At 36.3% G+C, this 60,948-nt stretch overlaps 2 protein-coding genes across 3 annotated transcripts; both read left to right on the plus strand.

The window, feature by feature from the left end:
- The first annotated feature begins 40,878 nt into the window (after window positions 1-40,878).
- LOC130948523 (casein kinase 1-like protein 10) lies at window positions 40,879-46,109 on the plus strand. Its single transcript, XM_057877279.1, has 14 exons — window positions 40,879-41,767; window positions 41,917-41,957; window positions 42,716-42,785; window positions 42,910-43,058; window positions 43,147-43,242; window positions 43,733-43,803; window positions 43,901-43,962; window positions 44,076-44,139; window positions 44,219-44,303; window positions 44,506-44,632; window positions 44,723-44,796; window positions 44,924-44,984; window positions 45,118-45,233; window positions 45,351-46,109. Exons 1-14 carry the CDS (start codon window positions 41,692-41,694, stop codon window positions 45,627-45,629), a joined length of 1,371 nt encoding a protein of 456 aa, XP_057733262.1. The 5' UTR covers window positions 40,879-41,691; the 3' UTR covers window positions 45,630-46,109.
- A 509-nt stretch (window positions 46,110-46,618) lies between these two features.
- LOC130948841 (serine/threonine protein phosphatase 2A regulatory subunit B''beta-like) lies at window positions 46,619-54,219 on the plus strand. 2 transcript variants are annotated; one of them, XM_057877716.1, is made up of 13 exons: window positions 46,619-47,416; window positions 49,201-49,443; window positions 49,560-49,665; window positions 49,788-49,887; window positions 50,152-50,257; window positions 50,370-50,460; window positions 50,547-50,688; window positions 51,573-51,720; window positions 52,003-52,112; window positions 52,744-52,900; window positions 52,977-53,105; window positions 53,199-53,349; window positions 53,924-54,219. In XM_057877716.1, the coding sequence occupies exons 1-12, from the start codon at window positions 47,267-47,269 to the stop codon at window positions 53,337-53,339; spliced, it is 1,623 nt and encodes a 540-aa protein (XP_057733699.1). In that variant the 5' UTR covers window positions 46,619-47,266; the 3' UTR covers window positions 53,340-53,349; window positions 53,924-54,219. The 2 variants fall into 2 exon arrangements, with proteins under 2 accessions (XP_057733699.1, XP_057733700.1); XM_057877717.1 differs by having other exon boundaries at window positions 46,623-47,416; window positions 52,980-53,105.
- The last annotated feature ends 6,729 nt before the right edge of the window (window positions 54,220-60,948 follow it).

Below are 60,948 nucleotides of genomic sequence, written 5' to 3' on the forward strand. Positions count from 1 at the left end.
CATGGTATTAAAGTTCTAGATCCGAAAGGTCAAGAGTTCGATTCTTGGTGAATCCGAAAATCAGTTTAAGTTTTTGGGAAGATGTTTATTATCTCTAATACTCGGTGGTTATTCTAGATAGTATATGGATGTTTATTTTGTAATTCATATAACTCATTATATACATTATTGCACAAATAAGTCATTGTCTCCTAGCAGGATCCTTAGTAAAATAAGATTTTATTGTATCTTTAAAAATAGAAGATAAAATGTATATATATAGTATAGACACACACGAAGTGAATGTTATATTCTGGCTCGTTTCCATAACTTGCAATGCAATAACAAAATTATTGTGTTATGAATATTGAAATTCTAGAAATAATTAATCAATAGGCATTCAGTGCAATGGTAACCGAGTTATAATCTAGCAAAGTCGTCCACTTCAAGTTCACTGTATTATGTTGTCTCTTATCAGGATAAAGTTATTGTTCACCAGCTGTGACTTAAATTAATTAACAACATTTTTCCATTACAAATACTATATGAGCAAATTAAATATACTATATGTATACGTATTTTGATTATTTTCCAACAAAGAATCATGTGGATGACTAACCGTGTAGTATATGATTGATTGACTAAGCATCATCATCTGCGGGAAATATAAAACTCAAGCAAAATAATAATAATAATAATAATAATAATAATAATAATAATAATAATAATTTCAATATTTAATAAATATGAAACCTTCTAATCTATAAATAATTGGAAAGGAGTCTAGAAACTTGTCTTTTAAGCAAAAATTGTAGAGATGTAGGAGTCTACATGCAAAATTCATGCATTGTAATAAGATGATCAATTTCCATCTCTAATGCATTAATATTGTTCCGTATAAGTTGTCAGAATTGTGTATTTGGACACCAAATTTGCTGAGATGTCAAGATCCTAAAGGATTTTTACTATAAAAAAATATTGATTGTCGTCGAATTTATCAACGAAAAACAAAAAGAATTTGTCAGTAATTATAATATTGGCGGATGTTTCGACAATATAAATCTCACCGATAAATATTTATTGTAGGATTTTATTATCCATTGGAAATTTGCAGCGAATGTAGCATTGGAATATGATGGTTGATGGGTAAAAAATCTAATGAACGTTACCGGTGAAAAAAATTCGACGGTAACATTAGCGCCATAGTTGATCCTTTGCGCCACTTTACCGTTGGATTTTTCGATGGTAAATCTGATAAAAAATATTTTTTATTTTTTTAAAAAATATTTTGAATAATCGCTACAGTCGGTAAATCCGTCGGTTACATTAATATTTTTTTATTTTTTTCTAATCTATGATGGACTCTGATAGTTAATAATTAATAGTCAACTCTCAATTAACAATGAATAAATTAGTATTTTATCTGAAATAGTTATTTATATATGATGTAAAATATCAAATGTACAGAATGTAAACATGAAATGAAAGTTTGATAATGAAATACATAAGATAGAACTACATTGACATTAATCTTATTCAGATTCATTATTTTCTTCCTCTAGTTTATCATCCTCCTCTTCCGAAGTAATTTTCTAATCATTGAACTCGTCTTCTTCTTTTTCGTCTCCATCAACCCCGTCTTCTTCTTGAAGATCGTCGTCATCCAGTGGTAGTGTGTCGTCATGCACCCTAAGGTCAATGATGTCATCTACATTAAGGCAAATAGTATACTTGTCGTGCATTTTGAGGTAGAATAAAAGGATTATAGTATCTATATTTCATGGTTACATTTACTTCAATAATATTGTAGTCCTTGTGCTTTCGTGTTCCTTATCGCAAACTTGAATCATGCCATTGACGTTTAAACATGCACACCTTGTACGTAGTGTGACCAAAAGACACTAATTGAATTATGTTGTGCAACACACCATACCAATCAAAATGACTACCGCTTGAATCCCCACAAACTTAGACCCCGGTGTTATCTATTTTCATTCCAACCGACCAATGTAAAGAATGGAACTGATATCCATTAACATTGTATATTGGGTAACTTGTGCCCTTATTTATCGGACCCAACTAAGTGCAAATAGTTCCAAATCTGTTGTGTCAGCTAGATGCACTCTGACATATTCTCTAAACTAAGGAAAAATATTGTTCAGTGATGTATCAGGATTTGTTTCTTGGAATAACCTATAATACAATAGGATAAATAAAAAAATTTCAATGTAACAAAGTTTTGATTAGATGAGAAGATAGTATCTTACTAAATGCAATAGTTATGAAGACTTAAAAACTCACATCAAGTAGGGTGAAACTTGGTCACAGTTAAGCAACACATGCAGATGTGCGGCATCAATTTCCTTTTTCTCTAACCAATATTTACTACTGGCGTCTATTGCAACTCCTTCCGGAACAAATATTGGATACGTTGGTCCACCTGACGAGGATTCTCTACTCTTGTCATTCCTTTCAACTCTTGTTCTACGTAACTCAACGTGGGGTTTAAAATAGAAGGAGAAAATTCGGATGTTTCTTTAGCTAGGAATGCTATGCAGATACTATCCTCGATCTGAGTTATGTTCTTCACGTACACAGAAAAGTCATTAATGGTCCACATCAACACACTATACAGTTGAAAGTTTGTCTTGGTTAAAATATCATATGTTTCTACACCATTAACCCACAATTCCATCAATTCATCCACTAAACGTTGCAAAAAGACATCTATTTTGGTCTTTGGATTGTTTGGACTAGGTATGCCACAAGTTAGGAACATGTATGGGTCCTTCATACACATTTCGAGAGGTAAGTTATAAAAAGTCACCACTATAGGCCAATAAGAGTACGTGTTACCGAAATTAAAATTTGGTGTAAATCCATCATAACACAAAGCTAATCTAACGTTTCTAGGCTCGCTCACAAATGTAGGGCCCTAGCAAAGTCCATCCAAGCATCTCCATGTGACAGGTGCGTCATAAAAGCATCATCTCTCTTGTTGTTACTATGTCAGGTCATGTGAGGGGTCGAACTCATCAACGCATATACAATCATTTTAGCCTAGGGATTAAGGGCAAATAGTATATCCATTTGTTTGGAATTCTCTTTAACTGCCGTTTACCAATCTGTTCTCCCTCGACTTGAAATCTCGGTGCATCACAAAATCTACAAGCAATTAGATCTACATCCCCTTGTAATACAACATACAACTATTCAAACAACAATCATTTTTCACTGAATTTAGATCCAATTTCAAGACTAACTTCTTTGCTTCGTAATGGCTCCGAAGGATACCACTAGTCCCGACAGATACTAATTCGTTGTAAAGGGTGACCCACTTAACAAAAGACTCTTGGCTGTAATTTGACTCAGATTTAATAATCGTCATTCTAATATATGCAGACAAGTTCGAATGATCAGACCCCTCGTACAAGGGTTTTGCGGCAGATTCTAACAGATGATAAAAGCTCTTTGCCTAAGGATTAGGCTGTTGTTCAACATCCTCCATATCAGTAACACATATTGCATCAAACACCAACTTGTATTTCTCTTGGTTACCATCTCAATTTATTTCTTCCATGTTTAGTTCTCTAACCACCCGAACCCTCGTTAATCGACCCCCAGACATATTGAAATTTGAGGCAGACTGGTTAATTCCTTGCTCATCAACTTCTTCGTGTTGTGTCCACATCCAATACCCATTCTTGAACCCATTAGGTAGAGGTGAAGTGTTATATCTGGAGGTCCTAACCACTTAGTCAGCTGACACGTATACTAGAGACACCTAGATACCCCCCTTAAGACCTAAATGGTTCCATATTGAAGACATACGCAACAAACACCAAAGAATTCAAGTTTGAAACCCCCCCCCCCCCGCGCGTGCGCACGCGTCAACAATGACTTGGAATCATCTTGCAATAAACACACCTTAGAATTCATCTAACAACACAACGTATTGAAATTTTTAGAAATTTCGGCAAGTTGTCTCCTATAATTAGAATCTCTAAAATTGATTATCATTTTCTCACAAACTAAACATGTTTAAACAATTTAAACGAAATTTCGGTAGAACATTCCCTTAATTCAAAGACATCCACCAAATAAATTTAACATTTTTCAACGAAAAAATAGCTGCAGGCATAAATTAGAACAAACACGAATCTAATAACACATCAAATCCTAACCATTCTTGTGCACAACCCCTTATAACTCCACAATTTTCTAGCAAACAAGGGTTTCGAGAAGGCGCCTCTACGCAACCTTCTCCCACTTCCGTCTGGTGCGGATTTTAGGAATGTCCACAATTGAATCGGCAAGTGCACCGGATCGTCCAAGTAATACTTCAGGTGAGTGAGGGTCAATCCCATGAGGATTGATGGACTAAGCAACAATGGTCAAATGATTGGTTTAGTTAGGCAGACAGAAAAGTTTGTTTGGTGATTTGAAATCACATTATATGGTAATTCAGGAGTAAAGAAAGCAAACAACAGAATTCGTGAGAAATCAATAAGAGAAAACAGTTAAGGTAACGGAGATGATTACTCTTCCGAATTAAGTTTTCTTACCAACTATTATAATCATGCAAGATTCATTTCATGGAAAACTGTAATTGACTAAACTCTAATGTCTTAGTGATCTAGTCTCCTCTAACATTCATCAACCGACAATGTCTTGGTGACTTGATTTCGATTAGAGGGTTACGTTCATATCTAGTTTATGGCCACAAAAATTCTAATTACCCAAAGCTAAGAGGATTATATGTCATGTATCACAATTAGTTCGAGTAATTAGCAATTTAGGAGAAATTTACTTTCAAGTTGTTGTTCAGGTGAGATCCTCTTTTAAGGGTCACAAGAACGCAAATAGAATAAGGGTCACACTTTCGTTCCACCCAGATTCATAAAATGAAGAACAAAAGTAATCCTTGAAACCGAATTAATACATTAATTAAAATAGAAAAGCAATAATCTTAATCCATAGAAATAAGCAGAGCTCCTAACCTTAACCAATGAGGTTTAGTGGCTCATGACTTACAGAGAAAACAAGGGTTCTGAAAAGTGAAACGTGTGAAAATCAGAGGGTTTTTTCTAAAGGGTGAATTTTTTTCCCTTTTATATCTAACCTAATTTGATTTGAAACTAAAATAAAATAATAAATTCTAAAACTAAAAGATATTGTTTGTAAATAAAAATTACAAAAATAAAAGTTAGCTAATAAAAGCTAAATCTAACTAGAGATGCTCTAAAAGTGCAAGTGTGGTCTGGATGCCTAGCGCTAAACGCTGGTTAGGCGTTTAGCGCACCCAATGGGCAGAAGCATTTCTAATTGAGGGGTGTCACTGGCACTAAATGCTATACGGGCATTTAACGCCCAGAGAGGACAGCTTCAATTTTTCTTCTTTTAGCACAAAACTCTGTCAAATTACTCCGAATTTCACCTGAATAAATAAAAATACTAAAACACTCAAAGTAGAATCCAAAGAGGATTTTTGCACTAAAATATAATTGATAAACCACTATTTTATGGTTTATATTGTGTTTTATTTAGTGGTTTTATCAAGCTTTTCACTCACTTATTCATATGATTTGCATGTATTTACAATTCCTTCCTAAAAATATCCTATAATTAATAACTTGCTTCCTAAGGACCTTTTAGTTGTATATTTTTATCTTTCTTCGTACCATTCGATGCCATGATCTGTATGTTAAGTGTTTCAGGCTTCATAGGGCAGGAATGGCGTAAGGAATGAAAAGGAAGCATGCAAAAATGGAAGGAACACAAGGAATCGAGGAGATGACCAGCGAGAAGTCACGCGGTCGCATGGCTCACGCGACCGCACGAAATAGAAGGAATTACCGTGACGCGCTCGCGTGCCTAACGCGGCCGCGCGGATTGGAAGCCGCACGAACGACGCAAAAGCGTGGATGACGCGCACGCGTGGACGACGCGCACGCGTGGTACGAGAAATGCTGAGTGACGTGAACGCGTGGACGACACGGACGCGTGACGAGCGCGATCTGCAGAATTACAGAAGTCGCTGGCACAGATTCCGGGCCGCATTTCAACCCAGTTTTCGGCCCAGAAACACAGATTAAAGTCCGAAAACATGCAGAGACTCAGGACATCAATTCAGATCAGATCATAATTCACTTTTCATAGTTTTAGATGTAGTTTTTAGAGAGAGAGGTTCTCTCCTCTCTCTTAGGATTAGGATTAGAATTAGAATTTTTAAAAATTAGGGTTTATTATTATTTCAACTTACAATCTCTTCTGAGTTCCAGGTTTATTATTCCTTTTATTTATTTTTCTAATTTAATTTATGAACTCTTTCATGTTAAATTTGAATTTATGTTTAAACGTAATTTGATTGCCTTCTTCTATTTATGTTATTGATGCTTTTAATTTAATTTAGATTTTTCCCTTTTGGCTTTGGTTGAGTCATTGGAGACACTTGAGTTATCAAACTCATTGTTGATTGAAAATTAGAATTCTTCAAGAATTAACTCGAGTTTCAATAACTCTAGTCTTTCCTTGGGAAAGACTAGGACCCGAGAAATCAAAATTAATTCATTCACTTAACTTACCTTCATAGTTAGAGGTTAACCAAGTGGGATTAAAATCCAATTCTCATCACAATTGATAAGGATAACTAGGATAGGACTTCTAGTTCTCATACCTTGCCAAGAGCTTTACTATTTATTATTTTAACAACTTGTTATTTTACATTACTTGTTCAACCCTTTTAAAAACCCCAAAATATACCTTTGCATAACCAATAATAAGAACACCTCCCTGCAATTCCTTGAGAAGACGACCCGAGGTTTAAATACTTCGGTCATCAATTCCAAAGGGGTTTGTTAATTGTGACAACCAAAACTTTTGTAAGAAAGGTTGATTGCTTGGTTTAGAAACTATACTTGCAACGAGAATTTATTATAACTTCTAAACCATCAATCTTCCGTTCTTCAAAATGGCGCCATTGCCGGGGAATTGAAACGTGTGCCTTATTATTGGTTATTGTAAATATTTTTCAAAAAAAAATTTCAGATTTTAAAATTTTTTATCTTATCTTATCTTATTTTTCAAAATTCAAATCTTTTTCAAAAAAATCATATCTTTTTCAAAATCTTATCTTATATTTTTTCAAAAATCATATCTTTTTCAAAATATTTTCTTTTTGTTAGTTTTTGTTCTCATTTTCTCCTACTACTATGAGCTCTCACCCCTTTGGCTATGAGTCTGGTTACAACTATGTTGCAGGAAGAGGAAGCTATAACAGGAATATGCATCAAGGTCAAAGCAATCAAAGATGGACGGAGCCAAGAGGAGCTGATCAACCCTTTAGGCGACAACACATTCCAAGATATCATGGACGAAGACCATTCTATAATGCATACCAAGATGATAGGTATGGTGGACCTCCTTGTAGTCACCAATAAGCCCCATCATATGCCAATGAACCACCTCCTCAACATAGCTTTGAACCACCACACTCACAAGTCTCTTTTCACCATTCACCTCCAGATGACCCTAACCCTTATCCACCACACCAACCACCATATGATCCATATATAGAACCACCCCAATTCCAACCTAGTTACTCCCAAGGACCACCACCTCCATATGCACCATGTCCATATCTATCGACCCAAGACTCACAGGCTCGTCTCAAGGAAACAGTAGATCAATTTCATGCAACCCTTCGCCAACTGGATCAAGCGATAAATCAATTACCTTCCAGACGTTTGGACACTCAAGGAACCCCCATGGCTTCATGTGGAGAATCTAATGAAGAACGTAGCATGAAGAAGATACTAGAAACTCCAGTGGACAATAAGGATCATGACTTTGTACTGGAACAAGTGGAGGAAGCCGGAATTATTGATGAAGAAGAAGTGGTCGAAGACTTAGGAGATGCTGAGCCTCCATTGGGAAGTCCATTCATAGAGCCTCATTCCAAGGTATTTGATGTTGATGTTGAGGAGGGTGTACAACCTCCAAAGCATATCATGGTTGAAGACTTTGAAGGGGATGATCAAGAGATGGATTCAATCATTAATGAATTCTTATCTACATTTGAATCCTCTCCCATTGGACTTGACATGGAGATTAAAGAAGAATAAGCATAACCTCCCATGCCCTTGGTGCACAATGAAGAAGAAATTGAATCAGAAGAAAGCTACCAAGAGGAAAAGGTTGAAATTGAAGAAGCTTGCAAGGAGGTGGAAGAGGTCAAAGAAGAGCACAAGGGAGTGGAGCTTGTAAGTTCATTAGAAATCCCTCCCCCTAAGTTGCCATCATCCTTCACAACATTCAAGTGGGTAAAATTCATATCCCTTAGCTTTCTAATTCCACTTGAATATGGGCTACTGTAGATGGATGGTCAACTTAGAGCCCTTTGTGGCATTAAGCGTAAGAGGGAGATGGTTAGTGGTAGAAGTTGTCAAGAAAGGTTCAACATGGTTGTGTGCTCAAGGTTTAAATGCAAGGGTTGGTATAAAGCTCAACTAAATGGGTCTAGGAAGTTGTTTGGCCGCTTTAGTGAGAATTTAGATTACTCACCACCCGACTGGAAAAATGCAGATCAAGACAAACATGGGTGTAAAAGTAGAGTTTGGGATCCTGGAATTTATTCTGACATTTAACACCCCGGGAGCCTGGAAACCTGTTTGAAACTGCTCAAAGGCTTTACATGCCTTGTTTGGGACCCCGGAGGATGCTGGCACTCCAAACACTGGTGGAGATTTCTGGACAAATTCAAGCACAAGCCACCATAACAGGAAGCTCATCAAATGTCCAACTTAAAGACTTTAACTAAAAGTGCTAGGTGGGAGACAACCCACCATGGTATAATCGTTCCTTTTTCTGTTTTAATTTTAGTCTGTTTTTGAATTTTGATTGAACCTGGAATCATGCATAGTATTCATATTAAGCATTGCATTCTGCATTTTGCATTAAAAAAAATTTCACGTACGCAACGCGTAAGCGTCGCTGACTGATGAGCGGATAATTTATACGCTTTTTGGCATTGTTTTTAGGTAGTTTTTAGTAAGTTTAAGCTACTTTTAGGGATGTTTTCATTAGTTTTTATGTTAAATTCACATTTCTGGACTTTACTATGAGTTTGTGTATTTTTCTGTGATTTTAGGTAATTTCTGGCTGAAATTGAGGGACTTGAGCAAAACTCTGAAAAAGGCTGACAAAAGGACTGCTGATGCTGTTGGAATCTGACCTCCCTGCACTCAAAATGGATTTTCTGGAGCTACAGAACTCCAATTGGCGCGCTCTCAACGGCGTTGGAAAGTAGACATCCAGGGCTTTCCAGAAATATATAATAGTCCATACTTTATTAGGAAATTGACGACATAACTTGGCGTTGAACGCCAAGTACATGCTGCTGTCTGGAGTTAAACGCCAGAAAAACGTCATGATCCGGAGTTGAACGCCCAAAACACGTCATAACTTGGAGTTCAACTCCAAGAGAAGCCTCAGCTCGTGGATTGATCAAGCTCAGCCCAAACATACACCAAGTGGGCCCCGGAAGTGGATTTATGCATCAATTACTTACTCATGTAAATCCTAGGAGCTAGTTTATTATAAATAGAACATTTAACTAATGTATTTGACATCTTGGGACGATTAGTTCTCAGATCATGGGGGGCTGGCCATTCGGCCATGCCTGAACCTTTTACTTATGTATTTTCAACGGTGGAGTTTCTGCACACCATAGATTAAGGGTGTGGAGCTCTGCTGTACCTCAAGTTTTAATACAATTACCATTACTTTTTATTCAAATCTCTCTTATTCTTATTCCAAGATATTCATTCGTACCCAAGAACAGGATGAATGTGATGATTATGTGACGCTCATCATCATTCTCACCTATGAACGCGCGTGATTGACAATCACCTCCGTTCTACATGCAACCGAGCTTGAATGTGTATCTCTTAGATTCCCCAACAGAATCTTCGTGGTATAAGCTAGATAGATGGCGGCATTCATGAGGATCCGGAAAGTCTCACCTTGTCTGTGGTATTCCGAGTAGGATCCTGGGAATCCGGAAAGTCTAACCTTGTCTGTGGTATTCCGAGTAGGATTCCGGTAATGAATGACTGTGACGTGCTTCAGACTCGCAAGTGCTGGGCGTTAGTGACAGACGCAAAAGAATCAAGGGATTCTATTCCAGTAGGAGCGAGAACCAACCAGTGATTAGTCGTGCTGTGACAGAGCGCGTGAGCGTAGTTTTCACTGCGAGGATGGGATGTAGCCTTCGGCCAGTGTGATGCCTCCAGACGATTAGCCATGCGAGTGACAGCCGCAGAGGACCATTTTCCAGAGAGGATACAAAGTAGCCATCGTCGAACGGTGAACCCCTATACATAGCTTGCCATGGAAAGGAGTAAGAAGGATTGAGTTGAAGCAATAGGAAAGTAGGCGTTCTTGAGCCATACAGTATCTCCATTCGCTTATCTGAAATTCCCACCAATGAATCTGCATAAGTATCCCTTTTATTATTTTTTTATTATTAATTTTCGAAACCATAAACAAATTTAATCTGCCTAATTGAGATTTACAAGGTGACCATAGCTTGCTTCATACCAACAATCTCTGTGGGATCGACCCTTACTCGCGTAAGGTTTATTACTTGGACGACCCAGTACACTTGCTGGTTAGTTGAACGGAGTTGTGTTCACTCGTGCCAATTTCAAATTCCATAAAAGTACAAGGAGTACAACTTAAAGAATATGGATCACAATTTCGTCCACCAAGTTTTTGGCGCCGTTGCCGGGGATTGTTCGAGTATGGACAACTGACGGTTCATCTTGTTGCTCAGATTAGGTAATTTTCTTTTCAAAAATTCTTTTTCAAAATTTTTCTTTTCTTTTTCGTTTTTCTAACTTTATTTTCGAAAAAAATTAATAAAAATCCAAAAAAAATTATAAAATCATAAAAATCAAAAATATTTTGTGTTTCTTGTTTGAGTCTTGAGTCAATTTTTAAGTTTGGTGTCAATTGCATGCTTTAAAAAATTTTCTTGCATTTTTTCGAAAATCCCATGCATTCATAGTGTTCTTCATGATCTTCAAGTTGTTCTTGATAAGTCCTCTTGTTTGATCTTGATGTTTTCTTGTTTTGTGTTGTTTATTGTTTTTCATATGCATTTTTTGTTTGTTAGAGTCCATGCATTAAAGATTTCTAAGTTTGTTGTCTTGCATGTTTTCTTTGCATCAAAATTTTTCAACAATATGTTCTTGATGTTCATCATGATCTTCAAAGTGTTCTTGGTGTTCATCTTGACATTCATAGCATTCTTGCATGCATTCATTGTTTTGATCTAAAAATTTCATGCATTGAGCATTTTTGTTGTTTTTCTCTCTCATAATTAAAAATTCAAAAATAAAAAAAAAATATATCTTTTCCTTATTTCCCTCTAATTTTCGAAATTTTGGGTTGACTTGGTCAAAAATTTTTAAAATTAGTTGTTTCTTACAAGTTGGTGCACGAAATTGCAATCACACTTTTGCAATCCCGCACAACTAACCAGCAAGTGCACTGGGTCGTCCAAGTAATACCTTGCGTGAGCAAGGGTCGATCCCACGGAGATTGTCGGCTTGAAGCAAGCTATGGTTATCTTGTAAATCTTAGTCAGGATATCAGAAATTATCAGGATTGATTGTGAAAAGCAAAAGAACATGAAATAGGTACTTGTTTTGCAGTAATGGAGAATAGGTTGAGGCTTTGGAGATGCTCCATCTTCTGAATCTCTGCTTTCCTACTGTCTTCTTCATCAAACACGTAAGGCTCCTTCCATGGCAAGCTGTATGTAGGGTTTCACCATTGTCAGTGGCTACCTCCCATCCTCTCAGTGAAAACGTTCCTATGCTCTGTCACAGCATGGCTAATCATCTGTCGGTTCTCGGTCAGGCTGGAATAGAATCCATTGATTCTTTTGCGTCTGTCACTAATGCCCCGCCTGCTAGGAGTTTGAAGCACGTCACAGTCATTCAGTCATTGAATCCTACTCAGAATACCACAGACAAGGTTTAGACCTTCCGGATTCTCTTGAATGCCGCCATCAGTTCTAGCTTATACCACGAAGATTCTGGTTAAGGAATCCAAGAGATATCTACTCAATCTAAAGTAGAACAGAGGTGGTTGTCAGGCACATGTTCATAGTTGAGAATGATGATGAGTGTCACGGATCATCACATTCATCCGGGTTAAGAGCAAGTGATATCTTAGAATGGAAGCAAGCATGATTGAATAAGAAACAGTAGTAATTGCATTAATCCATCAAGACACAGCAGAGCTCCTCACCCCCAACCATGGGGTTTAGAGACTCATGCCGTGGAAGGTATACAATGAAATGTGTAAAAATGTCATGAGGTCCAGATACAATGTCAAAAGATCCTATTAATAGTAAACTAGAATCCTAAGGTTTACAGAAATGAGTAAATGACAGAAAAATCCACTTCCGGGCCCACTTGGTGAGTGCTTGGGCTGAACAATGAAGCATTTTCGTGTAGAGACCTTTTCTGGAGTTAAACGCCAGCTTTCATGCCAGTTTGGGCGTTTAACTCCAAGTTTTATGCCAGTTCCAGCGTTAAACGCTGGAATTTCTGAGGCTGATTTGCCACGCCGGTTTGGGCCATCAAATCTTGGGCGAAGTATGGACTATCATATATTGCTGGAAAGCCCAGGATGTCTACTTTCCAATGCCGTTGAGAGCGCGCCAATTGGGCTTCTGTAGCTCCGGAAAATCCACTTCGAGTGCAGGGAGGTCAGAATCCAACAACATCTGCAGTCCTTTTCAGTCTCTGAATCAGATTTTTGCTCAGAACCCTCAATTTCAGTCAGAAAATACCTGAAATCACAGAAAAACACACAAACTCATAGTAAAGTCCAGAAAAGTGAATTTTAACTAAAAACTAATAAAAATATACTAAAAACTATCTAAATCATACTAAAAACATACTAAAAACAATGCCAAAAAGGGTACAAATTATCCGCTCATCACAACACCAAACTTAAATTGTTGCTTGTCCTCAAGCAACTGAAAATCAAATAAGATAAAAAGAAGAGAATATACTATAGACTCCAAATTATCAATGAAACTTAGCTCCAAATTAGATGAGCGGGACTAGTAGCTTTTTGTCTCCGAACAGTTTTGGCATCTCACTTTATCCTTTGAAATTCAGAATGATTGGCTTCTTTAGGAACTCAGAATTCAGATAGTGCTATTGATTCTCCTAGTTAAGTGTGATGATTCTTGAACACAGCTACTTTATGAGTTTTGGCTGTGGCCCAAAGCACTCTGTCTTCCAGTATTACCACCGGATACATACATGCCACAGACACATAATTGGGTGAACCTTTTTAGATTGTGACTCAGCTTTGCTAGAGTCCCCAATTAGAGGTGTCCAGGGTTCTTAAGCACACTCTTTTTGCCTTGGATCACAACTTCTATTTCTTTCTTTTTCTTTCTTTTTTTTTCGAAAATATTTTTTTTTTTTGTATTCACTGCTTTTTCTTGCTTCAAGAATCATTTTTATGATTTTTCAGATCCTCAGTAACATGTCTCCTTTTTCATCATTCTTTCAAGAGCCAACAATTTTAACATTCATGAATAACAAATTCAAAAGACATATGCACTGTTCAAGCATACATTCAGAAAACAAAAAGTATTGTCACCACATCAAGCTAATTCAACTAGTTTCAAGGATTAATTTCGAAATCCTGTACTTCTTGTTCTTTTGTGATTAAAGCATTTTTCATTTAAGAGAGGTGATGGATTCATGGGACATTCATAGCTTTAAGGCATAAACTTTAAATTTTATTAATTATGAATTAAGATAAAGACTCAAAAATAGATATAAAATGAGACTAAAAAATAGAAAAGAAACTAAAAACGAAAAAATAGGCTCCTAATGATAGAGGTTTTCACAGAGTTAGGACTCAACAACCTTAGTTTTGAGAAGTGGATGCTCCCTCAGCTTGAGAGGAGAGCTTTTGGCGTTTCATCTCTTGGAGTTCACGCCCCTGCTTCTCTTGCTCCTTCCATTGACTTCTTGGTGATTGGATCTTCAATGGGTATGAATTCATCTGCTTCCATCTTTACCCCAGCCTCTTTACAGAGCAAGGAGATCAAGCTTGGGTAAGCCAATTTTGTTACAGTGGAATTCTTATTTGCAATTGTGTAGATCTCACAGGCAATCACATGATGAACCTCCACTTCTTTTCCAAGCATAATGCAATGAATCATCACTGCTCTCTTGATAGTTACCTCAGAACGGTTGCTAGTGGGCAATATGGAACACCCAATAAAGTCTAGCCAACCTCTTGCAATTGGTTTGAGGTCTCCCCTCTTGAGTTGGTTTGGGACACCCTTTGAATTGGTTATCCACTTAGTTCCAGGGAGGCATATGTCCTCTAGAACTTGATCCAACCCTTTATCTGCTCTCACCATTCTCCTATTAAAGGAGTCAGGATCATCTTGCAGTTGAGGCAACTTGAAGATTTCTCTTATTTTGTCCAGATGGAAGTACATAACTTTCCCTCTGACCATGGTTCTGTAGGTATGGTAAGCGGTTCCAGTCATTCTCTGCTTATCTGTCAGCCACAGATTTGAGTAGAATTCTTGAACCATGTTCCTTCCAACCTTTGTCTCCGGATTGGTTAGAACTTCCCATCCTCTGTTTCGAATTTGCTCTTGGATCCCCGGATATTCATCTTCTTTCAGATCAAATTTTACTTCCGGGATCACTGACCTCAGACCCATTATTTTGTGATAATGGTCTTCATGTTCTTTGGTTAAGAACTTCTCTTGATTCCAAAGATTCTTTGGATTATTCTCTTTCTTGCCTCTTAAATTGGTTTGTTTTCCTTTAGGAGCCATGATCTTGATGAATCTTGGCTTAGTGATCACGGAAAAGCACACCAAACTTAGAGGTTTGCTTGTCCTCAAGCAAAAGAAAGCAAAGAAGAGAGAGAGGAGCAAATTCGAATGGTGTGGGTAATGAGGGGTCCAAACATGTTTTTATAAAAGGGGGGGAGAAGAGATTTCGAAAAAAAAATAAGAATTTGAAAGAAAAATTGAGAAGATATGGAAAGGATTTGAGAAAAGGGTGAGTTTTTGAAGAAGATTTGGGATTAATTTGAGATAGATTTGAAGAATGGTTTTGATCTGTGAAGATTTAAAAGTGAATAATGAAAGGTTGAAGTGCATTTATGTAGAAGAGTATGGGTAAGAAAAGGAAAGTTTGAAAAAATCTGAGTTTGAAAACGAAATTGTGGTCCCCCCCCACCTTTCTGGCGTTAAACGCCCAGAATGGCACCCATTCTGGCGTTTAACGCCCATTTGATGCCCCTTTTGGGCGTTTAACGCCCAGCAAGGTGCCCTGGCTGGCGTTAAACGCCAGAATTCCTTTATCACTGGGCGTTTTTCCAAAACGCCCAGGATGCTGCACACCTGGCGTTAAACGCCCAGAATGGTGCCCATTCTGGCGTTTAACGCCTAAAATGGCACCATTCCTGGCGTTAAACGCCCAGAATGGTACCCATTCTGGCGTTTAACGCCCAAAATGCCCCTTACTGGCGTTTTTTCGCCAGTAAGCTCATTTTCTCTGCTTTTTGAGCTGAATCCTTCTGTAACTCTGTGAATTCCTTCATTTTTGATACTTGCCTCTGTAAGAACAAATCATATAACCTCCTAATGACTGGGTTGCCTCCCAGCAAGCGCTTCTTTACTGTCTTTAGCTGGACCTTCACTGAGAATCACTCAAGTCTCAGTTTTGAGCATTCCTGCTCAAAATTGCCTTCAAGATAATGCTTGATTCTCTGTCCATTAACAATGAACTTTTTGTCAGAATCAATATCCTGAAGCTCAACATATCCATATGGTGAAACTCCTGTAATCACATACGGACCCCTCCACCGGGATTTGAGTTTTCCTGGAAACAATTTGAGCCTAGAGTTGAAGAGCAGAACTTTTTGTCCTGGCTCAAAGACTCTGGTTGACAACTTCTTGTCATGCCACTTCTTTGCCTTTTCCTTATAAATTTTTGCATTTTCAAAGGCATTGAGTCTGAACTCCTCTAGCTCATTTAACTGGAGCAATCTTTTTTCATCAGCTAACTGAGCATCCATGTTTAGGAATCTGGTTGCCCAGTAGGCTTTATGTTCCAGTTCCACGGGCAGATGACAGGCCTTCCCATACACCAGTTGGTATGGAGAGGTTCCTATAGGAGTCTTGAATGCTGTTCTGTATGCCCACAGAGCATCATCCAAGCTCTTTGCCCAATCCTTTCTTCGGGCTATCACAGTCCGTTCTAGGATTCTTTTTAGCTCTCTGTTAGAGACTTCAGCTTGCCCATTTGTCTGTGGATGATACGGAGTTGCCACTTTATGGCTAATTCCATATCTAACCATAGCAGAGTATAGCTGTCTGTTGCAGAAATGAGAGCCCCCATCACTGATTAGTACTCTGGGAACACCAAATCTGCTGAAGATGTGTTTCTGGAGGAATTTTAGCACGGTCTTGGTATCATTAGTGGGTGTAGCAATTGCTTCTACCCACTTAGATACACAGTCCACCGCCACCAGAATGTAAGTGTTTGAGTATGATGGTGGGAATGGCCCCATGAAGTCAATTCCCCATACATCAAACAATTCTATCTCTAATATCCCTTGTTGAGGCATGGCATATCCGTGAGGCAGGTTACCAGCTCTTTGGCAACTGTCACAGTTACGCACAAACTCTCAGGAATCTTTGTAGAGAGTAGGCCAGTAGAAGCCACATTGGAGGACTTTAGTGGCTATTCGCTCACTTCCAAAATGTCCTCCATACTGTGATCCATGGCAGTGCCATAGGATCTTTTATGCTTCTTCTCTGGGTACACATCTGCGGATTACTCCGTCTGCACATCTCTTAAAGAGATATGGTTCATCCCAGAGGTAGTACTTGGCATCTGAAATTAATTTCTTTCTTTGCACTTTGCTGTACTCCTGGGGTATGAACCTCACAGCTTTATAATTTGCAATATCTGCAAACCATGGAGCTTCCTGAATGGCAAAGAGTTGCTCATCTGGGAAAGTCTCAGAGATCTCAGTAGAAGGGAGGGACGCCCCAGCTACTGGTTCTATTCGGGACAGATGATCAGCTACCTGGTTTTCTGTCCCTTTTCTGTCTCTTATTTCTATATCAAACTCCTGCAGAAGCAACACCCATCTTATAAGCCTGGGTTTTGAATCCTGCTTTGTGAGTAAGTATTTAAGAGCAGCATGGTCAATGTACACAATCACTTTGGATCCCACTAGATAAGATCTAAACTTGTCAATGGCATAAACTACTGCAAGTAATTCTTTTTCTGTGGTTGTGTAATTCTTCTGTGCATCATTTAGAACACGGCTAGCATAATAAATGACATGCAGAAGTTTGTTATGCCTCTGTCCCAACACTGCACCAATGGCATGGTCACTGGCATCACACATTAATTCAAATGGCAATGTCCAATTTGGTGCAGAGATGACTGGTGCTGTGACCAGCTTAGCTTTCAGGGTCTCAAATGCCTGCAGACACTGTGTGTCAAACACAAATGGTGTGTCAGCAGCTAGCAGGTTACTTAAAGGTTTTGCAATTTTTGAAAAATCCTTTATGAACCTTCTGTAGAATCCTGCATGCCCCAGAAAGCTTCTGATTGCCTTAACATTGGCAGGTGGTGGTAATTTTTCAATTACCTCTACCTTTGCCTTATCCACGTCTATTCCCCTGCTTGAAATTTTGTGCCCAAGGACAATTCCCTCAGTCACCATAAAGTGACATTTCTCCCAGTTTAAAACCAGGTTAGTTTCTTGGCACCTTTTCAGGACAAGTGCTAGGTGATTAAGACAGGAGCTGAATGAGTCTCCATATACTGAGAAGTCGTCCATGAAGACTTCCAGAAATTTCTCTACCATATCTGAGAAGATAGAGAGCATGCACCTCTGAAAGGTTGCAGGTGCATTGCACAGACCAAAAGGCATCCTTCTGTAGGCAAACACGCCAGAAGGGCAAGTAAATGCTGTTTTCTCTTGGTCCTGAGGATCTACTGCAATTTGGTTGTAGCCTGAATAGCCATCCAAAAAGTAATAGTAATCATGACCAGCTAGTCTTTCTAGCATTTGGTCTATGAATGGTAAAGGAAAATGATCCTTTCTGGTGGCTGTATTGAGCCTTCTGTAGTCAATACACATGTGCCACCCTGTGACTATTCTTGTAGGAACCAGTTCATTTTTTTCATTATGAACCACTGTCATGCCTCCCTTTTTGGGGACAACTTGGACAGGGCTCACCCAGGGGCTATCAAAAATAGGATAAATAATCCCAGCCTCTAGTAATTTAGTGACCTCTTTCTGCACCACCTCCTTCATGGCTGGATTTAGCCTCCTCTGTGGTTGGACCACTGGTTTGGCATTATCCTCCAACAGGATCTTGTGCATGCATCTAGCTGGGCTAATGCCCTTAAGATCACTTATGGACCACCCAAGAGCTGTCTTGTGTGTCCTTAGCACTTGAATCAGTGCTTCCTCTTCCTGTGGATTTAAAGCAGAGCTTATAATTACTGGAAAAGTTTCTCCACCTCCCAGAAATGCATATTTCAGGGATGGTGGTAGTGGTTTGAGTTCAGGTTTGGGAGGCTTATTATCCTCCTGAGGAATTTTTGAAAATTCCTTTGTTTCCTGTGGTTTTTCCTGATCAGATTGAGCATCCTTGAAGATGTCTTCAAGCTCTGATTCTAGGCTTTCAGTCATATTGATCTTTTCCACCAAAGAGTTAATAATGTCAGCGCCCATGCAGTCAATTGGTGTGTCTGGATGCTGCATGGCTTTCACAGCATTCAACTTGAACTCATCCTCATTGACTCTCAGGGTTACTTCCCCTCTTTGTACATCAATGAGAGTTCGTCCAGTTGCTAGGAAAGGTCTTCCTAGAATGAGAGTTGCACTCTTGTGCTCCTCCATTTCCAGCACCACAAAGTCAGTTGGAAAGGCAAATGGCCCAACCTTGACAATCATGTCCTCTATTATGCCTGATGGGTGTTTAATGGAGCCATCAGCAAGTTGGAGGCATATCCTGGTTGGTTTGACTTCTCCAGTCAGCCCAAGCTTTCTGATAGTGGATGCAGGTATTAGATTGATGCTTGCTCCAAGATCACATAGGGCTGTCTTGATGCAAGCGCCTTCTAATGTGCATGGTATCATAAAGCTTCCAGGATCTTGAAGCTTTTCTGGTAAGCTTTTCAGAATGACTTCACTGCATTCTTCAGTGAGAAACACTTTTTCAATTTCTCTCCAATCCTTCTTATGACTTAAGATCTCTTTCATGAACTTAGCATAAGAAGGTATTTGCTCAAGTGCTTCTGCAAATGGAATCTTTATTTCAAGAGTCCTCAGATAGTCTGCAAAGCGGGCAAATTGCTTATCCTGTTCCGCTTTGCGGAGTTTCTGAGGATAAGGCATCTTGGCTTGATATTCTTCAACCTTAGATGCTGCAGGTTTATTCCTTACAGAAGTGGTTGAAGAAGCCTTGTTAGAGGGATTACTGTCAGCACTCTCAGGTGTCTGATCTTCCTTTGGCGTCTGAACGCCAGGAAGGGGTGAAGTTTGGGCGTTAAACGCCAACTTTTCTCCCTTTTCTGGCGTTTGAACGCCAGAATTGGGCAAGGAATGGGCGTTTAACGCCAGCTTTCCTTCCCTTTCTGGCGTTTGAACGCCAATAACATTCCTCTCTGGGCTCTTACTGTCCTCAGAGGGATTTTGAACAGTGGTTTGGTTATCCTCTGTCAATTGTTCCTTGTTTGGCTTTTTGCTCTTTTGAGCAGTGGTGTTCAGTGTCATCCCACTCCTTAGTTGAACTGCTTGACATTCCTCTGTTATCTGTTTAGATATTGCTGTTTTGCTTGATTCAACTGCAGTTCTATGTTCTTGTTAGCAACCTTAGTATCACGGAGCATTTCTTTAAATTCTGCTAACTGTTCTGTCATCAGGAGCAATTGTTGATTAAGCTCATTCATCTGTTCTTGAGGATTAGGATCAGTGACTACTGTCATGACTTCCTCTTTTGGAGAGAACTCATTGCTAGAGTACAAATATTGGTTTCTAGCAACAGTGTCTATAAGCTCCTGAGCTTCTTCAATTGTCTTCCTCATGTGTATAGATCCACCAGCTGAGTGGTCTAAAGACATCTGAGCTTTTTCTGTGAGCCCATAGTAGAAGATGTCTAACTGTACCCACTCTGAAAACATTTCAGAGGGGCATTTTCTAAGCATACCTCTATACCTCTCCCAGGCATTATAAAGGGATTCATTATCCCCTTGTTTAAAGCCTTGGATGTCCAGCCTTAGCTGTGTCATCCTCTTTGGAGGGTAAAAATGATTCAGGAATTTGTCTGATAACTGTTTCCATGTTTTTATGCTTGCTGTAGGTTGGTTATTCAACCACCTTTTAGCTTGATCTTTTACAGCAAATGAAAACAGTAATAGTCTGTAGACATCCTGATCTACCTCTTTATCATGTACTATGTCAGCAATTTGTAAGAACTGTGCCAGAAACTCAGTAGGTTCTTCCTGTGGAAGACCAGAATACTGGCAATTTTGCTGCACTATGATAATGAGTTGAGGATTTAGCTCAAAGCTGCTTGCTTTGATGGGAGGTGTACAGATGCTACTCCCATATGCAGCTGTAATGGGGTTAGCATATGACCCCAGAGTCCTTTTGGACTGATCAATCCCTCTTAGGTCCATAATGGACAAAAGGGAAATGATAATGATTGCAACTAGATAAATTTTGTTGTTTTTTTTTTTTGAATTAACGAAAAAATTAAAATAAAACAAAAGAAAATTAAAGTAAAAATTTGAAAATCAAAAAGAAAATAAGATCAAAGCAAATTGAGAACTGAATCAATTAGTTAATTAAAAAGATTTTGAAAATAGCAATTAAAAAGATATGATTGAAAAATTTTTATGAAAAAGATTTGATTTTTGAAAAGAGGAAAGAGAAAAACAACAAAAAGACACCAAACTTAAAATTTTTAGAAAATCAAACACTAATTTTCGAAAATTTTTAAAGGAAAACACAAAGAGGACACCAAACTTAGAATTTTTATGAATCAAAAAGGGACTAAGAACATGCAAAATCGAAAATTAAAAGAAAAACAAAGGCATGCAATTGACACCAAACTTAAAATATGAAACTAGACTCAACTAAAAGACTCTAAACCAACAAAAATAAAACAGTCCTAATCTAAGCAACAAGATAAGCCGTCAGTTGTCCAAACTCGAACAATCCCCGGCAACGGCGCCAAAAACTTGGTGCACGAAATTGCAATCACACTTTTGCAATCCCGCACAACTAACCAGCAAGTGCACTGGGTCGTCCAAGTAATACCTTGCGTGAGCAAGGGTCGATCCCACGGAGATTGTCGGCTTGAAGCAAGCTATGGTTATCTTGTAAATCTTAGTCAGGATATCAGAAATTATCAGGATTGATTGTGAAAAGCAAAAGAACATGAAATAGGTACTTGTTTTGTAGTAATGGAGAATAGGTTGAGGCTTTGGAGATGCTCCATCTTCTGAATCTCTGCTTTCCTACTGTCTTCTTCATCAAACACGCAAGGCTCCTTCCATGGCAAGCTGTATGTAGGGTTTCACCGTTGTCAGTGGCTACCTCCCATCCTCTCAGTGAAAACGTTCCTATGCTCTGTCACAGCATGGCTAATCATCTGTCGGTTCTCGGTCAGGCTGGAATAGAATCCATTGATTCTTTTGCGTCTGTCACTAACGCCCCGCCTGCTAGGAGTTTGAAGCACGTCACAGTCATTCAGTCATTGAATCCTACTCAGAATACCACAAACAAGGTTTAGACCTTCCGGATTCTCTTGAATGCTGCCATCAGTTCTAGCTTATACCACGAAGATTCTGGTTAAGGAATTCAAGAGATATCTACTCAATCTAAAATAGAACAGAGGTGGTTGTCAGGCACATGTTCATAGTTGAGAATGATGATGAGTGTCACGGATCATCACATTCATCCGGGTTAAGAGCAAGTGATATCTTAGAATGGAAGCAAGCATGATTGAATAAGAACATAGTAATTGCATTAATCCATCAAGACACAGCAGAGCTCCTCACCCCCAACCATGGGGTTTAGAGACTCATGCCGTGGAAGGTATACAATGAAATGTGTAAAAATGTCATGAGGTCCAGATACAATGTCAAAAGATCCTATTAATAGTAAACTAGAATCCTAAGGTTTACAGAAATGAGTAAATGACAGAAAAATCCACTTCCGGGCCCACTTGGTGAGTGCTTGGGCTGAACAATGAAGCATTTTCGTGTAGAGACCTTTTCTGGAGTTAAACGCCAGCTTTCATGCCAGTTTGGGCGTTTAACTCCAAGTTTTATGCCAGTTCCAGCGTTAAACGCTGGAATTTCTGAGGCTGATTTGCCACGCCGGTTTGGGCCATCAAATCTTGGGCGAAGTATGGACTATCATATATTGCTGGAAAGCCCAGGATGTCTACTTTCCAATGCCGTTGAGAGCGCGCCAATTGGGCTTCTGTAGCTCCGGAAAATCCACTTCGAGTGCAGGGAGGTCAGAATCCAACAACATCTGCAGTCCTTTTCAGTCTCTGAATCAGATTTTTGCTCAGAACCCTCAATTTCAGTCAGAAAATACCTGAAATCACAGAAAAACACACAAACTCATAGTAAAGTCCAGAAAAAACTAACTAAAAAATATACTAAAAACTATCTAAATCATACTAAAACATACTAAAAACAATGCCAAAAGGGTACAAATTATCCGCTCATCACAACACCAAACTTAAATTGTTGCTTGTCCTCAAGCAACTGAAAATCAAATAAGATAAAAAGAAGAGAATATACTATAGACTCCAAATTATCAATGAAACTTAGCTCCAAATTAGATGAGCGGGACTAGTAGCTTTTTGTCTCCGAACAGTTTTGGCATCTCACTTTATCCTTTGAAATTCAGAATGATTGGCTTCTTTAGGAACTCAGAATTCAGATAGTGCTATTGATTCTCCTAGTTAAGTGTGATGATTCTTGAACACAGCTACTTTATGAGTTTTGGCTGTGGCCCAAAGCACTCTGTCTTCCAGTAAAGTCCAGAAAAGTGAATTTTAACTAAAAACTAATAAAAATATACTAAAAACTATCTAAATCATACTAAAAACAATGCCAAAAAGGGTACAAATTATCCGCTCATCACAAGTCAAGTCAAAATTTCAAATTTTAAAAATCTTATCTTTTAAAATCTTTTTCAAAAACCATATCTTTTTCACTTTTTTTTATGATTTTCGAAAATTTCAAAAATATTTTTTTTCAAATCTTTTTCTTATTTTTTATATCTAATTTTCGAAAATTAGCTAACAATTAATGTGATTGGTTCAAAAATTTGAAGTTTGTTACTTTCTTGTTAAGAAAGGTTCAATCTTTAAATTCTAGAATCTTATCCTGTAGTTTCTTGTTAGTGAAGTAAATAATTTCAAAATTTTTGAACTAAATCTTTTTATCTTTTATTTGATATTTTTCAAAAATTTTATCTTTTTCAAAATTTGATTTCAAAATATCTTATCTAACTTGCTATCTTCTTATCTTTTTCAATTTTGATTTCAAATCTTTTTCAATCAACTAACTAACTTCTTGTTTGTTTCTTATCCTTTTCAAAACCACCTAACTACTTTTTCCTCTCTAATTTTCGAAAATATCTCATCCCTTTTTCAAAAATTCTTTTTAATTAACTAATTGTTTCATGTTTTAATTTTAATTACATTTTATCTCTAATTTTCGAAAATTACTAACCTCTTTTTCAAAATTATTTTCGAAATTTCCCTTCTCTTTTCTTCTTCTATTTAATTATTAAATTACTAACACTTCTCTCCACCTCTCTTCATCCAAAAATCCGAATCTCCCTCTTCATTCTTCTACTCCCTTCTTTTTCTACTAACATAAAGGAATCTCTATACTGTGACATAGAGGATTCCTCTTTCTTTTCTTGTTTTCTTCTCTTTCATATGAGCAGGAACAAGGATAAAGGCACTATTGTTGAAATTGGTCCAGAACCTGAAAGGACTTTGAAGAGAAAATTAAGAGAAGCTAAATTGCAACAATCCAGAAACAACCTTTCAGAAATTTTCGAACAAGAGAAGGAGATGGCAGCCGAAAATAATAATAATGCAAGGAGAATGCTTGGTGACTTCACAAAGCCAACGTCCAAGTTTGATGGAAGAAGCATCTCCATTCCTGCCATTGGAGCCAACAACTTTGAGCTGAAACCTCAGCTAGTTGCCTTAATGCAACAAAACTGCAAGTTTTATGGACTTCCATCTGAAGATCCCTATTAGTTTTTAACTGAGTTCTTGCAGATCTGTGAGACTGTAAAGACGAATGGGGTTGATCCTGAAGTCTACAGACTCATGCTTTTCCCTTTTGCTGTAAGAGACAGAGCTAGAATATGGTTGGATTCACAACCCAAGGATAGCCTGGACTCATGGGATAAGCTGGTCACTGCCTTCTTGGATAAATTCTTTCCTCCTCAAAAGCTGAGCAAGCTGAGAGTGGATGTTCAAACCTTCAAACAAAAAGATGGTGAATCCCTCTATGAAGCTTGGAAAGATACAAGCAGCTGACCAAAAGATGTCCATCTGACATGTTTTCAGAATGGACCATATTAGATATATTCTATTATGGTCTCTCTGAATTTTCGAAAATGTCATTGGACCATTCTGCAGGTGGATCTATCCACCTGAAGAAAACGCCTGAAGAGGCTCAAGAACTCATTGACATGGTTGCAAGCAACCAATTCATGTACACTTCTGAGAGGAATTCCGTGAACAATGGGATACCTCAAAAGAAAGGAGTTCTTGAAATTGATGCTCTGAATGCCATATTGGCTCAGAACAAAGTGTTGACTCAACAGGTTAACATGATCTCTCAAAATCTGAATGGATGGCAACATGCATCCAACAGTACTAGAGAGGCAGCTTCTGAAGAAGCTTATGATCCTGAGAACCCTGCCATGGCAGAGGTTAATTACATGGGTGAACTTTATGGAAACACCTATAACTCATCATGGAGAAATCATCCAAATTTCTCATGGAAGGATCAACAAAAGCCTCAACAAGGCTTTAACAATGGTGGACGCAACAGGCTGAACAATAGCAAGCCATATCCATCATCTTCTCAGCAACAGACAGAGAATTCTGAACAAAACACTTCTAATTTAGCCAATGTAGTCTCTGATCTGTCAAAGGCCACTTTCAGTTTCATGAGTGAAACAAGATCCTCCATTAGAAATCTGGAGGCACAAGTGGGCCAGCTGAGTAAGAAAGTCATTGAAACTCCTCCCAGTATTCTCCCAAGCAATACAGAAGAGAATCCAAAAGGAGAGTGCAAGGCCATTGATATAATCAATGTGGCCGAATGCACAAGGGAGGAGGAGGACGAAAATCCTAGTGAGAAAGACCTCTTGGGACGTCCCTCAAGCAAGAAGGAGTTTCCTATTAAGGATCCAAAGGAATCTGAGGCTCATATAGAGACCATATAGATTCCATTAAATCTCCTTCTGCCATTCATGAGCTCTGAAGACTATTCTTCCTCTGAAGAGGATGAAGATGTGACTGGAGAGCAAGTTGCTCAATATTTAGGAGCTATCATGAAGCTGAATGCCAAGTTATTTGGTAATGAGACTTGGGAAAGTGAACCTCCCCTGCTCATTAATGAACTGGATACTTGGATTCAGAAAATTCTACCTCAAAAGAAACAAGATCCTGGCAAATTCTTAATACCTTGTACCATAGGCACCATGATCTTTGAAAAAGCTCTGTGTGATTTGGGGTCAGGGATAAATCTTATGCCACTCTCTGTAATGGAGAAGCTGGGGATCATTGAGGTACAACCTGCCTTGTTCTCATTACAACTGGCAGACAAGTCATTGAGACAAGCTTATGGAGTAGTAGAGGACGTGCTAGTAAAGGTTGAAGGCCTTTACATCCCTGCTGATTTCATAATCTTAGACACTAGGAAGGAAAAGGATGATTGCATCATCCTTGGAAGACCTTTCCTAGCCACAGCAGGAGCTGTGATAGATGTCAACAGAGGTGAATTAGTCCTTCAATTGAATGGGGAATACCTTGTGTTTAAGGCACATGGCCATCCCTCTGTGACAAAAGAGAGTAAGTATGAAGAGCTTCTCTCAGTTCAGAGTCAAGAAGAGCCCACACAGTCAAACTCTAAGTTTGGTGTTGTGAGGCCACAACCAAACTCTAAGTTTGGTGTTGGGACTATACAACATTGACTTGATCACCTTGTGGCTCCATGAGAGCCACTGTCAAGCTATTGACATTAAAGAAGCGCTTGTTGGGAGGCAACCCAATTTTATTTATCTAATTTTTATTTTATTCTATATTTTTGTTATTTTGTGTTTTATTAAGTACATGATCATGAGGAGTCACGAAAAAATAAAAAAAAATTAAAAACAGAGTAAAAAAAACAGCAAAAAAAAAAATTCGCACCCTGGAGGACGCACAGGCTGGCGTTCAACGCTAGTAAGATGCATCTGGCTGGCGTTCAACGCCAGAACAGAGCACCATTCTGGCGCTGAACGCCAGAAACAAGCAACATTCTGGCGCTGAACGCCAGGAATGTGCCCAGAGAGAAAAAACTGGCGCTGAACGCCAGTAACAAGCATGAAACTGGCGTTCAACGCCAGAAACATGCTTTACATGGGCGTTGAACGCCCAGAATGTGCACCAATGGGCGTTTAAACGCCAGAATGATGCACGAAGGCATTTTACATGCCTATTTGGTGCAGGGATGGAATTCCTTGACACCTCAGGATCTGTGGACCCCACAGGATCACCCCAGGATCTGTGGACCTCACAGGATCCCCACCTACCTCGCCCTCTCTCCCCATTCATGGTCATCCCTTCTCTTTTTTATTCACCACCTACATCTATCCACTCTTCCCCATACACCCCACCTACCTTTACAATTCAACTTCTCTTTCCCACCCAATCCCACCCATATAGCCGAATCTATCTCCCCTCACTCACCTCCTTTTTCTTCTTCTTCTTCTTCTTCTCTTCTTTCTTCTCTTGCTCGAGGGCGAGCAATATTCTAAGTTTGGTGTGGTAAAAGCATAGCTTTTTGCTTTTTCATTACCATTAATGGCACCTAAGGCCAGAGAAACCTCAAAGGGAAGACAAAAGCTTCCACCTCTGAGTCTTGGGAGATGGAAAGACTCATATAAAGCCGTCATAGCTCAGTGGTAGAACATGTGGCTGCAAATCAAGAGATCCTTGAGATACCTCAGGGGATAAGTTGTCCTCCACACAAATATTGGAAGCAACTAAGGGTAGAAACACCAAAATTACTAGGAATCATTCAACAGAAGCAAGGAAGAGACATAGAGGAGCTCAAAGAGCACCATTGGACCTTCAAGAAGGCACCACCCTCACTCAGGTGGATTCATTCCTTGTTCTTTATTTCTTTCTGTTTTCGGTTTTTAATATTGTGTTTATCTATGTTTTGTGTCTTTATTTCATGATCATTAGTATGTAACCATGCCTTAAAGCTATGAATAAAATCCATTAATCCTTCACCTCTCTTAAATGAAAAATGTTTTAATTCAAAAGAACAAGAAGTACATGAATTTCGAATTTATCCTTGAATTTAATTTAATTATATTGATGTGGTGACAATACTTTTTGTTTTCTGAATGAATGCTTGAACAGTGCATATTTTTTATCTTGTTGTTTATGAATGTTAAAACTGTTGGCTCTTGAAAGAATGATGAACAAAGAGAAATGTTATTGACAATCTGAAAAATCATGAAATTGATTCTTGAAACAAGAAAAAGCAGTGAATGGCGAAAAAAAAAAGAAAAAAGAGAAGGAGCAGCAGAAAAAGCCAATAGCCCTTAAAACCAAAAGACAAGGGTAAAAAGGATCCAAGGCTTTGAGCATCAATGGATAGGAGGGCCCAAGGAAATAAAATCCAGGCCTAAGCGGCTAAATCAAGTTGTCCCTAACCATGTGCTTGTGTCATGAAGGTCCAAGTAAAAAGCTTGAGACTAAGTGGTTAAAGTCGTGATCCAAAGCAAAAAGAGTGTGCTTAAGAGCTCTGGACACCACTAACTGGGGACTCTAGCAAAGCTGAGTCACAATCTGAAAAGGTTCACCCATTTATGTCTGTGGCATTTATGTATCCGGTGGTAATACTGGAAAACAAAGTGGTTAGGCCATGGCCAAGACTCATAAGTAGCTGTGTTCAAGAATCAACATGCTTAACTAGGAAAGTCAATAACACTATCCAAAATTCTAAGTTCCTAGAGAAGCCAATCATTCTAAACTTCAAAGGAAAAAGTGAGATGCCAAAACTGTTCAGAAGCAAAAAGCTACAAGTCCCGCTCATCTTATAATTAATATTCATTGATATTTGGAATTTATAGTATATTCTCTTCTTTTTATCCTATTTGATTTTCAGTTGCTTGGGGACAAGCAACAATTTAAGTTTGGTGTTGTGATGAGCGATAATTTATACGCTTTTTGGCATTGTTTTTAGGTAGTTTTTAGTAAGTTTAAGCTACTTTTAGGGATGTTTTCATTAGTTTTTATGTTAAATTCACATTTCTGGACTTTACTATGAGTTTGTGTGTTTTCTGTGATTTCAGGTAATTTCTGGCTGAAATTGAGGGACTTGAGCAAAACTCTGAAAAAGGCTGACAAAAGAACTGCTGATGCTGTTGGAATCTGACCTCCTGCACTCAAAATGGATTTTCTGGAGCTACAGAACTCCAATTGGCGCGCTCTCAACGGCGTTGGAAAGTAGACATCCAGGCTTTCCAGCAATATATAGTCCATACTTTATTCGGAAATTGACGACGTAACTTGGTTGAACGCCAAGTACATGCTGCTGTCTGGAGTTAAACGCCAGAAAAACGTCATGATCCGGAGTTGAACGCCCAAAACACGTCATAACTTGGAGTTCAACTCCAAGAGAAGCCTCAGCTCGTGGATTGATCAAGCTCAGCCCAAACATACACCAAGTGGGCCTCGGAAGTGGATTTATGCATCAATTACTTACTCATGTAAACCCTAGGAGCTAGTTTATTATAAATAACATTTAACTAATGTATTTGACATCTGGGACGATTAGTTCTCAGATCATGGGGGGCTGGCCATTCAGCCATGCCTGAACCTTTACTTATGTATTTTCAACGGTGGAGTTTCTGCACACCATAGATTAAGGGTGTGGAGCTCTGCTGTACCTCAAGTTTTAATACAATTACCATTACTTTTTATTCAAATCTCTCTTATTCTTATTCCAAGATATTCATTCGTACCCAAGAACAGGATGAATGTGATGATTATGTGACGCTCATCATCATTCTCACCTATGAACGCGCGTGATTGACAACCACCTCCGTTCTACATGCAACCGAGCTTGAATGTGTATCTCTTAGATTCCCCAACAGAATCTTCGTGGTATAAGCTAGATAGATGGCGGCATTCATGAGGATCCGGAAAGTCTTACCTTATCTGTGGTATTTCAAGTAGGATCCTGGGAATCCGGAAAGTCTAACCTTGTCTGTGGTATTCCGAGTAGGATTCCGGTAATGAATGACTGTGACGTGCTTCAGACTCGCAAGTGCTGGGCGTTAGTGACAGACGCAAAAGAATCAAGGGATTCTATTCCAGTAGGAGCGGGAACCAACCAGTGATTAGCCGTGCTGTGACAGAGCGCGTGAGCGTAGTTTTCACTGCGAGGATGGGATGTAGCCTTCGGCCAGTGTGATGCCTCCAGACGATTAGCCATGCGAGTGACAGCCGCAGAGGACCATTTTCTAGAGAGGATACAAAGTAGCCATCGTCGAACGGTGAACCCCTATACATAGCTTGCCATGGAAAGGAGTAAGAAGGATTGAGTTGAAGCAATAGGAAAGTAGGCGTTCTTGAGCCATACAGTATCTCCATTCGCTTATCTGAAATTCCCACCAATGAATCTGCATAAGTATCCCTTTTATTATTTCTTTTTATTATTAATTTTCGAAACCATAAACAAATTTAATCTGCCTAACTGAGATTTACAAGGTGACCATAGCTTGCTTCATACCAACAATCTCTGTGGGATCGACCCTTACTCGCGTAAGGTTTATTACTTGGACGACCCAGTACACTTGCTGGTTAGTTGAACGAAGTTGTGTTCACTCGTGCCAATTTCAAATTCCAAAAAAGTACAAGGAGTACAACTTAAAGAATATGGATCACAATTTCGTCCACCACTGACGCGTCCGCGTCACAAGTGCGTTGGGAAGAAAATAAGATTGAACAGAGAGTCACGCAAGAGTGTGGCTGGAGGCGTGCCTTTGGCACAAATTGGTCCACGCGACCGCGTCGCTGACGCGTCCGCGTCATGTGGGAAAAATGCCTCCCACGTGTCCGCGTCACCCATGCAAACGCGTGCCTCAAAATCGACGTAAAAAGGGTGTATGGTCGAAAGTTGAGCTATAATTGGGCTGGACTCGTGCTAGAAGCACAAGCCTTGCCACGTGTACGCGTGTCCCACGCGTCTGCGCCGTTTTCAAATTCATGCCATCCACACGATCGCGTCAACCACGCGATCGCGTCACTCAAAGATTTGGCAATATGTATTTCAAACAGAGAGTCGCGCGACCACGAGGCTGCACTCATGCTAATGGCACAAATCGATCCACGCGACCGCGTGGATGACGCGTCTGCGTCATTTCATGGAAGAGCTATCCGCGCGAACGCGTCACTCAGGCGTCCGCGTCACAAGCGGCGCACAGCTTATCCAGATCAGCCAATTATCTTATCTTTTCTTCCCTTCTTATTTCTTTTCTTCTTTCTTCTTCCTTTCCTTACTTTCTTCTTCTCATCCCTCTTCACTTCCATTTACTTTATTTGCATAGTTTCATTCATTGCATTATTTTCATTGGTGTTAGAAATTTCTTTATTTTGCTTGTGGATTATTCAAAGAATTGTTTGACAATTATATAATTTTTTTAAAAAGGTTGCTTGCATGTTCAATTTAATACTTTCAATAACTTATTTACCATGCATGCTATGTGTTTGTGAAAAAACCCGTATGGCATCATGCACTACTTTTATGTTATCCTACTACTTTAATGTCTGTTTTTCACAAAACCCTTTTCACATTTTATTATTTAATTATAATTGTCAATACAAACGTGATTGTCGGTTTGTTACGAGTAATAATACATTTTTAATCTTTGATGCTTGATCTATGCTACTCATGCCTTTGCCGGTATGCTAATAAACATCTTGCATCCAATACTCACCATGCCTTGCTATATTTCCATTGTTGAACTAATCACATGGAATCGCGACCATGTCTTTCATTCACTATTTTCCTTACTTGGCATGATTATCACTCGTACTACCCTCTTCTTTGCTCTATCCCTTTGACTTCATGTCCCTTTCTCTTCTCTCTTTTCAGGATGGCCACCAGGACGGGTAAGGAGAAAGCCTCTACAACGAGCAACAGCTGAGGAACCACAACCTCCGCCACTTGCACATCTTTACATGCACCGAGGACGGTGCAATCTTTAAGTGTGGGAAGGTCGATACCGATCTCCACGGGTAAGTTAGTCCCTTCTCAACACCAATTTTTATTTTTCATGGTTGCATTTGCATGTTTGATTGCATGTCTATTTTATTTTGTGCATATTTTACCACTTGGTTGAAGTAACATTTTCTTTTTCAAGAAACTTTTTATAGTATTTCACTAATTTGAATTAAAAACTTTTTGAAAAAACTTGTATGAAGAAATATTATTTTGGAACATAGTTTAGAGCTCGAACACACAAAATCAGTGAGATTTTGAGCCTATTTGATTGGTTGCATTTTATCAACCAATATATTTTATTTTTGTGTGTTTTTCTCTCTAAAATTGTGATCTTTGTCTTGCTTAATTCTATATTTCCACTGTTTGATGTATGCATGCACTTATATGATTGAGGCCTTGTTTCAATAAGCTTACATACCCATATGGCCTTACCCTTCCATTATCCTTTGCAAACCAATTTAAGCCTATTTTACCCATTTGTTCTTTACTTTAGCTCATTACTAACTCTAAGCGGAAAACAATAATGTCCTTAATTTGAATCCTTGATTAGTTTAGACTAGTAAACATGCTCATGATTTAAGTGTGGGAAAGTTGGATTTGAAATTATTTGGTTTGAATAATTGGGTATTGTATATTTTAGTGAAAATGTGCAAAATAATAGTTGAGAACATATTATTGCATTCAATACTTTAATCATATGCATTGAGAAAAATAAAAAATAAATAAAAAAAAGTGAAAAAGAAAAGGAAAAAAACAAATAATAAAAGGGGACAAAATGCCCCAAAGTAAGTGTTGGTATCAATGCATATGTACTGAACTCAAATTTAGGATGCATGAATATGTGAAAAACACAGTTAATGGGAAGTTAGATCTTGTATTGTGATTATATGGATTGTCTTAAGTTAGGTGGAAAAAGTTTATGTTAATTAAGGCTTCAGATTTTAGTCCACTTAGCCAAATACAATCCTACCTTGACCCTAACCCCATTACAACCCTTAAAAGACCTTTTAATTTATGTATTGGTGCATTAAATTTTTGTTGATTGTTAGATGAAGAGCAAGCTATAGAAAACAAGATTAGTAGAGAATTGAGAGAATTGACCCTAGACACTTGAGAGTTAGAATGATATACACTACCAGTAAGGGTTTAGTGCTTAATTCTATGTTCCCTACTTTCATGAGCTATCTTCTTCTTGCAAAATATTTGTATTGTATTTTGTGATTTGAATTAGTGAAATCCAGCTCATATTTATTTTTGAAAGATTTATTTACTTTTTCACCAAGTAAGTAGAATCATTTTAGCATGTAGTTGCATTCACATTCATAGGTTGCATTGCATGAGTCTTGCCTTTCCCTACTCATTTATTTAGTCTCCTTGAGTTTAGCATGAGAACATGCTAATATTTAAGTGTGGGGAGGTTGATAAACCACTATTTTATGGTTTATATTGTGTTTTATTGAGTGGTTTTATCAAGCTTTTCACCCACTTATTCATATGATTTGCATGTATTTACAATTCCTTCCTAAAAATATCCTATAATTAATAACTTGCTTCCTAAGGACCTTTTTGTTGTATATTTTTATCTTCCTTCGTACCATTCGATGCCGTGATCTGTATGTTAAGTGTTTCAGACTTCATAGGGCAAGAATGGCGTAAGGAATGAAAAGGAAGCATGCAAAAATGGAAGGAACACAAGGAATCGAGGAGATGACCAGCGAGAAGTCACGTGGTCGCATGGCTCACACGACTGCGTGAAATAGAAGGAATTACCGTGACGCGCTCGCGTGCCTGACGCGATCGCGCGGATTGGAAGCTGCACGAACAACGCGAAAGCGTGGACGATGCGCACGCGTGGTACGAGAAATGCTGAGTGACGCGAACGCGTGGACGACGCGGACGCGTGACGAGCGTGATCTGCAAAATTACAGAAGTTGCTGGCATAGATTCCGGGCCGCATTTCAACCCAGTTTTCGGCCCAGAAACACAGATTAAAGTCCGGAAACATGCAGAGACTCAAGACACAATTCAGATCAGATCATAATTCACTTTTCATAGTTTTAGATGTAGTTTTTAGAGAGAGAGGTTCTCTCCTCTCTCTTAGGATTAGGATTAGAATTAGGATTTTTAGAAATTAGGGTTTATTATTATTTCAACTTACAAATCTCTTCTGAGTTCCAGGTTTATTATTCCTTTTATTTATTTTTCCAATTTAATTTATGAACTCTTTCATGTTAAATTTGAATTTATGTTTAAACATAATTTTGATTGCCTTCTTCTATTTATGTTATTGATGCTTTTAATTTAATTTAGATTTTTCCCTTTTGGCTTTGGTTGAGTCATTGGAGACACTTGAGTTATCAAACTCATTGTTGATTGAAAATTGAAATTCTTCAAGAATTAACTCGAGTTCCAATAACTCTAGTCTTTCCTTGGGAAAGACTAGGACCTGAGGAATCAAAATTAATTCATTAACTTAACTTACCTTCATAGTTAGAGGTTAACCAAGTGGGATTAAAATCCAATTCTCATCACAATTGATAAGGATAACTAGGATAGGACTTCGAGTTCTCATACCTTGCCAAGAGCTTTACTATTTATTATTTTAACGACTTGTTATTTTACATTACTTGTTCAACCTTTTTAAAAACCCCAAAATATACCTTTGCATAACCAATAATAAGAACACCTTCCTGTAATTCCTTGAGAAGACGACCCAAGGTTTAAATACTTCGGTTATTAATTCCAAAGGGGTTTGTTAATTGTGACAACTAAAACTTTTGTAAAAAAGGTTGATTGCTTGGTTTAGAAACTATACTTGCAACGAGAATTTATTATAACTTCTAAACCATCAATCTTCCGTTCTTCAATAATAAAACTTAATAAATTCTAACTAAAAATAACTAGAAAATAAGCAGAAAATGGATACAAGATATTCACGCATCACCATCCTAAAAAACTATCTTAGAAAAAGTAAGTCCAGCATAAAACTTAAACAATTGATTATATTTAGAGATAGGCAACCTACTTGGAATACGAATACACAGAATACAGAAGAAGTGAACTCCAATTGATCTCAGAGAAATAGCACCGTCCTAATAAAACAGATAACTTGTTAAATTCATAAGATGAAACTAATTCAATAAACTAAACAAAGTCTTCCAACAGCTCGAACACTCTTAATTTCACCCTACTTAACCTACCTTAACTTAATTTAATTTCTATTTACATTAAATTAACATAAGAAATCATAATCACAAACTTTACTACACTAATTTAATCAATAATTTGATAAAATACCTAACAAAATCCTAAAATCACAAAAAAAATCTAAAAAAATAAAAAACTATACCAAAATTATCTTTGATGGTGACTGCATGATGGTGGAGGTGTGGTGGTGACAGGAGGCGGAAGTGATAGTGACAACGTGACCACTGTTACACCCTTTCACCCTAAGTCTTACCTCTAGCCGTAAAACAAATGCAACAAAGCGCCACGACAGTTATAAAATTCATACAATATATATATATATATATATATCTATATATATATATATATATATATATATATATATATATATTATATATAGAAAGAAGTAATAATACTAGAAGCCTGGTATAAAGAACATGAGTTCAAAGATGCAGAAAATAGAGATACAAAAGTGCGAAGCGTTCACACATGATAACTAAATGCGTAGGACAGAATACACACACACACACACACACACACACACACACACACACACAAGAGGACTAGTCACAACCTGCGGAGTTTAGGCCGGTTAGCCAAAATAGAAAATACAGCAGGGTTTTGATGTTCAAAACAGCTGACATCCTATCTCTCAAGTTTTAAGTACAAAAGCCTCTAAGGCAACAAAATACTCATTTTTGAGATATTACAAAAATAACTCAAAAAAGGAACCTGGATCATCCTCTGCTCTGTCACCATCCGCAAACTCACTGAGGTGAGTTGCGACCTGCATATGAAAGACAACAACAGCATATGGTATGAGAACCGGAGATTCTCAGTATGATAACAGTGCCTAATAGATAAGATATAACGTTCTGAGAAGCCAAAGGGAATCCTAGAACTTCACATTGATACAAGTATTCAAGCTTAAAGAAATATATAATAAAACCATAAACAGGGTAATCTAACTTAAGGGATTTATACTCTAACGGTCACCGCTATCCCAAAACCTTTGCCAACCTACCCCGTACGATCTCATCGCCACCACCTACCAATCTTCCTCAATGCCAGTAAAACACATTTAATGCAAACAAGTAAAACACAAGTAATATACATATATAGTAGGTAAATCAATTAGCATCATATTAATCAATTAGGCATAACTCAAGTAATCAAAGCAAGCAAGCATGTAGAATATGCATATGATGAATGCCTATTCCATTTGGTTCATGATATCACTTGTCGGTTCAAATTTGCCTACCCAACACATCCTTCCCTAGGATATAGTGCCCGGCTCACTGTGTGCACCCCTGGGATATAGTGCCCGGCTCACTTTTATGCGCAACCCTGGAATATAGTGCTCGACTCACTCTTTCCACCCTGGGATATAGTGCGCGACTCACTCTTATGCGCTCCCTGGGATATAGTGCCCATCTCACTCTCCACCGTGGGATATAGTACCCGACTCACTCTTATGGCAAGAAAGATTATGCGAGCGAGATACTACCTCAGCCCTGACATCTGAACGTAGATGGGAGTCTACCACCACAGCCCCTACATCGATGTCGCTACCTCGACAAGCGAAATTAAACCACCATCCTCGCCAGGCGTATAGCGACTTACCAATCAACGCATACCATACTATCATCATTTAGTGATCACTGCTCATACTCAATAAGTTCATCAACCTCAGACTTCCATCAGTTGCCATTATCTTTCTCATCTCAATTCATTCTTAACTCTCAAGTTCTCAGCATCCTAGGGAGATAGTGCCCTACTCACTATCAAGTTCTCATCTCATCTTAATCATCTTCAATTCTTGAGTTCTTTCAAGTTCACAAACCACGTATGTAAGATATTTCTCAATTTCCTTCATTTCTTAGTTCCCTATCAATAAAATACCCCACAAATCAACTTACACTAATCTCATCCACAAGACTTCCAAAACCTAATCACTGCGATGCTCGCGCGCACATCGCTAAATCGGCTAGGGACGCGCATGCGTACTGTGCGTGCACACGTCGCAGTCCGCACGTGAATCTGTTATTGCAACATGTGCCTGGCGATTTTGGAGGGTTTCTGCAACTAACTTTGGCACCAAACTGCATATAAGAACCAAGGATTGAAAGGGATTGGGAGATTCACATCCATACACTCATTTTGCACTTTCTTAGATATTTTTAGTTAGTTACATTTGTAGAGGGAGAGACTCCAACCTCTCTCTAGGGTTCATCTTCATTCTCTCAATTCTCAACCATTTCTTGGCGAGATCCATTGCAACTCTCAATTTACTTTGTTCATGTTATAGATCTTCTTCTCTAATCTCAATTAGTGTTTGTAATTGTTCAATTCTCATAGATCTTAAATTTAACTTTGTTGTTTTGGATTCTATTAATGCATTGAAGATCTCATTTCATTGCTATTCGTTGTTGATTGTTGTTAATCTCTTGTATTGAATTACTTTGATTATAGGCTTCTTCTCAATTCTACTTCTTGCTCTCCACATGTTTGAGAAAATGCCAACTTTAGATATGGAGTAGCATCCCCTTCACTTGGACTAGTGGTTGAGTCATTGGAGACACTTGAATAATAGATGTCAATTGTTGATTGAGAATTGAGAATTGCTAATTGACTTAGAGTGCACTAAAGCTAGATTTCCCTAGGGTAAGACTAGGACTTGTGACTCAAAGTGGTTACTTTTACTTGACTTTCCTCTATGACTAGGGGTTAACTAAGTGAAACAATACTCTATTGTTATCACAATTGAAGGAAGCTATAGTGATGGAACTTCCAATGTTTAACCTTGGCCAAGGCTTTTAACATTGATTGATTGTTGTTCTCCTTTGTTAGCACTTTTATGCCACACTCTTCAAACCACAAAAGACCACTTAACCAATAACATGTATCCCTATAGCATTCCTAGGGAAGAACGACTCGGGAGATTAATACTCTCGATTATAGATTGTAGAATTTCTTTGATAATGGATTTTGTGTCGGTTTAGACTATACTACGATTGGTTACTTGATAATTTCTATACCGTCAAAAATTCGTTCATCACTCGTCATCTAAAATACTTATTTCATCCACCCAATATGCTCTCACTCATCCCAAAGCCTAATCATTAGCTAATGGATCTTAAACAATGATTAAAGAAGTTTAGAAGACTAGAGGAGTGCTTAAAAATACAAAAATTATATTGTTTTTAGCAAAACAGAGTCATGCGTTCGTAGGACAGTCCCGCGTACGCATGGGTATCATTTTGACAAAGTCGAATACGCGTGCATTGTCCGTGTACGCGAAAATTTCGAAACAGCAAAGGGTTGTCGCATACGCATGCCAGGGTCGTGTACGCATGAGTGTTTGGCCGAGGCCAATGCTCGCATATGCATGCCCTATTCCGCATACTCATACCACCCAATTTTTAGAAAATGCTATTTTGTTGCAGAATTCAGTTTTTCACACCAAACTTCAAATATGCATAACTTTTTGTTAAAAGTAACTTTTTGTTAAAAGTTGTTCTCATCGAAGGAGACTTGAAATATTGAAGAATCGATAGAAAGTGGTCGGAAGTAGAATAAACAAAGAAAGATTTAAATTCCTTGACAAAAATTTCACGAAGGAAGAAGTCTTTCAAGTCCTCCCACAAATGCACCCGAAAAAAGCCCTAGACCTGGATAGAATGGCGGTGTTTTTTTACCAAAAAATATGGCCAATAGTAGGTGAAAATGTAACTAGAACAGTTTTAATGATCTTAAACGAATGGTCACCCAAAGCCCCCTAAACCATACTCAAATATATATGATTCCCAAAGTAAACAAGGCAAAACACACAAAAGAATATATATCGATATCACCTTACAATGTGATTTACAATATCGCAACAAAGATAATAGCGAACCGACTTAAGTACATCCTCCCACAGGTTATAGGAGAATTTTAGAGTGCTTTTGTCTCGGGAAGATTGATCATGGACAATGGTCTTGTCGCTTTTGACATTTTTCAATACATGAAGAAGAAGATCGGAGGAAACAAGGGGTACGTGGGAATGAAGAATGATATAAAAAATGCATACTACTGTGTGGAGTGGAACTTTTTGAGTGAAGTATTGACTTCGATGGGATATCACTTAGATGGGTCCAAACAATTGGGAAATACGTGAGGTTGACATCGTTCTCGATCCTTCTAAATGGAAATCCCAGCCAAAGTTTTCAACCCTCAAGAGGATTGAGGTAAGGAGATCATCTCTCGCCATATTTATTCATTCTGTGTGCGAAAGCCCTATCGAGTTTGCTCAAAAAAGCATAAAACAACAAGCAAATTCAAGGAATAGGGATTGCGAGGGACAACCTAGAGAACAATTATCTTTTTTCTGCTGATGATAGCATTTTGTTCACAAGAGCATTAGACCAATCCATTGTAGTGATAAAAAATGATCTTACATCCTATCAAAACGCTTCCGGACAACGAATTAAGTTATTCTTTTCATGTCAATAAGGAAAGTGAGAAACTAATTTAGGTTGGTCACATAGTTAGTCCACTCGTCTGCTTAAGTAAATGTTCAGAATTTAAATCCTATCTTGTATATGCAGTAACCCATTAGCTAGCAGTAGACCCCTTAAATAGAGATCAAATTCGCGGCAAATAGAAAAGAAGAAAACTATTTAACGTTTTGACTTCAATTTAAGTTTTTTTTTTAACTATTTAACATTTTGACTTCAATTTAAGTTTTTTAACTTTAGGCCTTGTTATACTTATTAGCTTCAATTTTTTATTTTACTTTAATGATATTCCATCATTCCCCGTATTTTGTCCACATCTTCCAATATAAATTTAGTTGATCTCTATTATTGACTCTTCTATTTTCATAAATTTCACATCAATTATCCAAACATGTAAACTGCTACAACGAATCGCGAATTCTTGTAAAATAAAAATAAAAATAAATAACTGTATGTAATCTACTATAAATTAAACTGAATTTTTGTCAAAAATAACTGCATAATCCACTACAAGTTAAAGTAGATTAGTGATTTTATCGTAACGATTTTCACTTCATTATATATGTAAAATACTAAAACACTACAACTCGTAGCAGGTTTTTATAGAAAATAAAATGTACTCACATGTAAAAAAATCTCAATTATTGTAATTGTCTAATTTTAAAAAGTAGTTAATTTAATAATATAATTTGAGTTTAATTTTGATGCACTAATAATATAAAGCGTTTTATACAGTTGTGTAATCACAATAATTTTTTAGATGGTTATTCACGCGGTTAATATAAAAAATAGTTATTTTTTTAATATAACATTATGTGATTGAATACACGAATAAAATGGTTTTACAGCGATAGTATATCCAACTTAAATTCTAAAATATCCACAAAGTAATATAATTATTTTAAGTTCTTAGAAAATTACATTTGATTTAATATAAAATAAGAGTTTGAAATACCTAAAGCAAATTTATCATAATTTTATAAAGAGAAAAAAAATATTATTTTGTGAAATGTTATATTTTAAAATATAAACAAAAATATTTTGAAATAAAACCAAATAAACTATTGGCAATACAAGCCAAAACGAAAATTCATACCTGATTTGAATTCAACACTATTGGTTAAGGAAAAGGATATTTCTCACACTAACCAATTATATGAAAAGCTTATTACCATTACTATTGCCTCCATGGCTCCCTATGGGAATCTAGTAATTTCTTTTACCTATTATTATACTTATATAAATCAAATATTTATAGGCTAAGATAGACATGTTTTATATTTTAGTAGGATGAATGACATAAATTATAATTACGTATTCTTCTGGTGAGTTAAATCCTAAATTACACATTCTAAAAGCACCACAAAGGATTACGAATAAAGTTTTCTTTAATTTAAGCATCGAATAAGTAATAACATAAAGAATTAGACGTAATTAGCATTATCCTGTTTTGAAAAAAAATATTTACATAAAAAAGAAAAAAGAAAAAGGAAAAAATGAGAAACGAGAGCATATCATATCACTTCAGGACACAGGTTTTGGACAGTCATCCAAATTTCTTCCTGTTTTGCACCTCTCACATTCACACCACAGACAGACCACACCATTTCCTCTCTCTCCTCCAACCCACGCTCTTTTTTCTCTTCTTTTTCTTTTCCTTTCCTTTTTTTCCCGGAATCTCGAAAATTTTCCGAGAAAATTCACCTCCGCCTCATCAGGTGGGACAGATCCGAAAACCGGATGCATAATCCAACAATAACTCATCTCTCGCCGAGATCATCGTAGTCATTAGATTTCTTTTCCTCCTTCTTCTTCTTCCTATACAGTTTCCCCATTTTTGCACAGTACTTCACTCTTGTTCAGCAAAAAAAATTTAGTTAATCCGCTAAAGGATACTCCGATTTTCCTCACATCCTTTTCGATTTCTGGCTACTTTATCTGAATAAGAAATAAAAAAAGGGGTTTTTCTTTGAGTGAGCCCATAATCGCAATTGTAGCTTTCGATTCTACTAAGCTGCCTTGAGATTTCTAGTTCTTGATCTTATTTTTAATTGATCAATTTTTTCTTAATTTGTTTATTTTTTCCGTGTCTTTGTTGTTGATGATGATTTTTGAGGTATTGAGGATTAGCAAGGCCTGAATTTTTGAGTTGTTCGATACAGTTTTTGGATCGCTGTGTTAATCTTAATAGAATCTCTTTGGATCTGAGGGTTTTCGGGAAATAAAGGTGGATCGTTGATGAGACTCTCGGAGTAGGGCAAAATTTTTTATTTTTTATTTTTAAATCGGTTAATGTGTGTGGTCAAGTAGTTTTGTAATTAAGGAAGGTTGAACATATTGAGTTTGTGATCTTTGTGATCATGGATCACGTTATCGGTGGAAAATTCAAGCTTGGGAGAAAGATTGGAAGTGGGTCATTTGGAGAGCTCTACTTGGGTATGCTTTTTTATTTTTATTTTTTATCATTTATAAAGTCCTTTTTTTTTTCTTTTACCCTAGTAGAATTAGTTACAATGTTTGCTTCAGATGATTTGGACTTGACACTGCTTTTGGTTTCCTGGTGCTCTTCTTTTGTTTACTTCCAGGTGTTAATGTGCAAAGTGGAGAGGAAGTTGCTGTCAAGCTGGTGGGTGCAATTATTAGCTTCTATTGGATCTTTTTTATGTTAAATGTTTGGTATCCTATTATGTATTTATGTTTTTCTGTCATATTACATCGGTTGATTTTGTTGTTGTGATTGGTATATTGTTAGTTTAGACTCATTACGCATGTTTATAGGTTTATAGCTATTATTTTATATACTGGTTGGGCTGGTAGGATATCTACTTAAACTCGGACATGCTTCTAGTACTCTTATATTAGGGAGAAGTTACTCTTTAGAAGTAACGGATTTTTAAGATAACTGTGGAGTTGAAAATTTTGGTGATGAAAAATTGAAAGATATCGGGTGGATTCCAATCCAAATGTGTATTTTCTTATGTGATCATTAGACTGCATGTTTATAGCTTCTCACTGGAGTATAAGGTAGACTTTTCCCTTGTATAGTCTTGGGTTTGATTGCATGTGTCATTATTTGAAATATCTGTTTCAGACTTTAATATTAATGTACATTTGTTCCATTCTCCCCTCTTCCCTCAATTTTAGGTTAACCTTGTAAATATATTGGGTTGCTCTAAATACATTATGCATGTTTTGGCTTTGTATTTCTTTTTTAACTTTTATCTTTGCTAGTTGATTATTTTCTGTGGAGCATTACATAAGAAACATATTTGGTTCTGTATTCAATCAACCTCAGTTATTTATTTATTAGGAAATTTGTTGCTGAGTTGTTTCAAAGTTCTGGTATTGTCACTAATTTTTCTTCTATCTTCATTGGTTTGTCAGGAATCTGTGAAGACCAAACATCCACAACTTCATTATGAGTCAAAATTGTATATGCTTCTTCAAGGCGGAAGTAAGTTTTCAATTTTTCTTTTCCTAATTTTTACTTTTTCAATTTTGATTTGCTGTAGGCAAGGCATGAAGTAAGTTAATAGTCTATGGGCCTGTCTGATTAGTGTGTTCATTCTATTCTGTAGCTGGTATACCCCATTTAAAATGGTTTGGAGTTGAGGGTGACTACAATGTCATGGTGATTGACCTTCTTGGACCAAGTCTGGAAGACTTATTTAACTATTGCAACAGGAAATTTTCGCTGAAAACAGTTCTGATGCTTGCAGATCAACTCGTAAGTATGACCATAATTTGAAGGGAATTAGACTTCTAATGGATAGCTACTGTATTTTAACACTTTCCCCTTCAATTTGGTTTACTAGCTAAACAGAGTTGAGTACATGCACTCCCGGGGTTTTCTGCACCGTGATATAAAACCCGACAACTTTTTAATGGGTTTGGGCCGCAAGGCAAATCAGGTAACTGGGGTATCCTGCTATTTGAACTTTAACCTTACCTGGTTGAGTGTTTATGCATGCCGTACATCTCACTTGTAGTTTGAACTATTGTCATTAATAATTTACAAAGACTACCAGAATCTTGCTTTATCTCACATTTCTGAAGACATTGCCAATGCACGAATAATCCTTGAAATAATCTGTCAATTCTCACCCCAATCAGGTCCCCTGTGAGACACTTAATGGAAAAAAAAGTATGCTCGCAAGAGAAGCCAAAAACCGTCAGTTCTCTTTGCACATGCAACACTGGTCACCTATTTGGCATCTGAAGTATTGAATACTGCATGAGTCCATCTTTTGTACGGATTGTTTCTTAAATGTCATTGTCAGATGTAGAAGATATGCATGCTAAGCTGGTTTTACTTTATGTTGCACTTAGTCAGACACTGATGTTTAATGTCAATAACTGATACAAAGGCATTTCTGAATTTTTTTCTTTAATGCAATACAGGTTTACATAATTGATTATGGTCTTGCAAAAAAGTATCGTGATCTTCAAACCCATAAGCATATACCATACAGGTACTGAAATTGAGATTTTGTTTTGCCACATGCTGCATTATGTTAACTTCGTTTCTTGTGCTTGAGTATATCGCCCATACCACCTTTTCTTTTCCAGGGAAAACAAAAACCTTACTGGAACTGCACGCTATGCAAGTGTTAATACTCATCTTGGAGTTGGTGAGTGAAATTATGTTTGGCTATTAATTAGTAAGGTTTCTACGAATTGTATGATTCAAAATGTATGTTAAGTAATTAATTTTAAACGTATATTTCTCTGATAATTCGTGCAGAACAAAGCAGAAGAGATGATCTAGAATCTCTTGGTTATGTGCTCATGTACTTCTTGAGAGGAAGGTTGATAGCAACCCTGGGATTCTTACTTCCATTACTGACTTTCTCATTGTATCTAATTAGTTTAGCAATTATTTTCCAGTCTCCCTTGGCAAGGCTTGAAAGCTGGGACTAAAAAGCAGAAGTATGACAAGATAAGTGAAAAGAAGATGCTTACTCCAATAGAGGTACTGTTATTGCAAGCGACTTTTCTGAAAACCTCTGAATATTATGATTACTGGTTTTCTGCTAATTTTATTTGTTCACCCAACAATGGTGTGTCACATCATATTTTCTTTTCTTAAATAAGTTCAACAATCGAGTAATAAGTTAATTATTCTTTCAATTTTAGCTGTTGCAAATAACTTGTTTTATGGGTTTATGAGGCAGGTCTTGTGCAAATCACACCCACTGGAATTCACATCCTACTTTCACTACTGCCGGTCATTGCGTTTTGAAGATAAGCCTGATTATTCATATCTCAAGAGACTCTTCCGTGACCTATTCATACGAGAAGGTTGGCTAGTATACATGAGTTTCACTGCTTCTCAGCGAAAAATTCCTTTTGAGTCTTTGAAAGTAAATTTGAAATGTTGCTTTTTTACAGGTTATCAATTTGACTATGTATTTGACTGGACTATATTGAAGTATCCACAAATTGGATCCAGTTCTAGAGCTCGAGTGAGTACTTCTTTCGGTAGTTATGATTTTCGTCTATGATGTAACAAGAAATGTTCCATTGCATTTTCAGTTGAAGTTAAGAATCCTCTTAATTACGATTAATTATATTAGCTGAAATTTTCTACAGCTAACCGGGAAGCCAGTCGGAAACCCAGGACTGTCAGGAGATAGATTAGATCGACCTTCAGGTATCCTTCTTTTACAGCAAGATTATTGTCACCATGAATAAATGTGTTCAAATTGTTATGTTTGAAGTTTAATTATACTATATGTAGATGGAAAATCTTTCATCGGATAGTGATTATTGTATTTATAACTTAGGTGGGCCAGAGATTCGGGAAAGATTATCAGGTGCCGTTGAGGCATTTGCAAGAAGGAATGGCTCTGGACTAAATCTGCATAGGTCTTCAGATGATGTGCCATCTTCCAAAGATGTGGTTAGTACTTGTTTCAGTATCTTTTCTTTTGGATTTGTTGCTATAATCAAATTTGGTACTTATGAATCACGAGTCAACTACTCAAACTTGTATTAATCTTTTGTTCTTTCTTTGCAGCAAGCTGATTCGGAGAGAACTCGTAGCTCTTCTCGCAATGGCAGTGCCTCAAAAAGGCCTGTTGTTTTGAGCAGCCGGCCTAGTTCTTCTGGTGAGCCTAGCGAGAACCGTTCAAGTAGGCTGCTTGCAAGCAGCAGCCGTCTATCTACAACTCAGAGGATTCAACCAGGTCTGGAGTCCAAAACGTCATTCACCCGTGCATCCGGGACAAGGGGAGGCCGTGATGACACACTCAGGAGCTTTGAACTCCTGTCAATTGGTACGGGAAAAAGGAAATGAAGAACTGTGTGGTCAGAAGACTACTTGCGCCAAAGGGCATCAGTTCCATTCATGAAACTTCTGAGATATCGCACAATTGTTGATTACTATGTATATTTCCATCTTTATATTGGGTCCATTCAAAGGCTATAGAGCTAATTGGAATTACCTCATGAAGCTTTGGCAGACTTCTTCTATACCTCTTCAAATGTTCTTCCATGATTTATTTCCACATGGACCCATAAGAAGAGATACTATGTTACTCTAGGAATTTGTTTATATGCAAGAACTATATGGCTACTTGATAAATACATTCTCTATATTTTTGTGTTGAGGAAAAAAGAAAAACGACATGCAAAAAATGCTATGCAATTTTGCATAATTCCATGCCTGTGGTTGGAAGCCGAATGATTATATTGTTTCGAAATGTTCTTGAAGCATGACATCATTGAAATCAATTTTTGAATTAATACTATAAATGTTGGCGTTCAGGTTGTTACACATGGTATCCTGTGGCACTTTATGACCTGAGTTTTTTTTTATGTTGTAGATTTGTTTGAAATTTTTTAAAGTTTAATTTGGTTAATGTTGTAAGGAAAATGGAATAAATACACGTCACGTTGATAAATTGACAAATAAATTTGGTTGATTGATAAACTTTGATAACATTTATTTATAAAAATTTTCTATTTATACTAGTATTAAGTAAATTATGTTTAATTTTTTAAAAAAATAATTTCTTATTTTCTAACCTCCTAATCAAATTAAACGAATCTTAATTATATTGGTTTTGGATTTGCAGAAGCAAGACAAAAATACTGAAAACCAAAATAAACGTATCCAATTAAATTTAAACAGTATTGGTTTATATTTAAACCCAATATATGAAAACAAATTCCTTTTACGTCCTATAATTGCCGCTGTTTTACATCTTTTTCCCCCTTAAAAGAAATTCAAAACGATTCCTTTGAAAAATCCAATTCAATATTCAATTATCAATTTCTCAGTCTTCGCAATCGAAACACACTTTTTCTAACACTCGCAGTTTCAGTTGGTAACAGTGCGTCTACGGCACACAGTAAAGCACACTCTTAAATACAAAACTCAAAAAACTCTTCGATTCAATCACTGCGATTTCCACCACCACCATTAATCTCTCTATTTCTTTTCTCAAACCTCAAACCCAAACCCCCCAAACTAAAAAAAAAAAAAAGAAAAAGATAGGCTATTCCTTTTTCACAATTTCCTCTTTCCTCTATTTCGTTGTCCTCATCTTCACACTCGAATTTTCTCGCCCCTTCCGAAAAATTTTCCTCTCTGATTCTCAGCAACCCTCCTTTCTCTCTTTCCCTTTCTGAATTTCCTATTCTGTGCTGTTATTGGTTTCTTCGAGTGTTCAGACCAAGCGACGCTGAATAAAGTTTCCTTTTCGGTGTTCCTCTAATCTCGTAGCTCATGGTTGCTAGCCATGGTTGTTTTCGATGGGAAGTTGCAAACTTAGCAACTTGGTTTTGCTAACCCTGCTGTTAGAACAAGAGCTCGGGGGAGAAATTAGAGTGATTGCTGAAGAAAGTGAGGTTTAGGGTTTTTAGGTGTGTGATTGAAATTAGGGTTGTTGTGGTGTGCATGAGAAGTGGAATTGGGTTCGGGTTTATGATATGGATGTGAAGGAAACTGGGGAGTTGGTGTCTTTGGACCCAGAGATGTTGCAGCTTCAGGAGGTTTCTTCTTTTGCTCTGAAATCGAATCCTGGTGTTGCTGAGGAGCTATTCTCACAGTGGCTTTCGCTTCCTGATACTTGCCGCCTGGTACATGCTACATAGTTGATTTCAAATATTGAACAAATGATTTTTCTATGAATGAATGAATGATTTTGGAAATTCACTTGACTGATGATAATGGAAGTGGAGTAAAGAGAGCTAAGTAAAATTTCATACTTTAACAAGTTAAAATTGTTTTTATATTGTTTCATGAGGGTTTTAGGTAGCAAAATTTGAGCTTAATGTGGCCTGAAATGTTTAGTTTTGGAAGGGGAAAAAACAGAGAATTGTGAAGTAAGAAATAAAACTTCTACAAAAGCATTATATCCTATATAAGTAAGAAAAATCTGAAGATGAAAGAGAAAGAAAATTCCTTTATGTAATAGTTACATTTGAACCTCAATCTGTACAATATTTATCAATTCTACCTGATCATTTGAGTCCGGCTATGTGATTCTAACACCATTCATATTCATCTATCGTTCTGTATGTTCTCTTTGTGAATAACTTGCTACTCTTCATTTGAGCTTTCATGTGAAACTCTCAGTTTATAGGCACTTACCACAGTTGTCTGATATCAGTTGTTCTGTTGAAATTGAGTTGTTCACTTGTACTGCCTAGTTCCACCATTCTATTTGTCGTAGTTTCATAATAAATGATATTGTACATATCCGCGGTTTATGCTGTCTGATCCAACAATAGAGAAGCTCGTCGCCATTTTCACTGTTTTGAAAAATAGAGCTCTGGCTATTGTTCTGAGCTAGAGGGGTTGAAAGTGATGCACTTCTCTAAAGTAATAATTGAGGTGGTGCCTTTATGTAATATTTAATAATATAATATTATAGTATCTCAAATAGAAACTACTTAAACATCCATGAAGAGCACTTATAGGAGCCCTTGTAAGGAAAGTGGATTGGATGGATGATAGTCAAATATGTCGGGGTTAAGGGCGACCTAGAAAACGGAGTCAAGTAGGTCGGGGTTAAGGGCGACCTAGAAAACAAACAGAGATTAAACTATCAAAAAGAGAGTTAGGATTTAATAGTTTATATGTAAACTTGGCTTAGGTTAAAAACACTAAGGTGTTATTTAGTCCATATAAACGACCTGACATAGTGGGAGAAAGTTTAGTTGTTGATAGTTGATACAAGTAATTTCAAATTGATTCTTATCTTGTCTCTCTTATGGCTTGGCTGCGTTTTCGTTATGTTTACCTGCTTCCTTAGTCAGATATTATACTTTCAGTTTCTTATGCAATATGCATGTGGTGGACATGGTTTGATACTTCCGTGGCTGAATTTTGAGCTGTCATTTTATATAATGAAGGCTATATGAGAAGTTGAACCACTTGGTAGAAGAAAAAGGGCATTCTATTCAAGATGCATTAATTACCTTTTTGCTATGAGTTTCTGTTGGCCTCCATGCTCTTTGTTTTCTTTTCTTGTTAATAAAATTTATTCTTTTGTTATGTTTTAAATGGAACAAGCTGTCTCTTGAATTTTATAAATTTTGAAGCAAGGCTGTGGATTTTCAAACATGTAGTTTCTCTGTACTATTTCTTCTCTTGTTAAAAATATCTTTTCTTTCGTTAAAAAAAATTTAGATGCATTAAATAGTTGTCTTCGACCTTATTCTTCATAACAGAACAAGCTCTCTGTTGAATTGTATAAATTTAAGCTAGGTTGTGGAGTACTTCTGTACTAGGACTATAGAGGATTAGAGGATTACTTCTTTTTGCTTTAGTTTAGCTTTTTTCTGTGCCATGTTAACTTTTGCAAGATAGTCATGTTTATTTTATTCTGTCCTTTTTAATCAATAAATTGTGAACACAGGTCAAGTCATTGATAGATGATGCAAAGGCAGGAGCTTTGTCATGTGCACTTGAGAACTCACCAACCGCAAATGCTCTGGCAGGCAATTCAGTACCTTCGTTGTTTCCAGCTGGTACGACACCGCCGCTTTCACCACGAAGTTCAGCTGGTTCCCCACGTACTATGAAACAGAGAAATAGTCCTTCTTCATTAAGTTCTCCACTCAAAGTAGTCAGCGAGCCAGTACGGGAGATCATTCCACAGGTATTTCTTATTGTCTAAACGAATTCTTTATTTCTTTTTCTCTAAACTTTCCATCTTTGGAGTTATATATATCCCTTATTATACAATTATTAGCATTGTGTTGATTGTGCTTGCAGTTCTACTTCAAAAATGGTCGTCCTCCTCCGGATGACATGAAAGAGCATTTCCTATTTCAAATTGACAATCGATTTGTTGGTCATGTGGATGGTCTGCAGTTACATGGTAAGATATGCTATTAGTTCTTTATGCTGAATTGAGAGATTCTTCCATTTACATGGAAAATAAAAAGGAAATGAAAAAAATAGGTCTTCAACTTTTGTTATTAATCTGTCTTCAATTTGCAGAATTTAAGTCTATTACGAAAGAGATTTGCAAACTTCCGTCATTCTTCTCTGCTGCTCTCTTCAGAAAGATTGATGTCAATTATGCTGGAGCAGTAACAAGGTACCAAACTTCTTGTTGGATCATTCCATTTATGATCTATGGGATTACGCTATCAGATGAATCATTCTGAATTTTTCCCCTGAAATGTGTACACATTTATACATTTATTTCTTAATGGATGACAAGAAAAATAGAGCTATTACTCATTTGCAGACAGTTTTAGCTGTTGATGAAAGTTTACATTCTATATCAATTGCCCATTTTTTCTATCCTTTGGTGTTCTTGCCTGATGAATTTGTACTGCTTTTTTAACATGTATTCAAGGGAACAATTTATTGACTATTGGGTTCGAGGCAATATGTTGGCTATGGATTTAGCTACACAAATATATACCATACTGAAGCAACCTTACCGGACATACCTAGTGCAGGTTTTCTTTGCTTTTATCATACCCTTGCTCCTATGTTTTTTGGTTGCTTGTTATTGTTGACACGAGTTAAATGTTATGCATTAGCGTAGTCTTGATATTTACTTTTTCGTAGGATGATTTCAAACCTGTCTTGAGGGAGTTATTGTCCACTCATCCTGGGTTGGAGTTTTTGCAAAGCACACCCGAATTTCAGGAAAGATATGGTACAATGTTATTTTAGATATTTCTTATTTTATATTACCCAAATCTCGGGCTGTTTCTCACTCCGACATGTGTTGTGCTTAAACAGCTGAGACTGTGATACATAGAATATTTTACTACATGAATAGATCGGGCAATGGCCGACTTACACTACGGGAGTTGAAACGTGGGAACCTCATTGATGCCATGCTGCATGTTGATGAGGAAGAGGATATAAACAAAGTTCTGAGGTAAAAGCCATTATAGCTGAAATGATAATATCTGAAAATTTTTTCATTTAGAATTATATCCTTGTATTCCTTGAAAATTCTGTCTATTGTTGGGTAGCATTGATTCCTATTTAATGTTCCCTTTCCAAGCGGTGGTGATGTAACTCTGCCATTCTTGTATTGTTTTATATGCCCTTGTACTGTGGAAATAAAAGAAAATCTCCATTTCATTTTTGAACGATATTTTGTTCGAGAGAAAGGATCAATTAAAATGTGGAGTATGATAATTCCTCTAAAACAGAAAAAGATAAAGTCAAGCGAATTGATATAACTATAAATGTAGTCTAGCTGCCTGATTTCTGCATATCCAATAGAGCAACTTCCTGGAAGCAGCTCTGAGTCTTCTCAAAAATTAAATAACTGAAGTTTGGAACTGAGGCTACAGGTTGAACAAATAATACAAGTCATCATCATCCCAGTTTAGCTTTTAATCTTCCAGAATGTACTGCCTAAGTTGTGGCCATTAACTTTGGGTTTCAACATTTATTTGCAAACTCATTAACAAGCAAAGCAGCCAAGTGACTGAGAAAACAGCTCTATCCCATAGACCATACCAATTCTGGGTGCTAAGAAACACCCTTAACAATCCAAATAACTTACTTTTGATCCATAACTGTTGTGCTTTGGTATATGTAACTTTGAGGCATTTGAACCTGAATTACAGTGTGAATTAATTTCATTTGATTTTAGTTATTTTTATGTGGAGGACAACACCAACAGAGCCATATCCCACTAGATGGGATCAGCTATATGGATCAGACAATGAAACAATGTTGTTTTGCTCTGTCATGGAATTAAATGTTTCGTTGTTTATTTATATGCTTCATTCTGTTATGAAATTTCAGGTACTTCTCATATGAGCATTTTTATGTCATTTACTGCAAATTTTGGGAGCTCGACACAGATCATGACTTTTTCATTGATAGAGAGAACCTTATTAAATATGGGAACCATTCTCTTACATATCGGATTGTTGATAGAATATTTTCTCAGGTTTGTTTGGTATTTTACATTGGTGTCAAGGTGCCAAGTTCAGTTTTACTGTTTACAGTACTTTAGAACAAGAAATTTTTTTTGTTTTGAAATTCTTTTAAGTCGTGTGAAGTTAGAAGTTCATTCAAATTTTGGATGGGTTGGTTTGATATTATTCTCAATTTAAAGGTATTATAAACATGCATTTTTTATTTGCTCAATTATTGAATTGTAATCCTTTTTCTTTTATGGGTCCAAACATGAAAATGCATCTTAACTTTTTCTTTTCTCACGCTTAAACAGGTTCCACGGAAATTTACCAGCAAAGTTGAAGGGAAGATGAACTATGAAGATTTTGTCTATTTCATACTTGCAGAGGAAGATAAGTCGTCTGAACCTAGTCTAGAATACTGGTATAATTCTTATCCTTATCAAATTCTCGGTATCTTTTTGGTCGTAGTAAAACATATTCTTTCTTGTATTTTATATATGATAACTAGTAGTCTTGGATGATTAATGAAAGCAATTTATTTTCTTTTACCATTTGGTTTGTCTTAAAAGTTATCTAAGGGTAATTTATGGAAGAACTAGATGCTGGTCTCCTTGGGTCTGAAGTTGCCCATTTGCTGTTGCATGTGAACATTTTTGATACTGTCATAAGCTCAACGTTCTATAGATACCCATTTGCTGTTGTGTGTGAACATTTTTGATAGAGTCATAAGCTCAACATACTGTTTTTCCAAATATAGGTACTATTGGTTCTTTGTTAAATTGCATCACGACTGAGAATGCTCTTTCTAATTGCAGTTGTTCAATGTCAATGTTACTAACTTACAGTTCTTGAAATGTACCGACATGTGCAATTTTGTAGCATTGTTTACCACTCAAAATTGAACTTGAATATTGACTGGCTTAGTTGCATTAAGATAATCTCATTATCAAAATTTCACTAGTTGGGATTGTTTTATTTGTCTTCTTTCCTCCTCACCATTAAATACAAAATTTTAATGTGTTTATGCTTGTTTTATCTTTTTATCCTTGTAGGTTCAGATGCATTGATTTGGATGGGAATGGAGTGCTGACACCAAACGAAATGCTGTTCTTTTATGAGGAGCAGTTGCATCGGATGGAGTGCATGGCCCAAGAGCCAGTGCTTTTTGAAGATATATTATGTCAGATTGTTGATATGATTGGACCAGAGGTCTCTCCTTTTTTGTCTCTTAAATTATAGTTGTTTCTGTTTCTAAGGGCAAGTGGTAATCTTCCTATGTTTTTAGCAGAATGAGGGATTTATTACATTGCGAGATGTTAAAGGCAGCAAACTTTCTGGCAACGTTTTCAATATTCTTTTCAATCTGAACAAATTCATTGCTTTTGAGACCCGTGATCCGTTTCTTATACGTCAGGTAGACACAAGTTTTAGATCCTATTTTGCTCTCAATAAACAGTTTTTGTAAAGTTTTAGGAATATTCTAATTCCATGTATGTTCTAACTTCAGGAGCGTGAGGATCCAAGTATGACAGAGTGGGATCGTTTTGCGCATAGAGAATATATTAGGCTTTCTATGGAAGAAGACGGCGAAGATATGTCGAATGCCAGTGGGGATGTGTGGGAAGAATCTCTAGAGGCTCCATTCTGAGATTAATTAGGTATGTTGAATATTGCTATGCATTAATTCAGTTAACTTAGCGATGATATTGTCTTAGGTAGATTTGTTATGTGATTTGGACAATAATGAACACAAGATTTTTGGATTGCTTAGATACACTTGATTTTTCCTCGTTTCTCCATGTCTTGTTCTATGTTTTGTTATAAAATTTCTGCTTACATTTTAGTAACTTGAATTCATCTTTTATACTCTGGAATTCATGGCTTGGGAGCATAAAATTTGGGTGTAAATTTTGATTGAGTTTATCAATGATAATTTTCACGCTACTTTTTAAAAACTTCCCAGCCAGTTTAAGGATATGGTTTGGGTAAACCTGGGGTATAAATTTTTGTGGTTGAGTTGTATGTATATTTTTGCACATGAAATTTATCCTTATAAATTTTTATCCTCCAATCACATTTAGGGGGTAATGAAACATATCATAAATATTATTTACTACTACTGGAGAATTAGTAGAGTTTATGGGCTATATTTTAGGGTGTTGGAAATTAGGAATAAACTTGACAATCGTTTGCAATTGGTTTTAGAACTAATTGGGATAGCTTGACTTACAGGTGAATCAAGGGCAAGGTATATGGATTGTTGTACTTCTAAGTATTTGGCAACTCTTAACACCCTCACAGTATGCAAGCAACAAAGATTTGAAGAGGCCTTATTAGTGGTACATGTCCCTCAATTAGAGGTTACCTCAAGTCTGTTTTGTAAGAAACTTAGAGTAGCATGTGCACATTTATTCTTGTTCATATACATATTTCTTAGAATTATCCGTATCATTAAATTTCTGTAAAGAAACAAAAATATGGAGACCCTCGGTCTCTATTTTTTTTTTAAATCCCTTCGTCTTAGGATTTTCCATTGTTTAAATGTCTATTTTGTTCTTCAATTTTGTTACTTACATTGCTTCAAACTTACGACTCTTATTTTTTCTTCTTTTTTCTGATTTACATAGTGGGGAGAAAAATGTCATAGCGTCCGTTGCTTAAAGAATTATGTTTCTCATTTCCCCCCTTTTTTTATTATTTTAAATATATCTATTCAAAAAAAGCCACTATTTTAAGAATTATTAATTACAATATAACATTCTCTGGTGAGAATCTATCACTGAAATTAATAATAATATCATAGAACACCAAAAGTATACTCAAATTTTAACATAAAAGGTTAAATTGCTTCTGCCTATAGCCTCCAAACTGTAGAAGCACTGCAAAAGGTCACTGTCTGTAACAGTGTAAATTATGCCAAGTCATTTGTTTAAGTTTTAACTGCAATCATAAAAATGATTACTGCCTATAAGAGCATATTGTATAGAAAAATTCACACGTTCCATTTGCTTTAATGAAACAGTACTGGTATAGCAAGTATGGTTCGGTTGGATGTAACAGGTTTGTCCTTGGAATTTGTCCAAAAGGATAGAAAGGGAAGTTGTCAAGACAGCCACGTTGAGCTTGGATGAATGCATGGAGAAGTCACTAAAGTCGAGTTTCGCAAAGTAGGCCACATACGGCGTGAAACAGTTGGACTAGGACTAAATACTAATCATGAATGGGCCTTGCGAAATTTGAACAAAACCACCGATAGGTGCAATAAAGTCCCATTAGGTTGTGGCTGAGTTTATTTTGGTCACAATGAATGAATCCTCACTTAGTCACTTTATGTATTCAATTTGGCATTTCTAATGGAATTAATAATTTATATTATAAACAAATAACAATAGTAAATAAAGTAGATATTAATTCAAAAATAATAGTGAAAATTATATAAAGCCAAACAAAAATAATAAAGTTTTATAAAAAACATGTATTAATAAAAATGATTAAAAAAATTATATGAATAATGAGTACTTAAAATTTCATTACAAAAATACAATAATATGCATTAGAGAACATTAAAAAGAACTCTAAGCAAAAACATCTATCGTATAACCAAGAAAAATAAATAAAAAATTGATAAAAAGATCAAAACACAAAAAATCAAGGTTCTGAAAACCGGATCGGTCATCAAACCGCTCAAGTCATTGGTTCACTGGTTTACTGGTCCAACCGGTCTAACCGGTGGTCCAACCGAAAAAACCGTTTTAGAATAAAATAATAAATAAATTATGAATAAACATCCTAAAATATAATTATGGTCTAATATAAAACTTAAAATATCTTCGAAATTTAAAACACTACATAAACTTTCATCCACCAAATTCATATAATCTTATCAAAATACATACTCAAAAGTTAAATAATATAAAGACATATCTAAATATTAAATCCCAACATCATGATTTATCAATCATCAAAATCCGCAAAAACTTGTTGCAAATCTGCTTCGGTGGGAACATCTTCACCTTCATTCCCACCCTCTTCAGCAGAAGAATCAACATATTTCCAAGCTAAATCTGTTTTTTCCCGTAGGTTAGAAGAACCTTGTGACTGACTATCGTTAGCACTAGAGGGATTAGGATTAGCAGCATCATTTGAATTAGCAGCATTATTCACAGAAGCATTGTTATCAGCAATTGCTTCTTGATTAACAACATTATCCATAACTGAAATTAAAAACAACAACAACACAATGAAAAATAAAAAAACATCAACAAGACCATATTACAGCAAACAAGACAGATATCATATTGCAACAAACAAGACAGATACAAAATTAAAAACAGCATTTAGCCATTCAGCCATTCAACAAGACTACCTTTTTTTTGTTTCCATTAACATTCCAAAATTGGTCCCAAGACAGTGACCAAGAAACACAACACAAACACCAATTCTGCCTACAAGCTACAACAATTCTACCTACAGCATACATGTTTCTGTTTCTGTTTCAACAATTCTGCATACAAGCAACAACAATTTTGCCTCCATTCATGTTTCTGTTTCTGTTTCTGTTTCAACAATTATGCATACAAGCTAAAAAAATTCTACCTCCCGCCATGTTTCTGTTTCACTATCAACTAAGAAAAAAAAACTCCCTAGGTTTGAACAGCAGACGAAGTTCACAGTTTCAAGTTCATGTTTCTTCAGAAATTGAAGAGGAAGTTCAGTAGTTCACAGAGGAAGTTCACCGAAGAGGCGAAGAACGAAGATTAGCAGAGCAAGTTCACAGAACCTGAGGACGACGAGACACTTACCTGGGTTCGACGGCCGGCTTCCGGTGTTGAGGACCACGCGACGATGAAGACGATGAGAGGGCTTTTTTGTTGAGAAGCTGAAGAGTGAAGACGATGGAGGGGCAGGAGGGCTACTGGTGCTGGGGAACCAGGCGACGGCGGCGGCGCTGACCACCTGAGACCGCGGCGACGCTTGAGGGCGACTGGGCTGGTGCTTCTCAGATGGCTAGGGTTAGGTTAGGGAGTGAGACTGAGATTGTGAGAAGCAAGAAAGAACTGAGGAGAACGGCTGGGGGTCGAGGGAAGGGGGGGTGAACGAGCGGGTCGGGTCGGGGGGGAATTTTTTTTTAAAATAACGAAAAACGGCGTCGTTTATAAGAACCGGCCGGTCACCGGTCCGGCCCAACCGGCCGGTTTTCGGCCGGTTCACCAGTTTTTGCCCGGTTTTCCTGAGGGCGGTTTTCACATGAGGACCGGACCGCTTCCATTGCCGGTTCGCGGTTGAACCGGTCGAACCGGCCGGTCCGGTCCGGTTTTCAGAACCATGCAAAAAATAATAAAACAAATGATAGTAAAAAAAATATTTTGTTGTAAAGCACGGCCATAGAAAAAATACAAGAATTCTGATTATTGTTCCTGGTATCTTTTATTATAAATGATATTAAATAATATATTAGCAGAATAAAATAAGTTTCTTCAATTAGTTCCCAATCTAACAATTAAACAGAAACGCAAAAACTATAATTTGTTGCTTTTGAATTAAAATGCTTTTAAAGAAAAAAAAATTCAATTTGGTTACGAAAACATTTATCATTCAACACTCAAATTCAGTCTCATTTAATATGTTGCTAATTAAATATTTCACATGTATTTTCATATGCAACAAAACTATTACCAATAAGATCATTAATTTTTTAAGCTCACATTAATTTTTTTAAGTTCACTGTCATCTTTGCTTTCATTCTCATTGAAACTAATATTCAATTTTCTTCAACATTCAACATATAATAACATAATAACTCCAATAAAACTTAATTATTATGCGTGCCACTACAATTATCACTACGCAAACCATTCATTTTTAGCCATCATTAATAAAAGGACTTAATAATAACTTAAAAAAATTACTTTTTAATTATAACCTACAACCATTGTGTTACCCTTTTATTTTGCCATCGTATATTACTCTATTTTTCCTTGTTCCATATTTTTTAACCTTCACACTGGCTTTAGCCCACACAACCCAACAAAAATATTGGCCCACAATTTTCATCGACTAATAGTCTACAGTATTACTGAATCACACATATGCACTATTTGAATATTATATTATAAATCTCAACGACTCTGCACACTTACATAACAATAAGGCAATAAGTCTACATTTGATTAGTGTCTCTGGACACTAAAAATATGAACACAATGATGCATATTTACCGTTTGAAAAAGTATAAGGAACCAAAAGCTTATCAGCAAAAAACTAAACAAAACTATATTAATTTATATTAATAATTGATTAATTTTAAATTTTTTAAATTCAAAATTTAAAAAATTTTAAATTGATTAAGTAAACCTAATTAAAACCTATAAAAACCTTCTTCTTTTTTCTCACATTAATCTATCCACTTCCAACAATTACAAATTCGAAAAATATATAAAAGAACATCTATTTAATATGAAAAAGAAACATTCTGATACTTAGTAAAAGAAACATCCATATATATTAATTCGTAAAAATTTTGAATTCATCCAAAGGTATTTGGCTGAGTTTTGGCTGATATGCTTTTGGTTCCCTAGCTTTACTCTTACCGTTTATTTGTTAAGATCATTTTTAATAGATAATTTATTTCAATTTTTATTTATAGTTTATCTGTCATAAGTAATTTTACATCAGTTTTTATCTCATAAATAGTAAATAGGAATTTAAAATATCTCTCTCTTTTCTATTAAAAGGAACTAATTTTAATTTCTATTATGATTCAACTTAATTAATTAATTAAAATACTTAAAATTAATATAATCATTATTTTTTATAATAATATTATTTAAATTTATGATTTAAAATAATTCAATATTATAAAATATTAAAATAGATAACTTAAATTTAATTAGTATTTTAAATTTTACCAATAAAAATAAATAATCAAACTAAAAATTATTTTATAATATTTTAAAATTAAATTTATTTTTTATGTAAATAAATTTAATTAATTATGATTCAATATAACAATATAAATAATATTTGATATTGAGTTAATATAATTATTTATATTAATTATGATTTAATATAATTAATTATTAAATCATTAATATAAATAATTAATTAAATAGATTTATATATCTAATATGTTTTTAATTTTTTTATTAACTTACCACATGGCATGATTTTATTGGCTGCTATAAGTTTCTCTTTAGAGGGTCTCAGCCTTGATCCACGTGAAGAGTCTCTCTTTCCTCTTTGTTCTAACGGCAATTGGGTCGGGACTCTATTTTCCAGCATTAAAGACACAAATTTTTTATGGATATAGTGGTACACAAATATACACAAAATACATATTTTTAGTGTTTCTTCTTTGAGTTGAGATATTGAGACACAATTTATAAGACACAAAATTTTATATTTTTATTCCTTCTTTTTTTTAAATTATAGTTATATCTCTAATTAATCTAACCCTTTTCCCTCTTATTATCTTCTCTAATATGTGTTTCTAACCCCAAAATCCTTCTACTTCCACGTTCCTTCCTCCATCCTTCTTCTTCTATGGCCGTGTCCCTCTTCCACATCACCGCCATAGCCATTGCCTCTCATCTCCTTCTTTGTTATTCTTTTCGCATCGCCACACCTATCACTCTACTTCTCCCTCCATTGTTGTGTCCCTCCACACTGCTATCGTGGGCCGCCACCGCTGACGCCCCTTCTTTCTTCTTCCTCTTACTCTTCTCTCTTTCTCTCTTCACACAGTCGCACCCATCACCACCATTGGTAATCATCTTCGGTTAAATTTATTCGTCTACACTCATCAAGTGTTGCTCAGATTTATTTGTTTTCACTATTACTTGATTTAATTTCATTAAGAAAGGCGAAAAAAACTAAAAAAGTCCAAAATAGTGGTCAACCATTTTTGAGACCTGTCTATCTCACTTTTGTTCTCTTTTTTATTTATTTCAACATGTTTCAATTTTTTTAATAAAAAAATTGAATTGTTGAGTTAATGAATAAATGAAAGTTGAAGATAGTATTTTGCAATAAAGTTAAAAAATTGCAGGTGGCGGTAGTGGTGGTAGAAATTAAAGCTATGGTGGCGGCAATGTTGGTGATAGATAATAATAGAGAACTAATAAGAATAAAATAGACATTTGAATCAAATTGTTATGTCTTGTATACTATTGTCAAACACGTTAAAAAATTTATGTCTATCTATATCTATATCTTTTGGTATAGTTATATTTGTGTCCATATGTTATAAAGATAGTAAAAAAACCGAGTCTAAAGTATAATGATATATGTAAAAATATTTCAATAATTTCTGAAGGACATAAGTGATTCTAAAAAGACTGGAACACCAGACCTGATTGACCTCTATCAAGAATGAGAAGCCCAAGACTCATTAATCTAACGGAGGAGACAAAGAAATTGTAAAAAATTAAGTCGGTTTAACTTATCCTAAAAATTAGCTTAAATTTGTTGTGGTGCGAGAGTGGTTCAATAACCATTCTTAATTTTATTTTTGTTCTAATATTATATAAGAAATTAAGTAGATCTAACTTATTCCAAATCTAATTCGAGAGATAAAGATTTTTTCGCACTTATAAAGACTATCAAATTTTTAATTTTAGATAATGTAAGACTTAATAGAAATTGTCCAAACAAATATAGGCACAAAAAATTCCACCATCGAGTAGGGGTGTTTAAATTCAAACCGATCTAAATTAAACCGCTCATCCAATCCAATCCAAACCAAAAACCGATTAAAATCACACTAATTTGGATTTGATTGGATTTTATTTTTTACAAACTCCTGAATCGAATTGGATTTCGGATCTACTTTTTACAACTGATCCAATACAATCCAAACCGCACAATATGTTATAATATTATTATTTTATTATTATATTTACAATTATACTTATAGCATATTCAATTTGTTATATATTTTTATATTTTTATATATTATTATTTAATAAATATTTTATGTTCAAAATGTGATTTATTTATTTATTTTAACTAACTTATAATTTTATTTCTATTGTTATGATATCGTTGGTTTTTTAACATATTGTTAAGACTTGTTATGTTATTATTGGTTATTTAAAATTTGATGTTGAGACTTGTTATATATATACTTAATTTTTTTAATTTATAAAACCGCAAATCCATTTTAATCCAAATCGCTCGAAATTAGATCGGATCGGATCAGAATTTTTTAAAAAATCATTCAATCCAAACCGCACTACAAGTAAATATAGTGTTCGAAT

Source organism: Arachis stenosperma, chromosome 9, assembly GCF_014773155.1.
Source record: "Arachis stenosperma cultivar V10309 chromosome 9, arast.V10309.gnm1.PFL2, whole genome shotgun sequence".
NCBI classification, from domain to species: Eukaryota; Viridiplantae; Streptophyta; class Magnoliopsida; order Fabales; family Fabaceae; genus Arachis; species Arachis stenosperma.

What these genes read in the sequence shown, in the direction of transcription:
- LOC130948523 (XM_057877279.1), top strand. Translation starts at nt 41,692, where the DNA reads ATGGATCACGTTATCGGTGGAAAATTCAAGCTTGGGAGAAAGATTGGA. An exon ending in ATTTGGAGAGCTCTACTTGG is followed by an intron (nt 41,768 to 41,916) that starts GTATGCTTTTTT and finishes GTTTACTTCCAG; the next exon opens with GTGTTAATGTGCAAAGTGGA. An exon ending in TGCCATCTTCCAAAGATGTG is followed by an intron (nt 45,234 to 45,350) that starts GTTAGTACTTGT and finishes CTTTCTTTGCAG; the next exon opens with CAAGCTGATTCGGAGAGAAC.
- LOC130948841 (XM_057877716.1), top strand. Translation starts at nt 47,267, where the DNA reads ATGGATGTGAAGGAAACTGGGGAGTTGGTGTCTTTGGACCCAGAGATG. An exon ending in GAACCTAGTCTAGAATACTG is followed by an intron (nt 52,113 to 52,743) that starts GTATAATTCTTA and finishes TTATCCTTGTAG; the next exon opens with GTTCAGATGCATTGATTTGG. An exon ending in ATCCGTTTCTTATACGTCAG is followed by an intron (nt 53,106 to 53,198) that starts GTAGACACAAGT and finishes TTCTAACTTCAG; the next exon opens with GAGCGTGAGGATCCAAGTAT.